The 72089-nt window shown below is 43.4% G+C and overlaps 1 protein-coding gene and 1 long non-coding RNA gene across 2 annotated transcripts in view; both read left to right on the top strand.

Moving 5' to 3' along the window:
* Positions 1 to 239, top strand: part of LOC140582210 (uncharacterized) — a 1143-nt gene extending 904 nt beyond the window's left edge. Inside the window, exon 3 of the long non-coding RNA XR_011985156.1 lies at positions 1 to 239. This exon is cut by the window's left edge and continues 96 nt beyond it. This is a non-coding gene — a long non-coding RNA (uncharacterized lncRNA).
* Positions 240 to 14307: 14068 nt separating this feature from the next.
* On the top strand, positions 14308 to 62532 carry LOC111838118 (uncharacterized). The gene is made up of 13 exons (XM_072706169.1): positions 14308 to 14542; positions 15924 to 16268; positions 22444 to 22797; positions 24890 to 24991; positions 25452 to 25547; positions 25842 to 25934; positions 31975 to 32046; positions 36938 to 37051; positions 37605 to 37724; positions 59169 to 59276; positions 59574 to 59666; positions 60290 to 60370; positions 62447 to 62532. Exons 1-13 carry the CDS (start codon positions 14308 to 14310, stop codon positions 62530 to 62532), a joined length of 1899 nt encoding a protein of 632 aa, XP_072562270.1.
* The last annotated feature ends 9557 nt before the right edge of the window (positions 62533 to 72089 follow it).

Genomic DNA, 72089 nt, shown 5'->3' with positions numbered 1-72089 from the left:
ACCAGGCAGTACGTCATTGTTGCTAAGAATGGCAAAGTAACCATTCCTCTGAATGATGGCCTGACGTGTGCTGTGGATAAACTTTTCAAACTGTACTGGGTATGTAACTTGTCCTATCCAGCACCACTTGGCTCCGTCTTCACCTTCTTTGAGTTTGTCTATGACCTGCCGCTGTCTACGCAAAGGAAAACCAAAGTACTGGAGCTGATTGCACAGATTAAAGCATGCAAGTAAAATGTTCACCTGTCCAAAATGTAGAGAGTCTATGTTCACAGAGGTGAGAAACCTCATTTGGCATCTTCGTCAAATACACTGCTTATCAGACGGACAAAACTTGAAAATTATATATGTAGCCAAGATGGCTGCCCAAGGACGTATTATAACTTAAATTCATTTTCAAAGCATCTGCATAGATCTCATTCTACACAATCTTCAATGGATGCTGTCTCAGTTCAGCCTTTTTACCAAGGAGAGACATCAAACAGTTCAGTTGAAACTGATGATCTAGTTCCTGATGTTTTGGAGATGCCCAGTGATGTAGCAGGTGCAGTATCAAACTTAAGAAATTATACTGATCTTGGTGAATGTGCTGCTTCTTTTGTGGCACAGATGTATGCATCATCAAATATTACTTTAACAGATGTTACAAGAAGTGTAAACTGTACAAAGGAGTTGCTTGAGAAAACTGTAGACAGTTTGCAACAGTCAACTGCTTCTTTGTTGAGTAGCTTGGATGTACCACAAGACAATGAGGCTGTTCAAGCATTACTGAAGGAGTTTGAAAGTGCTAAAAACATATTTGAAGATGTAGACACAAAATATAAAACGAACAAATACTTCACTGAGAAATTTTCCCTTGTTAAACCACAGGAAAATTTTCTGGGTCACAGGTCAGATACTGTAAGAAAAAATGGTCAGATGAAACAGGTTTTGGCAGGAGATACATGCCAGTATGTATCAGTCATTGAAACGCTGAAGTTTTTATTCCAACATGAGGACATACAGGACCTCTTTGTTCAGAATAAGAAGAACACAGATGGCAAAATGCATGATTATTGTGATGGCTCTCACTTCTCCTCACACCCATTGTTTAAAATGTACCCTGATGCTCTTCAAATACAACTTTACTTTGATGACCTTGAAACAACAAATCCTTTGGGTTCCAAGACAAAAATACATAAGCTAGGAGCTGTGTATATTACCTTGAAGAATTTGCCACCAGAGTGGAATTCCTCACTTGCAAATATTCACCTGTGTCTTTTGTTCAACTCAATTGACAGGGAGGTATATGGATTTGACAAGATTTTGCAACCACTTCTTGATGACTTAAGATTTCTTGAAAATTCTGGTCTAAATGTGGATTTAAAAGGTTATAGGCATCAACTATATGGTACAGTTTGTGTGTTAACAGCAGATAATTTGGCAATTCATTCACTTTGTGGCTACCTTGAAAATTTCTCTGCAAACAAATTCTGTCAGTTTTGCATGATTGACAAAGCAGATGCACAGTTGATATATGATGAAGATAAAGTTGAGTTGCGCACCAAAGACAGTTATCAGGAACATGTCAGCCTAAACGAACCAAGCAAAACTGGTGTGAAAGAGGACTCCTGTCTGAATAACCTTCAGTATTTTCATGTAACAGAAAACATAAGTGTTGATATCATGCATGATATACTTGAAGGTGTAGCCCCTTTAGAGGTTAAATTAATGCTTCGCCATTTCATTTATGAGGAGAAGCTGATGACTTTGGAACAGCTAAATGAGCGGATTTCCAGTTTTCAATATGGATATGGAGACATTAAAAACAAGCCAAGTGTTATAATGAACTTGAGAACCAGTGAGAGTGCATTAAAACAGACAGCATCTCAAATGTGGTGCCTTTTACTGGTCTTGCCTTTTTTTGTTGGGAGATTGTGTAGACCGAAAAAGTCAACATTGGCATTTATTGATTTTACTGAGGGATATACTGTATGCAGTATCATCTTTGCACCAGTTGTTACAAGGGGGCTTGCAGTATTCCTAAAAGAACTGATAATAGAGCACCATTCTCTTTTCAAGCAGCTGTATGCTACAAATCTTATTCCAAAACATCATTTTATGGTACATTATCCAAGGATGATGGTTTTGTTTGGACCTCTGTCTAAACTTTGGTGCATGCGATTTGAAGCCAAGCACAATCCATTTAAAAGACTAGCACATTCAGTTTGTAACTTCAAAAATGTGTCAAAAGCATTGGCTTTTAAACGTCAGGTTCAACACATGTATTACTATCAACATAGTGGTAATCTAGCTAAGAAAATTGATGTGTCCAATGCCTATCTAGTTAGTGTGGGGTAATTGAAAAAAGCAGATGTCTTGTTGGACAACTTGAGGTTAACCCTTGAACAAGACCTTTCTCTGACTAGTACTAGTTTTGTGTCCCACAGTATTGATGTGTACGGCCAGACGTATAGAACAGGTTCTGTATTAGCATTAAGAAGAGACTTTAGAGAAGAGCCTTTGTTTGGTGAAGTCACTCATATCTTTCCGCAGTCAGTTAATGAGTCTGTCTTCATGTTTGTGAGGATTCTGAAAGTCAAGTTCTTCGATGATCATTTTTATGCCTATGCAGTAGAAAGATCAAACGAATATGAACTGATTACATTGGCTGAAATTTCAGATCTTCGGCCTTTATATACAATGACAAGCTTTGATACTAATAAGCTGTATTTGAACCCAAGGTACAAAATTGTATAACTTGGATGCTATATTCGCCAAAATGTAAATATGTTTTTCTGTTTGCAGGCAACTGCACATTTGTTGAATGCTGACAATTTGTTGAAGATGACAACTGTTACCTTTAAAAAAAACTGCATTCATGTATTGTCTGGACATGATTATTTCATGACATATACATTTAGCAATATAGCCTTGGTTAAAATTGAATTTAATATATTTTAATTTAAAATATTCTGAAAACTGTTGTTTATTCAGATTGTAATAAATGACAATATACCAAGTATAAAATGGAATTCAATAAATGTATACTATATACACTCACCTAAAGGATTATTAGGAACACCTGTTCAATTTCTCATTAATGCAATTATCTAATCAACCAATCACATGGCAGTTGCTTCAATGCATTTAGGGTTGTGGTCCTGGTCAAGACAATCTCCTGAACTCCAAACTGAATGCCAGAATGGGAAAGAAAGGTGATTTAAGCAATTTTGAGCGTGGCATGGTTGTTGGTGCCAGATGGGCCGGTCTGAGTATTTCACAATCTGCTCAGTTACTGGGATTTTCACGCACAACCATTTCTAGGGTTTACAAAGAATGGTGTGCAAAGGGAAAAACATCCAGTATGCGGCAGTCCTGTGGGCGAAAATGCCTTGTTGATGCTAGAGGTCAGAGGAGAATGGGCCGACTCATTCAAGCTGATAGAAGAGCAACTTTGACTGAAATAACCACTCGTTACAACCGAGGTATGCAGCAAAGCATTTGTGAAGCCACAACACGCACAACCTTGAGGCGGATGGGCTACAACAGCAGATGACCCCACCGGGTACCACTCATCTCCACTACAAATAGGAAAAAGAGGCTACAATTTGCACGAGCTCACCAAAATTGGACAGTTGAAGACTGAAAAAATGTTGCCTGCTCTGATGAGTCTGGATTTCTGTTGAGACATTCAAATGGTAGAGTCAGAATTTGGCGTAAACAGAATGAGAACATGGATCCATCATGCCTTGTTACCACTGTGCAGGCTGGTGGTGGTGGTGTAATGGTGTGGGGGATGTTTTCTTGGCACACTTTAGGCCCCTTAGTGCCAATTGGGCATCGTTTAAATGCCACGGCCTACCTGAGCATTGTTTCTGACCATGTCCATCCCTTTATGACCACCATGTACCCATCCTCTGATGGCTACTTCCAACAGGATAATGCACCATGTCACAAAGCTCGAATCATTTCAAATTAGTTTCTTGAACATGACAATGAGTTCACTGTACTAAAATGGCCCCCACAGTCACCAGATCTCAACCCAATAGAGCATCTTTGGGATGTGGTGGAACGGGAGCTTCGTGCCCTGGATGTGCATCCCACAAATCTCCATCAACTGCAAGATGCGATCCTATCAATATGGGCCAACATTTCTAAAGAATGCTTTCAGCACCTTGAATCAATGCCACGTAGAATTAAGGCAGTTCTGAAGGTGAAAGGGGGTCAATCACCGTATTAGTATGGTGTTCCTAATAATCCTTTAGGTGAGTGTATATAGTATACATTTATTGAATTCCATTTTATACTTGGTATATTATTATTTATTACAATCTGAATAAATAACAGTTTTCAGAATATTTTAAATTAAAATATATTAAATTCAATTTTAACCAAGGCTATATTGCTAAATATATATGTCAAAACAATTTCTATTTGACAGAATCAAACAAAATTAATATCTGGCTAACTTTCTAACTCTCTAGATTATTAAAATGTAAAAAAACAAAAATAACAAAAAATAGTGCAATTATCATATATACTGTATGTTCTGAAATAATCATGTCCAGACAATACATGAATGCAGTTTTTTTAAAGGTAACAGTTGTCATCTTCAACAAATTGTCAGCATTCAACAAATGTGCAGTTGCATGCAAACAGAAAAACATATTTACATTTTGGCGAATATAGCATCCAAGTTATACAATTTTGTACCTTGGGTTCAAATACAGTTTATTAGTATCAAAGCTTGTCATTGTATATAAAGGCCGAAAATCAGAAATTTCAGCCAATGTAATCAGTTCATATTCGTTTGATCTTTCTATAAGCACTCTGTCAGCAATATACCTCTGAAACAAGTGCAGATTCCTCTGGTGACATATTCAAAACAGAGAATTCCAGTCCTGGGGAGGTTGGATACACATACAGTGTAGGATGGATGTTCTGCTCTAGCATCTTTTTACATTGTGGAGTCAGGATCATTGTGGATTTAATCAATGTATTGAACATGCTCATAACGGGGAATGAAGTGATCCCAACATCCAAACAGCCAGTAAGAGTGGTGTCAGGCCTGCATTCACTTGCTGCGCCTGCTCAGCCTGCACCTGCTACTGCACTCCCCACTCCTGCCCCTACAGATCAGTCTCAACCTGCCCGTGGCTGCGTGAAAAACTTTGTCCACAAAGTAAAAGTGAGACCTGATGTTAAACTGGTACAGCAGAAATTAAGGAGGTTGCCCCTCTCTGTTTGAGATGCTGTTTCTACTGAGCTAAAGCGACTACTGGATGCTGACATTATTGAGAAGATCAATGTATCCCCATGGGTGTCACCTATTGTGGTGACTCAACGCAAGAATAAGGATGAGAACACAGATAAGGATGTGAATAGATCTTAGGGAGCCGGACAAGGCTGTAGTGACTGACTGCTACCCCATTCCACAAACAGAACAGCTGTTTTCAGACCTCAGAGGAGCAACCATATTTTCTCACGAATGCTAGTTCCCCTGCATGAAAACAGCAGGGATCTAACTGCATTCATTACGCATGATGGGCTCTTCAGATATAAACAAGTCTGCTATGGGCTACCATCAGCACCCTCAGCGTTTCAGAAAATGATGTCCATAGTGTTGCAAGACGTACCTGCAGTTTGTGCATACCTCGATGACATTATCGTCTTCTCATCTGGCAGAATCGAGCATGAAACTCGCCTAAAGGCAGTGCTCCACAGATTACAGGAAGCAGGACTGCGCCTGAATACAGAGAAAGGCAAATTCTATCAGGATAAGCTAACTTATCTTGGTCATGCCATAAGCAAAGATGGCTTGCTACCAAACGATGACCACATTACAGCTATTCGTGATGCTCCCACGCCTACAGATGCTGCATCCCTCAGGTCATTCCTTGGACTGACCGCCTGGTATTCCAAGTTCGCACAGAACTATGCCACTGTAGTTGAAACAATGAGGGTAGTGCTGTGCACATTCACATGGACTGCAGATGTGCAAAATTGCTTCCAGAAAGTTAAAACACTGATTATAGGCAGCTCAGCACTCACACTTTTTGACCCCTCATTCCCTAACATAGTGTCTATTGATGCCTCAGATTATGGAACTGGTGGTGTCCTTACACAGCTACATCCAGATAATTCAGAAAAAAAACAGTAGGTTTTGTTTCTCGCACTCTCAGTGCAGTGGAAAGGAAATACTCAGCGGTGGAAAAGGAAGCACTGGCCTGCGTCTGGGCTACAGAGCGCTGGAGGACTTACTTATGGGGCACAAAGTTTACCTTACAAACTGACCACCAGGCTTTAACTACTCTGCTGACTACAAAAGGCATGGCTAGAGAATAGCATGTTGGTCAGCCAGGTTTCTTTGCTTTAACTGCTCAGTTGTTTACAGACCTGGGGCCTCATGTATAAACGGTGCTTACGCACGAAAATGTTGCGCACGCCCGTTTCCACGCTCACGTCGAGATGTATAAAAACTAAACTTGGCGTACCGCCACGCACATTCTCACGGCAACCCCAGACAAGGCGTACGCAAGTTTCTGCTCGATTTGGCAAAATGGAGGCACCTACTGGCAAAAGAGTGCTACTGCAGTTTCACTGTGTCAGACTCGCATTCATGACGCGGTTTGCATGAAATACACCGAAATTATTTGGCCATCGGTCACCTGATCGTAATCAATCTGTGACAATAAAACGGTGCAGGGAAAGACCAAAAATATTCCAACCATGGCTGCTCTTGCATTGTTAGAGGACATTGCAAATGGAAGAGTCAGAATAGAGCTCGTATTCAGGGATCATATACTGATTTCCTGGCCCATGATGATGACTGGCTTCTAAGTCGATTCAGATTTCCAAGAGCAATCCTTTTGGAGCTGTGTGCTAAACTGGGGCCAGCATTACAAAAGCAGACGATGAGGAATTGCGCTATAGGCTACCTGTTCCTTTACAAGTTCTATCCACTCGCGGGTTCTTAGCCACAGGTGCTTTTCAGCGAGAACTTGCGGACTGATCGGGTATTTCTCAGTCAACACTCAGTCGCGCCATGCCGGTGTTGTATGGGACGGCAAAATCTGCTTGTCACCCAGATACATGGCCGTAATTTCCAGGGGGGTCATGACCACCTCCCCCCAATAATCATGTTTCCCCTGTCATGGGTGGAGACTTCCACCCCCCCCCCCCAATGTTCCAGCCAAAGTTACGCCCTTGCCCAGATATATAAAATTTCCTTACACTGTGGTTGAACAGGCAAATATTAAAGTGCAATTTGGAGCGATGTCCAGTTTTCCCAACATAGACGAAGCTATCGACTGCGTGCACATTGCTATTAAGTCACCTTCAGAGAACGAATTTGCTTGTGTAAATAGAAAGCACTTTCCCTCTATTAATGTACTCTATTAATGCATTGGGGGCACCTCTTGTACTGTTGTCTGTAAGAATAAACAAACAGAATAAACGAAAGTAACACCGCATCTGCGCCCTACGTGTTATTCATAAACATGCAAGTAATTCAAAGAAGTATGGTACAAGAAAAATTCACCCGCGATGACATCAGCGTCCCCCTCACCCGATAAAAGTGTGTCCCCAATCATCGCAGCAACTAGTTGCTCAAAGGATGTGAGACCGGGAATTCCGCTACCTCCACATGTGCTGTTAAGACTCTTACGGTGAGCGGCCGCTCGTTTTTTCATGTCCGACCACTTCTTTTTAATTTCGGCCACCGTGCGAATTTTGGAACCAACACTTTTAACTGACTCCGCCACGCTGTGCCACTCCGTCAACTTTCGTTTATTGCTATTGCCACTTATACCACCAAATAATATCACTTTTCCTTTCTCGATTTCTCATAACATGACCTCCACTTCGCACTCGCAGAAATACTTCTTTTTCCCTCGTGGTTTGTCCATTGTTGTTTAAGAAAAACATAGAACAAAGCGGGCATTTATACAGATTTACATATGCAAATATACATAAATATGGGCGGGTCGGGGGAGTGGCTGTGGGCTCGTTCACGTACGTAAAATTTCACGCTCATTGGGATTTATAAAGGGAATGTGCATAGATCTGTGCTTACGCACAGTTTTATGCATCTGGATTTTTTCTTGCTTACGCACATTCCTAGTTTTGTCCGTACGCCATGTTTTAGTGTGAATTCTACGCACGTTGTTATACATGAGGCCCCTGGTGCTCAGAATCATGCAGCAGACTGCCTTTCCCATTTGTCACTGCCACAACAACAGGACGGCTCATTCAATATTGACCCAGAAACTGTTGCTACTGTTTCTACCCTTCTAACTGCTCTACCTATTTCTGATTTCACAGAAGTTTGTTCCGCTTCCCTAGAGCTATGTAAGCTGCGCTCCTACATAACCCAAGGGTGGGCTGCATCATCCAAAGGCGTGGCTGCAGATATAGTGCCCTATCATGAGATCAGGCATGAGCTGTCACTCCATGACTCACTGATCCTAAGAGGAAGTCACAGAATAGTTGCACCAATGGTTACGCTGGTTGTAAATTCTTACACAGCACTGAATCAACTCTTTTAAAAGTTTTTAATGACATATTTTTAGCTACTCACTCTGGTGACTGTGTTGTTCTTTTGCTTTTAGATCTGACAGTTGCATTTGATACAGTGGATCATGCCATTTTACTTTCTTGTTTGTAGCAGTGGATGGGCCTCAGAGGCACAGCACTGGACTGGTTCAGGTCCTGTTTGGCGGAGCGAACCTTTTGTGTCAGTCTTGGTGACCATGTGTCCCATTCCGCTCCTCTACTGTTTGGTGTCCCACAGGACTCAGTTCTAGGCCCACTCCTCTTCTCGTTGTATCTACTCCCCTCTTGGTTTTATACTGAGAAAACATGGCATTGCATTTCATTTTTATGCTGATGACTGTCAGATCTATGTCCCGCTAAAGAAAAAAGGCACATACTCCGTGCAGCCATTACTTCAATGTCTCGGTAACATTAAAGCCTGGATGGCTCTTAACTTTTTAAAATTCAATAATAAGAAGACTGAGGTGAAGGTTTTTGGTAACCCCAATGAGACCCCCAATGTGTATTTAGATTCCTTGGGCCAATATAAAAAACTAATTATCACAAACATGGGGGTCAAAGTGGACGCTGAGCTCAAGCTTTACAGTCAAAGTAAGGCAGTTGTAAAATCAAGCTTCTTCCAGCTGAGGAAGCTGGCTAAAATGAAGCCAATTCTTTCTCAGCAACACTTTGAGACCGTAATCCATGCCTTTGTGACCATTCGGCTGGATTACTGTAATGCACTTTATATAGGGGTCAGTGCTTCATCCATCGTTCACCTCCAGAGGATGCAAAATGCTGCCGCTCATCTTTTAACTGGTTTAAAGTTTAAAGTTTGAGCACATTTCCCCTATTTTAGCTTCACTTCACTGTCTGCTCATTTCGTTTAGGATTCATTTTAAAATTCTTTTATTTGCTTTTAAAGCCCTCCATGGTCTTGCCCCATCTCTCTGAGCTGCTAATGCTTTATACACCCATCCGCTCTCTCAGGTCAGCCGATCAGCTGCTCCTGAATGTACCCAGGACTAAGCGTAAACTTACAGGAGACCGTGCTTTTGCTATAGCAGCTCCCAAACTGTGGAATGATTTGCCTTTAGAGATTAGACAGACCTCTTCTCTGTCTGTTTTTAAATCACTTCTAAAAACCCATCTCTATACCTTGGCCTTTGACACCTTGTGAAATGTTTGTTTTAGCTTTTTAATTTTTATTGTTTTAGTTAATTATATGTTGTTTTATATTTTTTTAATATAGGGCTGTTATGTATTATGTGTTTTATTTTGTTCTTATTTTCATGATGCTGTTTCATTTTATCTATTTTTCTTAACTTATTTACTGTACAGCACTTTGGTCCTGTACTGGTTGTTTAAAGTGCTTTATAAATAAAATAGGACTGGATTGGATGCAACAAACTACATATAAATAAAATGTTGCTTGCCAATGTATCTATGTATAGTGATTCATTTTTGTAGAAGATACATCTGTTATGTATGATACATGGGTTATGTATGAGGGGAAAAGTTGTGAGAAGCATCATTTTGCAGCCTTTCATATAATACTCTGATTTAAAGAAAAAAAAACTGGTCACTTCTGACAGCCAAAATGAAAATCAAATATACAGGTGATAAGTAAAACTCTTTCCCATGATTTCAACTCACCCTGAATACCTTCATGAGTGGGGTTTATATATGCATCACAGCTGAAGCAAATTTAGGATCATTATAGAGTTCCCAAAGGCTTAATTATGTTTCAACTCCACTTTGAGCCATAATAACCCGTGAAAAGCTTTGTAAAACAACAATATTGTATGGGGTTGAATAATTGTGACCTGGCTATGCTGACAAAATATACTGTTACACACAAATGCTACATCATCCATTTTCTGTTTTGATTTTATGTTTCACTCAACCCATAAAGATGTCATCCAAAGCAGAATTTAGTATTTTGACACTACTGTAATTGATAAATCCTTGAATATTTATTATTGCAACTGCATATATATATACATACATACATATATTGCACAGTGTAAGGAAAAGCAGTAAAGATGCCCCAATGTTCTTGGTTGATCATTTGGATACAGACAGTGTTAGCAATTTATGACCATGGGGGAAGTCAGGGAGAGAATGGGGTTTCTGGTCGGCACCACTAGGGTGATAAGGAAGATAACTAAATTACAATGATCATAAAAGTCTCCACCCTGTCCTGCCCCATCCCTGCCCCAGGCTCCTCACAGGCCAGGGGGGTCACTCTTCATATGTAAATTCACTCACAACACCTACACACAGCACCTTGGCGGGGAGGGTCTTTTGGGGTATAAAGGGGGGTGAAGAGCTGCCCTTAATTTGTATTTGAGCTGCCTTTCAGTACCCGGTGTATGTCTACGCTGTATTACATTATATTATTTTTACTGTTCAATAAACCACCATTTTGCTGAAACTGCGGAGACTCTGCAAGTGGATTCCTTACATCTTATTGGCGAGCCAGCCAGGAGAAGGGGCTAACAACTGGAAGAATCATCTGGGAACCTTTTTTTGGCTGATATTTTCCTCAAGAAGAGAGAAGATTTCTTGACCTAAGAGAGAAGACTGACCAGAAAGCTTCATTCCAGACGTGCCACCTTCTTCTGCGAACCGAAGGACCCAGAAAGAATCACGCTTGTGAGTATAACTGGTTTGTGATATCAGACGTCCGCTGAGACAAACAGTAAAGTAATATAGGAAATAGGGAGTAATTCAAGACTTAGGCATGAGAATTCTCCTGGTTTGACCTGTTTATTAGTAATAAAGGGTAAACAGGAGGTGTGTTTGTAGAGGAACTGGGCTTTGGTAAGAAAGCACCAGCAGGGTTCCCCACATTGTAACCCTGTGTCCTTGAGATAAACCACCACTGTAGGTAAATTGTGTAAGTTTATACTGTGAGAGTTTAAATTTATACTCAGAACCTACAATGATGGAGTGGGCCATCGAATATGTTGCAAAGCATTGCAAGGAGGGATCATATGGATCTCTCATAGATAAGCTAGCCCCCCTAGAGTGGCTAGAGGAGGCATGCAGGGAAAGGAACATAAAATGTTCCAAGAAAAAGCAGAAACATGCTAACGTGTTACAGGCCTTGCTGGAAGGACAGCAAGAAATTAATGGCAGACTGGCAAGTTCACAGTCTGAGTGTACTCAGCATAGGAGTACAATTGCTGAATTGAGGAATAGAATAGAGAGTCTCGAACAGGAGAACTCTGCTAGTCAAACAGAGCGTCGGCTAGCTGCAGAAAACAGCATTGAACTGAGGCAACTGGTAGCTTCTCATAGGCAGGGCCTGGAAGCAGCTAAGGAAGCTAATGCATTCCTGCAAAAGGAACTGGAGAAGTGTCAGAATGCTTATGAGGCACTTTGGTCCAGAAGCATTAGAAACCCAGAAGTGCATAAAAAGCCTGCTGGGGATGAGGATACTGTTCTAAGGAGCAAGTTAGAACGGGTTAAGGAACATGTTGCAGCTTTGGGCATTAGTCTGCCGGCGGATTCTGACAGTGATAGTGACACTTCAGATGAGGGGGCTAATGTGAGCCCAGTTAAAGTTGCACCATTTCGTGTGAGAGAGTGCAGGACGCGCAGAAGGGCAGCTGCCGAGGTTGATGGGCAGCCTGCCACTGCACAGTATGAATATGAGGAGGTTTGTGAGCATATTCCACTGGCTGTGTCTGAACTGGGAGATTTTTGTGCTAATGTGGGTAAATGGGATGGCGTGTCTGATCCTCATTCCTACTTAGCTGAGTTGCAGAGACAAGCCAGAGCAAATGGTCTAGATGACCAAGATTGCTGTCGAATAGTTCAGTTAACCATACCTGCAGATCTAGTAGAATTGCTCCCTGACAATTTCAAGATGGCTGTTAATGGTGAATGGGCAAATGCACAGCAGAGAGAGGCAGCATTATTGGCCATGATTGGCAGTCCACAGCCAAACTGGGGGAGAATTCTGGAGACTAAGCCAGAGAGAGAGGAAAATCCTGTGGCCTATGTGAATCGCTTATTTAAGTGTTACACTGGGAATTCTGGAATTCCAAACCCACAGAGGAATGACCCAGCATTCCTAGCATTGGTCATGCAGCAGTATGATCCAATAATAAATGATGCTGCAAGACTAATGTTGAATTTGAAACAAAAAGAAGGTAATTTGACCTTTGCCTACATCTGCAATCTCCTCGGTAGTTGGAACGAGACAAGCCGAAGTCCCTTAAGAAAGGTGAAAAAGGTTTCAGCAGTAGCCACTAAGGAAGGTAGGCTTAAATCTGCTAGGAAAGATGCTTGTCATAATTGTGGTAAGATAGGTCATTTTAAGAAGGATTGTTGGTCAAAGGGTGGAGGTGCAGCAGGACACAGGCCAAGGGTACAGAGAGATGGGGAATCTAGATGTAAGAAAGAACCAACCCCATTGGTACCAGCAATGACTTATGAAGATATGAACAAATTATTACATGAAATCAAAGAAGTGGTAGCACATCAGCGTGCTATTCAGACTGATTCATGTATCAAATGCAAGGGGAATGCTTATTTGAAGTCACAGGGGTACCTGGCCTCTGTTAAAAAATTGGATGATGTGAAATCAGATGAAAATGCCAGACCCAGTGTTGAAATTACACTTAGGGGCTACTGTGACAAGTGGCTAGCAGACACGGGCCCTGCAGTCACTGACACACAGCAAAGCATTTCACAACTCATCCAAGATTGGGCAGAACATGACATGTTCTCAAAAAATGTCCAGAGAATTCTAGAAGATGATTTTCTGTCTGAAAATCATACCATAAGAAATACCTACCAGGGGAGCAAAAGACAATGGGATGATGTTGTAAAACACAACATTGCCAAATTTAAAAAAGGGGAACAAGTATTGGTCAAAAATTGCCTCCAGAAAGGGCTTTGGGATGCAAATTGGACAGGGCTACATGAAACCGTGGACACCTGTGGGGAGGGCAATCTTAAGCTTAGAATCAAAGAGAGGAATGGACCAGTAATGAAGTGGTTCCATGGTGACCAATACAGACTGATTCAGAATGTAAGATGTTAACCTGACATAAGAATGAATGCTGCACTTGATGTCTTTCAGGTTACATACTCCAAGTCTCACTGAAAACCACGGCACAACAGAAGAAATGATCAAGGGGGGCAGATGCATCGTACACAGCAAAGGAAAAGCATATGTCCAGCGCAGGAACAACGATGTAACCAGCCACATCGGTGCCATAAGTGGCATAACTTCCTCGGGACAATGCAAGGACTCTGCAGACCTCATGCGAGGAAGAAAACCACCTCGCATGTCAACCAAATTTGCATTAACACATATGGGAAACTACAAGTGTGACTGTAAGCTTGGGTTGAGAATTGATCAAAAGTAAATGTTTGTCTTAGAATGTGGTATATTCTAGATATTTGTATAATCCCTGTTACCACCACATACAGCCATATTATTGTGCAATAGGATTCTTGGGGATTTGGGAGGTATACATAGTTTGTAGAGATCTTTGTGTAAAAAAAATAATAATTTGACATAAGTAATCTATGTAACATGGGAGCATGGGATGACAGTACAGGATGGAATAGCAATGTTAGTAATAGAAAGTTTTGAGGGTTGCAATATTGGTAGGAATGGCACCATGTATTCAGGTGATCTACCCAATGAACATTGGAGGCAGAAAAGACGACCCTTATGCAGAATTCCTCCAGCCTGAACCTTTGCCTGAAACAAACAGGATTCAATACCTGCAATAGGTTGAGCAGCAACTGAATGTTCAGCTGCTTAAAATGCATGAGCGTGAGAAGGAACTGACAGAGCAAGTCAGTAACTATATCAGTGGAATGTCGACGCTGAAGGAGAACTACCAGGACATGTACTGGGATGTACAGTTCAAAGCAGTTATCACTGCATGTGTCGTGGTACTGCTGCTGGGTGTGGCCTTGATGGTCTATCTCAGATTCCTAAGGGAACAGCGGAAAAGGGACCTTGGATATGTGGAGAGGAAAGTGTGCATGACACAAAGTAGGGTGTAGGTTATGGAGAGGGACAACCACACCGCTACGACCTCCCCTATCCGACCCTTGTGTGTCGACCACTGATCAGTGTGATGCTGGTACTGTGCTCTGGGTAAACCTTTCACTGCTCTTGCACTAAGGCTCAAGGTTTAAGGGGGGATTATGTAAGGAAAAGCAGTAAAGATGCCCCAATGTTCTTGGTTGATCATTTGGATACAGACAGTGTTAGCAATTTATGACCATGGGGGAAGTCAGGGAGAGAATGGGGTTTCTGGTCGGCACCACTAGGGTGATAAGGAAGATAACTAAATTACAATGATCATAAAAGTCTCCACCCTGTCCTGCCCCATCCCTGCCCCAGGCTCCTCACAGGCCAGGGGGTCACTCTTCATATGTAAATTCACTCACAACACCTACACACAGCACCTTGGCGGGGAGGGTCTTTTGGGGTATAAAGGGGGGTGAAGAGCTGCCCTTAATTTGTATTTGAGCTGCCTTTCAGTACCCGGTGTATGTCTACGCTGTATTACATTATATTATTTTTACTGTTCAATAAACCACCATTTTGCTGAAACTGCGGAGACTCTGCAAGTGGATTCCTTACACACAGACACAATTTATACATCCGGCACGCATCGGGCACCTACATCCAGTCTCCTTTCGAAGTTTTTCCAGCAACCATGACAGATGGAATGACATCGCGGTGTTTGTAGGGGGCAAAGGGGAATAAAAAAATCCATACAAACGCTTGCAATGCATCGCGAATAGTGGGAACGAGCCCTAAAGTTAGCAATTTAATTAGCCACTCCACCCTCTTTCTAAACTGGAAAGCATTCTTTGGTCAACTCCTGTTGTCTTTCAATGTTATATATAAATAAATGACTTAATTGACTTGACCCTTTACCGTTTTCGTGTTGGGCGTGATTCAGCTCCTAATGTAAACTGAAAGTAAAACTATCTTCAGAAAGGCGCATTATCTCTAAGGGGGTAACGGTGTCAATTAAAGCGCATATAGTCTTTGTTTGTAAAAAATGAAAATATAAGGCGAAATTTGCATTCGTAGAAACGGTTATTAGTTTATAATAAAACAATTAGACAAGAATAAAGGCGGCGATGCAGATGAAAAGTTGCATCGTTATTTTGATCTTGTTCAAGTTCGTCGTTAACTCTGATGGTATGTACATTTTAAAGAGTTTTGTGTGTCTGGTAACTCGTATAATAATGTTGAAGAAATGTAATTGAGTTGTTCTTGTTTTGGGTGTATTAATTAATCTACCAATATTTTCTTACCAAATATTCAAGTAACTGTGTTGCAGTGGATGTTTTACGCTTATTATTTAATGCTTTGTTGTCATACAGTGATTTTATATATCTTATTCCTGTGGTAGGTTTCCTGCTACACGGCTCTGCTGGTCCTCTAACAGCCCGGCTTACAGGAGCTGTACTGCTGCCCTGCTTTGTGGACAGACCCCTGCCTTTGGAGGAGCTGGAGGTGGACTGGAGAAGGGCTGATTCAGACACCATCGTGCACCTATTCGAGGGGGGTCAGAGCAGACCTGAATCACAGGGGGACACCTACAGGGGCAGAGCGCGCTTCTTCTCACAGGAAATCCCCAAAGGCAACTTCTCTCTGCTGCTTGAGGGCGTGAGGACTGCAGATGCGGGAGTGTACAAGTGTGTGGTTTATACAGAGCAGGAGCAACGTGAAACACGGGTGGAAATACAGAAAGCAGGCAAGTGAACCTTTCTGATTTATGGCTTAAGACACATGGACAAGAGGCGTAGGTTTGTTATTAACATTGGTGGAGGCGAGTATATCGGGGTCATAGATGTGACGTCACTGTGTGGCGCTGCATGTTTACGTTCATCTTTTATTCGTAAATTATTGCTGCTTCAGTCACAATATTTAAAGTGATATTCATCTTTACATTTTTATTTATATTCACCTTCACCTACATGGCAGTTAAAATCACGCACAAATAGCGAGAGTCCGCACTAATGTCAGGCCACGGACTATGGAAAAATGACCTCACCTCAGGGTCCACTATGATGCCCCTGTCACTCTCCTGCACCCTGTCTTCTCTCATAAACACATCGTAACGGAAAGAATCACTAACACAACCACAAACTAGGAGCGACTAGGAGATCTTCTCCTACAGACCCACACAATTAAATATAAGGGATTTATTGAATCTCTTAGCTTAAAAGGAACTTTCTGACAGTCCTGTTAATGAACTGAAAGATTCTGAGTTTCTGGTAACTGAGTAACTTACTTTATGGTATTTTCCAAATAAATGCCAGGTCTGTCCCCCTTTTACAGGCTTCATAAACATTATGTCCTTACGGCAAACACGGTATGATGACAATTGTAGGGTTGCCAACTTTGGTCAGCTGGCTGAAGTGAGATTTTCAGGTCGAGACAAGTCTGCACACACACGCACACGCATTTACTTGTATGTTTAACAGTTTTCTTACCTTGTGAATTGTCTGTAGAGTTTGCAAACTGCCCCAACACTTTTTATGTAGCTAATTTTAGGTTTACGGTGGAGTAATAGATTTGCAGTAAGATTTCTTAAGTGAGAGTCCTGCGTGATTCTGAAAGCGTGAGAGTCACAGCACTTGTGTGAGAGTTGGCAACTCTGTAATTGTGAATGCTATTACAGTAACTAACCAGGCTAGTTGCAGTTTGCACATAGTATCACATAACAAGATGATCAGTTTTCATAAAGGTTGACAAGAAACACAGACAGCAAAAGGTAACTGTGCCAGATATTGGATAGAATTTGGTGTAGATCCGCAAAACGGGTCTGCGCCGGGGTCTTTCTGTCCAACGGCCCAATACCGGCACGGATTTGGATTGGGGATCAGGAACAGACCTTGGCCAGTACTGGCCCGATACAGTTATTAATGCTATGATATTTGGTGTGGATCTGGCTCAGATCCGTGACTCAGACTTTACATCTGGGGCTCATCTGGCCCTGGTCTGTGATTGGTGATTAATTTTTTCAGCTACACCTGTGCCAGACATGGCCCAAATAAATCCCCACACATTTCTCGTCTTCAAAACAGTTTATTAAAAATTTTTTTTTACATTTCTGTATCTCAATCTCATCCAGAGAACACAACATTTTTTATTTGTCATTACAAAAACTCCAGTCATATGAAAAATGTAAAAAATATATTCAGAAACATTGTGACAAGCTTGCGTGGAATAAATTGTTTAATTCAATATCAATTGTATTTATTAAAAAATAATGCATCATGCAATAATTAAAAAAAAAATTAACAAATTTACGTGTGTGCGGAGACCAAGTGTCAAATAGCAAGACGTTGAAAATAACAGTCAACTTACATGATAGTTTGGATGGTTAAAGGAAAACAGGTGATCAGCAAAAGTTGGAGCCAGTGGAACCGGGTACAGGTCTGAACATAAAAGTACTTTTATTTTACTAATCTCTGAATATACATTGATCTGTGTTTGTGTGTGTGTGGTGGTATCTTACTTAGTCTGTCACCGAAGAGTAGGAAGTAGCACGTCTGAAAGTAAACTGGGAATACAGTTTTCAGACTTTATTCAGGAGGAAAGGAATTCAACATTTGTGCTGGATGATATTGGTGGTGCCTGTAGAGTGTCATTTCTAAACCTTAATGTGTTATTCGACAGGGCATCAGGTGGAAATAAAGATCAAGCAACAAGTTTCAAAATCAGGGTACAGGTGCATTATGTGTCTCAAAATGTGACTGTATGTATGTGATATAGCTGGTTACCTGCAAGAGATGATGGGCGGCTTGACCTCAACTTGACTAGCATCAGCAGAGGGAATGGAACAAAACCTATGGAGCACAGTTCAAAGAAATAGGAGATATTTAGCTACTCAAAAAAAACTCAGTAACACTGCTGCAAAAATGAGAATCTGAATTTGAAATGAACAACAAGTAAGAAACTGAAAAAAGGGGGAAAAATACACTTAATGTTTCACCTCATAGATAAAATACACTTATAAACATATTTGTTCAAACACTATCAAAATTAAATCTGAAAATAAACGTTGTGCAAACATTTAACTAAACGAAGTTTGCTGATTTATCCAAAAACCGTGTGAACAGGGTCTCATAAACTGGGCCTGCTAAGTTTAAGCAACTTTAAGTAACGTTTGCATGCTAACCAGATGAATGAACTGAAAGACACAAACAGGCTGGAAATGAGCTTAGATATTATTTATTGTAGGGGTGCACCGATTGCAGTTTTCTGGCCGATCAACGATCACCGATCCTTAGGCAACCTTACCTGCCGATCTCGATTTTTTTTTGCCGATCTTGTTTCTTTCATAACTAAAAGACAGTTACTTCAATGTTTCCATTTTTATTGAGTAAATTGATATGAATACTCACAAAACATGAGGTAGTGTCCTCAAATATAAATGAACATATAAATGAGCATTGCTGTTTGAAGTACAAAATCATATTTTTTCTTCCAGACTTTAATTTCTCTAATTTTGTAAAAAAAATATATATATATAGCTGTTATGACACACTTGTCCAAAAAATAGGGAGGGAGGCATCCTGCACTGCACCTCTCTCGGGAATGGGAGAAAAGGCTGATTTAACCCTCTGGGGCCTAGGGGTAGGAAACACACTTTCACTGACTGGGGCATGATCACACATTTCATCACACTTAATTCATGGCAAATAAATGATTTCTTATATATTTGTTTTGCCATTACACTCATCTTTATTTTAATATATATTGTAAATATGTCAGATTTTTGTTAAGTTTGAAATTTGACATCAAAGTATAGACATTGCAAAATGCAGTTTGGAACACTTGCAGAAACATTATAAAAGTACATAGTAAGCAATGCGGGCAGTTTGTTTTGATCCCAGATATCTGATCACCAAAGTCTTGGCTACATGAAGATGACTAAATGGTGTAGATGCAACATTAATTTGGATAAATAAATAAGAAAAACCTAACTCATGTAACTATTTCTGGCTCCTTTCATTGAATATGTAGCAACTTTCATGTGTATGAATGAGCCATTGTCACCTGGCCACGTCCCCAACCCCCTTTTATGGCGCTGAAGGGGATGTATCTGGATCGCGTTTCACCGTTGCGCTGTTAATCAAATTACCATGCGAATGCGATTTGAATACGCGCTAATGCGGCTATTTAGAATGTGAATAGCGATCTTCGGGTGAGAGCGGTACTACACGCCCCCGATGCAGGTAAAACAAAGTAAGATGACATGGTTTACTTTTTTGCCGATTTAACCTAATTAAAAAAACTTTAATACTTCCGACAATGGACGTTTTGAAAAGAAGACAGATTACGGATTTAGCCAGCGTTTTTTTCATGATTATACATTAAGATTTCAGCGAGATATTTATAAACTGAAATAGACGCGAAAAGTACGCGATGTCGTCGACGACATACTCGACCCCAAAGAGTTAAAAGCATATAACTAAGATCGGTGGATCTCATGGGAATATGGTCGATTTCTGATCCCCTCAAATTAACGTGATCGAGGCCGATCGATCGGTGCGCCGATCGATCGGTGCACCCCTAATTTATTGCCAAGTTGGTGACACTATGCAGACGTACAAAAATATTGCCCGCATGTCATTGCACATAACATCCATGCGAACGGAGATATTCACCAATTTTGAGAACAGGCTTTCACCACAATCGCCAATTCTTACTTTAAGCCTACTTTCGCATTAGTTATGTTTCTTAATCGCTTGGATGGAACTATCAGCTATATGTCAATCTAATGTCAATCTTAATATAGTTTTATAATGCACTTACCAAGAACCACAAGCAGGTCTTCTCTGGTTGTTGTGTACGACTCTTCAGGTACCTCTTACTGAGGCAGGTACACACGCATCTGCGAGATTTAAAAAAGTGCGGGTCCGGTCTGCGCTGCTGCTCCAGATCAGATACAGACCTTTCTGATGGACTGTCAGTCAGAGGTTGAAACTTTAAAAAGTTTAAAAAGGTTTAAATTAGAAATTTTGGGTGGGCAGCACTTCACACAATGGACTATATTACAGTGCAGTAGTGGCTTGTGACCAGAGAAATATGGACAATATGGACAAACAAGGACATTTTCATATTTTATGTTTGAACTATTTTTGAACTCTACATTATACTCTCGTGGTCATCCCTCTAATCAGGAAAGACAAATTATTATTATTATTATTATTATTATTATTATTATTATTATTATTATTATTATGTGATTTCTGTAAGGGGCTTTGGATAGAAGTGTCTGCTAACCAAACATAAGCTTATCTACTGGCATATTAGAGGCAAAGTTGGAACTCAAACGCATGAACTAGTATAAGAACATAAGAGCAGAACAGGTAACATGAACAGTAATATAGGGGAAGGAGGCTCCTTAGGGAGAAAAAGCATTAAAAGATAATTACCACATTACTGCATGAACTACCCGCAATAGCTGCCCACTTGATTCCAAGGCACCGGACCTGAAGCTTGGTTATTCAAGTTAAGAGAAGCCGTAACTGAACTGCTGGTAGCAAGTTTTGATTTGGGAAGCACAAGTTGTTGCATGTTGTTTATGGTTGTGAATGATTAATTTAAGTAAATTATAGTATATAATCTATCTAACCAGGGAACTTTATTTGTACTGAGCCCTGACAGGGTTGCTAACTCACGCATCTGACACTCACGCTTTTCAGGTTCTCAACAGAATGCATCTTACTGCAATTCTAATTTTACTCCAGTATAACCCCCTCCCCCCCCCCCCACACTTCTAGGATAAAGAATATTTTTGTTCATCTACAGAATAAGTTATAGAGACGGACAGAGATAATTCAGAATTGGGAGTGGAAAAACATTTGCGTATGAACGCAAAATTCTGAGATATGCCGACATAGCAGCTGAGGCATTATAAAGACAGAAGTGGGGAGTTCAGGTCCAGAAAGTACAAATCCAGACCAAGGCTTTGTTTCAACCAACCACAGTGAAAAAAGTTACTTTGAATGAACTTAGTTTAATTATATATAGTGGTTCTACAAGTTTATGCATTGACTTTGTGTTCTGAGAACAGAATATAGTTGAATTAATCTGACTATTTTTTTTCATGTCTAATTAATCCAAATGAATCACTCCCATTCAATGAAATTAGGTATATGATGTAACAGTAGCCATGGTAAAGGGTAACTGAAAGACAACACAAACCACTGTGAAGGACTGTTTTTGCAAAGGCGTCTGCTCTGTGGAACTGGATTAAACGAAGCCCAAAACCATCTGCTTTTCTGAGGGAAAAATTTGGGATCGGCTTTGTATCCTCAAATGACACACAATGGAACTCTATGTTTCTTGTTATGCAGCAATTGTCACTCATTGTCCCTTAGATTGTGGATGCTGGACCAACCAGTCACTGGACCCACCTCCTCTACAGTCTGATTGGTTATCTCTCTGAACCAATCACTTTTCATTCTGGCCACAAAACATTTTTGTGTAAGCAAAACTCCTACAAGCTTAGTGTGGTGCCAGATTCTTCTCATGGGTCACATATGTGAAAGTGTCAAAATTTTAAAAGTATGTTGAAATGAAAACAACCCCAAATATCTTCCTGAGACCCACGGAAAAAAGTGTCCTTCAATTTGTCTTTGGGGGAAATAAGACATCTTACAATTTAGATTTTTTCAAATTTATTTTTATTTTTAATTTCACAGCCTCTCCTCTTTAGTGTACAACAGGAATAAATACGTTTCCTTACATCAGTGAAAAAATAGATGCAAAAACAAATTGTCCACTACAATGGACATAAATTAATGGGTGGGGTCTCAGGAGGTTTATATAAATTTCCCCTTTAAATACGAGGGGAAAACACACAGATGTCAGGTTGCCAGATTGTATAAATCTTCCTGTACTTGTTCCAGACAGGCTGGTGGTGACGGGTGCAGATGAGCCTGTCTATGCACATTCTGGAGAGGATGTGACTCTCAGCTGCTTTGTGGACACCCATGTTACTGTGAGAGAGCTTCAAGTGGAATGGAAAAAGACAAACGATGATGGTGACATCTTGGTGCTTCTGTATGCTGATGGAGAGAACAAACCAGAATCTCAGGATGGGAGATACTCTGGAAGAGCTGAGTTCTACACTGAGGAAATTCCCAAAAGAAACTTCTCAATGAAACTGAGGAAAGTCAGGACTGAAGACAAAGGAGAGTTCAGGTGTGAAGTCCACTCAGATACTGATTCTGCCAGTACAACTGCCAGGATAGCAGCACTGGGTGAGTCACTAGAAGGACTGGTTTTAACATGCATCTCAGCACAGTTCTGTGTGAATAAAACACATTTTCATTCCGCTAAGCCTCAGTTGTACTGCTGCAGACTGATCTTTATGCAAATGCCATAGAGTGTAATCTGCTCAGTGTAACAGTAGAAATTGTCAAATTTAGTTCAATTTTAAAGTGACAAAATGCATTAAATGAATGAATTAAATTTGTTTCAGGCTTCAGCCTTAGTGCAGTTTTCAACTCTGTCATAACATTTTTTAGAGTGATGCAGTGTAATGTGTAATTATGGTTTTATTATTTATATTAATTTAGGAACTCAGGGGTAGAAATGCGGTTGCTTATCTATGCCTTACAGTTGTAAATCAGAGATTCGCGCTCTTTTTCTGCCTCCCTTTGTCTGAAAGAGACTATGCAATGTATGTGAAAACTTGTGTACTGAACCCTTTTTTTTAATAGCCCGATTTGCTACATTTTATAATTTGGCAATGTATAATCAACACTGTTCTTTTACTGAAGTAAAGAAAGTTATCCAAGCCATCCTTAATTAGGACACACTGTATGCAATGGGGTACAGCTTCAGTAAAATATACCTGAACTTGTCACAGCTGTGAGATATGCCACCTAGCCATGTATTCTGTACATTGATGGCAATAATAAGCATGCACCTCATAAGAGGAATTATAAATTAATCAATGAAAATTAGCAAAGGTTTGGATCGAAGGTGGAATATCATGTTTGGTATCGATGTCATCCTAAATTATGTCCGAATGTGAATCCGGGGACGGATTATTACACAATTGAACCTATCCAAAGCTAAATTACTTAATTAAAATCAGCACAAAAGTTGGCCAAAGACCACCATAAATCTATGGGGACATTCGGGGAGCCTGCAACCGGCCCCTCGGATCCAGGTACCACTTCTCATTGGGTATGAGTCGGACCCTGGGTCATGAATATTCATGGAGCCCATGGGGCATAAAAGCCTCACACCCAGAGAAAACAAAGGAGGAGAAAACATCAAAAGAGAAAAAGAAGAAGAAAACGCGAAGCCTCCAATCCCAGACTGCGGGAGAAACTACGCGCGGAGAAGATTAAATCTACCATCGAAACTACGAAGCCTCTTCGCCGCAAGTTTCAACAAAAGACAAAGCTGATCCCCGCTGCAATCACTTAAACTCACTGTCAACTCTTTCATATTCTTGCATATTGAACTGGTACTGATCTATACTGAAATCTGGGTTGCCTGTTTAGATCCTAGGCTTGCCATTGCAGAACAGTATTTAATCATAACTGATCATTGTTTCCTATTTTCAATCAATTTTCCGTAATTTCGTTATTGTGTTTATATGTATTATGTTATGTGTAATGTTTGTCCTGTTTTAGTGTAGCATTAGAATAAACGCATGCTGTTCACATTTTAAATCTCCCTCTCTGTGCTTACAATAAGTCACTTTATTGGTCTGAATCCCGTTACTGAGCTTTGAAGTCCCACTCGCGTCCTCAAGTATCGCGAGACTCTCTCTTTGGCCAAGAGCTGAGTCGCTAGGTTACAGAGAGAAGCTGACCCGGTGGACGGGCAGCTATCTTAGACTGAGTAGTGATACCAACGAATGAATTCCATTCACATTCTGGACTTAAATCATCCAGCTCTTTACCAAGTGGGACTAATATAAAGACTGTGATATCGGAACAACAACTCAAACCTAATATTCCCTATTTAATTGTGGATGAATTAATCATTAATTAATTCATAATCAATTCCCCTGAACATTGGTGGAAAACCACCCCCATTTGAGCTGTTCAATTCCTACACTGGGTTACACAGTTAAACAGCCCTTTGTGACATGTTGTGTAAATATATCCAAATCATATACAGTATGGGAATATGAAAAATCTTATATATTAAATCTTTATGTTTTCAGACATAAGAACAGTTAATATGTACACACTTATGGACAAAGATTTAATCATAAATTTCTGCTCCACTTTGTGAGATTAAATGGTGTGGACGTGTTGATTATGCTGCAGCATGATAAACAGCCTATTTTAGAAAATGACTAATGGAATGTAATTCTAAATATTTTAGGTTATTCCTCCCTGCATTGGCTGATTCTGGGGCTGTGCATCGCTGTCACACCTGTAGTCCTACTTACTGGTGCTCTATCTGTCAGGCATTTAATAAGGGAAGGTAAGTGTAGCATCTGCTCTGTCATTTCTAGTCATTTTGGTGACATCAGTGGATCCATGTTTGCAGCCACTTATCCTGTAGAGGGCATCTCAGCAGACATGGGGCATCAGGCAGGACTGTATCTACACAGGGTGCCTGTCCATTGCAGGGCTTAACTGTGATGTCATTAACATACTTTGATCCTGTGCCTCTGGTAAGAAACACATATGTGTGAATATATATTATTTCAGAAAGTTTTATCACCAAAACAATGAAGCAAAGCTGATGTCCTCATTGAAATGATACTAAAATAATGCAGGAGCTGCATCTGGTGAGACTGACAGTCTGTACTGGGTGTCTGTAGGTGAGCATGCAGCAGAATGACCTTCTGAGGATGGCTGTAGATCATTAAACTTTGCATGAATTGTTAGCTGATGTTAAAAAGCATGTGGTTAAATTTGGTTCTACTTTCTGTCTATAGATACAAGCAGACAGGCTCTGTTGGGTCACTGTTCACATGTCTTAGTTCCACCAATCATGGTTTCTGCAGCATTCATCCTGTGGGGTGTAATTGAAGGTGAGCCCATTAAATATGGTTTAAAGAAGCTTTACGAAGAGACAGATTTTATTGATTTTGTTGAAGGCAGGTAAAACAGACCCAAAGCAAAAAAACAAAAACAGAATATAAGTCATGGAACACGAGAACTATAAAACTGATACAAATGAAAAACTAGGGAACATAATCTACAAAAACAGAGGAGACAGGATTTGAACACATGACAGAGGGGTTTATCCCCCAACTGCTCCCAGTATTTTCTGACGCTGCTTGACTCTGCTAAATAAATAAAACTTACTGTTAACTGTTTTCCAGGATCCACAGAAGAGGCTGTTACTTGTACTGTCATCAGTCTGCTGTGTATCCTGGTGTTGATTAATATAGCTCCATATCGGGAATTAATTACAGGTATGTTTACATATTTCCATGTTTCCTATCCTGTTTCCTACACTTCATATTTAAGGAGGTTGTCACTGTTTGGGGAAAAAAAACTGTAAAATAAAGACAGGTGTTTATACACTGCCCGGCCAAAAAAAAAGTCGCCATTTGAATTTTTCGTTGGACCACCTTTAGCTTTGATTATGGCACACATTTGTCATGGCATTGTTTCCACAAGCTTATGCAACATCTCAGCCTTTATTTCCATCCAGATTTGCATTAATTTCTCACTGAGATCCTGTATTGACAAGTGAGTTGAACCACTCCATAAAGCCTCCTTCAGCACATCCCAAAGACCTAAAATGGGGTTAAGGTCACAACTCTGTGGTGACCAAGTCATGCGTGAAAATGATTCCTTATGCTTCCTGAACCATTCTTTGACAATTCGAACCCAATGAATCTTGGCATTCTTGTCCTGGAATATGCCCAGGGCAACAGGGAAGAAAAAAATTCATTGATGATGGATGGAGGTGTAACCTGGCCATTCAGTAGTTTCAGGTACTCAGCTGACTTTATTGCTGCATAACGTTGCTGAGCTGTAATAATGATCCAGTCATTGGCTCTTGAGTATTTGCTGATATAAATTCAAATGGCGACTTTTTTTTTGGCCGGGCAGTGTAGTTAGTTTTACCGTGACAGAGATCATTGTCAGCATTGTGTCAGAGCGGTTTGGAGAGGAGCAGCTGTGAGCTTCCAAAGGACCATATGTAAAGAACCAAAGAGCAGTGAAGATCCATAGTATCAGGCAGGAGATAGAAACCTTCTGATCCTAATACAAACTGGCAAAAGAAGAGGAGCACAGTGGTTTGGCTCAGCTGATGTACATCCTACACAAGAAGATCAGGGTCCTCCGTCGGGCAGAGTGGCATCAGAGAAAGAGCCTGAAAGCACTGCATTCATCACCAAGCCCTTCCAATTCATGAAGGAACTGTTAGGGCAGAAGCATAGCAGCAAGCTGGCATGTTCACTGGAGGAGAGGGACCAGCATATGAAACAGATGTATAGTGACCCAGCAATAGATGAGGACTTGGGAGAGTGCAGCACACTGATACAGCCGACTGAGGCAACTGTGCAGTTTGACACGTCAGACCTGCAGCTGAAAGTGGTTCCTGAGGTAGTCAGGAGAGGATGAGCAAACTCAGCTCCAGGCCCGAATTGCACCCATATAACGTGTAGAAGAACTGCCCTAAACTCTTCCTGCGCCTGTGGAAGCTCCTCTGAGCAGTGCTGTTTCTAACCGGCTTTGCACCTTTCTTGTGAGGTTCAGTTACACTTATACATCAGTCCAGAAAGTGGGCATGTCAGGAATGGCCGGATGCCTGGAGCACATGGGCGTGGTGACTAGTGATGCGTGGATCACAGTTATATCCGGGGGGCAGGCAGATTCATAAACATTACTATTCTGACTAATAGCAGAAAGGTTGCTTGCCGGTGATAAATGAGGAAAATATTAAATGTTAATGTATTTTAAGCTTCATTTTACATCAGGTATGAATTAGCAGACTAGACTCTCATTGTGGATCCATTTGTCTTAAGCAGTGAAAATCAAATAAGGAGAATTAAAAACAGTGTCTACGTACATCTTGTGATGCTTCTCTTCTTTGTCATTACATAATGACTGCAGCCTTTAGCCAGGAGGTTGTGTCGTCGGATGGTTACCAGCACTCATTGGGTGTTTCGACCCTTAACCATAACACCCTCCTGCTGGCGGGTCAGCAGTGCAGGCCAGCCACTACTCACTCCCTCCTGGCTGCCAGCTTGCCCCCTCCCTCCTACTCCATATCCAATAGGAGGTTCTCTCTGCCGCCTCCCCCAGTCTTCGTACCGTCTTCTTCCTCTTACTTCCTGTCAGTCCCACTACTGTCAGCAACTTCCTGGCTGATTGGGCTGGGAAGCCTCTGCACCCGACCTCAATTGGGTACAACCATATCGGCCATCCTTTGTCCCTGCAGTCCTGCGCCAGATCTCTATAGCGCTCAGATTTCCTCTCGAATGCTTCTTCACATCCCTACTCCCATGGTACAGTGAGCTCCACAAGGATGATCTTTTTCCCTTTAGTGGAGAACCGGACTGCATCTGGCCATAAGGTTGTGTGAATGACATCCGGGAACTGGAGCCTTCTCTTCAGGTCTACCCTTAGCTCCCACGCTTGTGCTGACAGCAGAACACTTGCCCTGATGTTAGTGGCCCTTGCCGACTTTGCTCCCTCCTTGACAAATGTGATGGCAGGTGGTGGCCTGCCCGTAGGTTGGCATTTCTGGGTTCTTGCCTGCTCTAGAAGATCAGCGAGCACGGCTAACACTTTATCGTGGCGCCACCTGTATCTGCCTTGGGATAGAGCGATCTTGCATCCTGACAGGATGTGTGCCATGGTCCCGTTTTTCCCGCAGAGCCTGCACATTGGGTCGTCTCTCATGCCCCATCTGTGAAGGTTCACAGGGGTTGTTTAAGTTGTCATAGACGGCCCTCAGCAAGAAGGAGATCCGGAATGGCTCGAGTCTCCATAGGTCTGCCCATGTCAGCTTCCTCATCGGGAGTTCCCACCTTGTCCAGGCTCCCAGGGAACATAGCTCCACCACTCTCGCCTTCCTCCGCTCCTCCTCTAGGTTTCTTATTTCTGCCTGGACCACGGATCTTCTCTCCCTTGGATTGGCTTTTCCCCACTTTTGGAAGTGGGTCATCCCCAGACCTTGCCTGCTTATGCAGGGTGCTCCAATGATGTCTTTCAGCTGGGAATATCCTTCTGCTTGGGTCAGTGCTGTAGAGGCCTCCCACTTCCGTCCTGATCAAGTCTTTACCCCTGCTTCCTGGACCTTATGGTCTCTCGAGTCCCTGAGGGTCATGGTTCAGTTCAGTTCAGTTCAATTTAATTTATATAGCACATTTAACAACAACCGTGGTTGACCAAAGTGCTTAACAATATCTGACACTCACACATAAACTAACCAAAAACAATTATTAAAAGTCACGGTATCTCAACTCAGCTCGAAATAAAAGCTAAAGAATACAGATGGGTCTTAAGCAATGACTTAAATGTTCCAACAGTCTGAGCAGTTCTTATGTGTACAGGTAAAGTATTCCACAAATTTGGTGCCACCACCGAAAAAGCTCGGTCACCTTTATTTTTTAGTGTTGACCCTACACTTTGCCACCCTGAATTCCTCAATGAGGGATGACAGAGGTAGTTGCAGCTGCCTTGTTCTGCTTATTGCTTGTTGATCTTTCGCTCCACTCCTTCCACTGCTGTTAATGAAACTTCATACACCGAAATCAGCCACATCAATCTGGGTAGCAGGCCATGTTGGTATAGCCATGCCTTAAACTTCCCAGGGAGTCCGGATTTCTCTATGTTCTTCAGCCATCCTTTCACTTGCTTCTCAGTGCTGTGGACGTTATTTCTGTCCTTCAGTGACTCATCATACCACTTCCCCAGATACTTAATAGAATTATCCTTGATGGATGGAATGACCTCACCTTGTAGGAGCAGATTAAACCTGTCTGTGATGTTGCCTTTCCTGATAATCATACTCCTTGACTTTCTTGGCTTGAACGTCATCCAGGCCCAGGTTGCCACCTCATCAAGCTTGGTTAGAACCCATCTTACCAGCACATGCGAGGATGTTGTGATTGTAAGATCATCCATGAAGCCCCTTATTAACAGTTGTCGGGCGCCTGAATCCATAGTTGGACCTCTAGTTACCTTTTCCGCTGCTGTAATGATAAGGTTAATACCCATGATAAACAGGAGGGGCGAGACTGTACATCCGGTGACAATCCCTTTCTTGAGGTGCTGCCACTTTGTGATGTAGTCTCTGGTCTCAAAACGAAGCTTGATCCCTCACAAGTATGTGCAGATCATCCCCTTGATATGGTCTGGGATGTGGTAGTGCTTCAAAGCCATTTTAATTAGATCGTGGGGAATGGATCCGAAGGCATTCGCCAGGTCTAGTCAGACTACGGTCAGGTTGCCTTTCTTCAACCTGGCTTCGTGGATCATATGGCTCAGGACACCTGAATGTTCCATGTATCCTGAGAAACCCGTGATCCCTCCCTTTTGGATAGAGGTGTTCAAATATCTATTTACGATCATGTATGTAGTCAACCTATTTGCCAGCACTGAGAAGAAGATTTTACATTCAACGCTATGTAGAGAGATCATCATGCTTACATGTTTCCCACTGAGGAATACTGGTAATGTGTGATCGGGTGCCGGTCTCTGAATCAGAGAAATTATTTTGTTCAGGTGGGTGGTGGGTGGATGATTTACGTGTACATGCGGATTCAGATGGAGTCAGAGCCAATCTGCGCATCACTAATGGTGACACAGCTGATCAGGGAGGCTGGGAGAACAAAGGCAATAGAGTTTAGATTCTCTGCCCGAGCCCGAGCCCAGACCCGACCCGACCCGACCCGTGGGCCGGGTCGGGCCGATATTTCCTGCCACTATCTTCGGGCCGGGCCGGGCCGGGCCGGGCCGGGCCGGGCCGGGCGGGGCCATGATCAAGCATTTGTGTGTGGTTTTTTTTTTTTTTTAAATCATTACTTAATTAGCCTAATTGGGTGGAGAGCTATGCCATAATTATAAATGTAGCTCCCTCCCGTAAGACACGAGCACAAGAGTCCTTTGCATTTAACTGAGCCGACGGTTTATTCGAAAGACAGTGGCTTCGTTATTATCACCATCATGGCAGACGTGAGAACTAAATACAGATACGGAAACACAAAATCAAGCACATTTACTTACAATATTAGCTAACAAACATTGAAATTCAAATGAAATATAAACATAAATAACAATAAAGATAGCTTAGAGAATTCATATACAGTTAACACGAACCTCAGTTAGCATTTACATTTACATGGCTAAATACAACAAACTTAACTAAAACTTAATTAACACATACCTCGTTGGCTGCTTACGGAAGGATTTAACCTTTTTCTTAACCCTTTACTTAAAGTTCGATGCCGTGCACACAAACTGGTTTCAGCAGCAAGCGAACTGGATAAGTGAAAACGTGCTTTTCTTCTAAACGTGTCTCAAAAATCCATTCTGAATAAACAAACAATGCAGTTTACATGCTTCGTCCTTGTTGCATTTTTCATTAAGATAAATCTAAACTAATTTCTGTAGTTCAAACAACTTAGAATTGTAGTTGAGAACGTCTGTTACAATGGCTCACGTATTAAAAAATAGTCGGGTTTAAATCGGGCTCGGGCTCATAATTACAGTTAATGTGTCGGACCGGGTCGGGCTCGGACACAAGGTGCACGGGCTCGGGTAGGGTCGGGTTTAATTTTTTGGGCCCGATCTAAGCTCTAAAAGGCAATCTGTCAGTCCTGTGGCTTGACCTGGAAAATGCATAAGGCTCAATTCCACACAAGCTGGTGCAGCTGCCTTTGATGGAACATCATGTCCCCAGTAGTCAGAGATCTCATTGTGGATTATAGCAGCAGTGTCAGGGTGAGAACCTCATCAGGAGCTGTGATTCCAGGAACATCACTGAGGATGAGTGCAGGAGCATAACTAGATGTATTTGCACAGCAACAGAAGAATTTAGGAATGAATATATGTCTGTTTGTCCAAATATACATAAAAACTTTTCATTGCCTTGTAATACAATCCATCAGTACATTTTCCATGAGGTGTTTCCATATGATTGCTGGTTCTCCTGCATCCCAGTTACTGTTGGTATCAGGGTTGTAACAGTGCACTGTCCAGCTCTTATACTGTAATGTGGGTCACAGAGGCTTTTACTTTGAATAAGGATCTTCTGCTGCTAATGTGTGTAAAATGATCATCTAACAGCTCATGATCAGATATGATGAATTTTAGTTTAATTTGTCCTTGAGGAATGAATGATTATTAATGGTCTGACATTATTAAATAATTTTCCTATAGTTTGGGGTAGCTGCGAGACATATGATGGGTTGAATTTAACATATAATTATAAATCCCATTGTTATTTTATCTTTATTTTATTTATATTTATCACTTGTTTTCATTTTGCAGATTCATGGCAGAAGATTATCCTCCACACTCTGACAATTGCATTTCCCGTCATTATGGTTGCTGTCCTAACAGGTAAGTTTAAGTGTAATTAATGGATATGAATCATTAAAGTAAAGCAGGATCCAGCAGCTCCTGGTAAAATATTAAACACACTGTGGTGCATCTTTGAAGATGCCAAACATGTTCATTACTGTACAGACTTTAGGTGATTTTGTCACTCTCAGCACATCAGGTTTTAAAATACCTATCAGGTGTCTGAAAGGGGATGGTTTTATGGAGTCAGAATAGTGCCATATGTACTTGTATGTGTACTTTCCAATTTGCACCCGTATAAAGAAATTTGCTCGCACTGAACTCAATTTTCATTCGCAAAAAAAAAAAATTTTGCAAATACACGTCAATATTTTTTGTAAATGCGAAACCAAACATCTTCATAAAAATATTTTTTACAAAGATAGAATGGTTTTCAAGTACAAAACCTGTATTGCAAATACCAACCTGCGAGTGCAAATTCACACTTGCGCACATAAATAATTTTGGCACTAACTTGCCTAGCGCTTTGCAGATAAATATTTGCTCACATAGCCACCGATAAAATTAATTCATTTTCTAGCCAGTCATAAAACCACTGGTGTCCTGCATAATACCATAACCGTACTACTGGATAATTACTGTATCATAAATTACTTGTTTTATATGTTCATGTAACTTAGAACTTAGAATAAAATACTACAGCACTCCTTTTAATAACATATCTATTCATTATTATTAGATTAGCTATGTACGTTGTAAGACATTAAAAAACAAAACATTCACGGTCATAGTAGACTTGGTATGAAACACTGATTTAACAAGTAACCTATAAGCATTCAAAAAAGTTTATTGTTAATTTTAAAAACATGTCAGCTGAAACACCCAGTTAAAAATAGAATTAGCCTTCATTATTCTGAGTTCAGGGGTGAATCAAGGACAGGAGCGAGTGGCTGGGATCAGCCCAGTCTTTAGAGGGGCTGGATCATTAAGCAGTACAGAGATAGTATCATTATAGAAGGAAACCATAGTATCAGGAGAAGAGAGTTTATGTAAGTCAGACAGGGAAGAGGATAGAAGAGAACCAGCAAAGAGATTAGAACTGACAGATCTAGTATTGTGGTATGTGACATAGATTTTCTTAGAAGGAGGGGGTGTATTAAAGTGAAAGCTGCATCCAATAAGCTTATGATCAGAAATACCAGAGACTGAACCAGACACAGAAACATCATTCAAACCACTAGAACAGAGCAGATCAAGAATATGACCATGAATGTGAGTTGGAAAGTTAACATGCTGAGTCAAATTAAAACATTCTAATACTGAGATGAACTCATATATGTAGGAGCAGTCAGTGTCAACATGGATATTAAAGTCACCAAGAACAATAATGGAGGGCAGAGAGATGAGATAAGAGTGAGGAGTTCATTACATTCTGGCAGGAAGTTAGCAGCAGTTTTAGGAGGGTGATAAACAGCAACAGGGGGAGGAAACAACCTTCAGAGTAATATATTCAAAAGCAGATACATCAAGAAATTATAGTAATTTTAAAAGTAGATAGATAAGCGAGAGCCAGCCCACCCCCTCTTCCATATAAACAGGGTTTTATTGGTAGTTGTAGCCTTCAGTTGTAGTTCAGATGTAAATAGTCACCAGGTTGTTGCCAAGTTTCCAAATTACAAAACATGTCCACTGTCTTCTGGATAATGAGGTCGTTGATAAGAGATGCTTTTTTTTGGTTATTGGATGAGCATTCAGAAGGGCAAGATTTAAGTCGACACGGCCGGGAGAAAATGGGGCAGATAGATTTGGAAGAGGATGGAGATGGTCATGAGTTATTCCTCAGATGGCTTTAGTGTCACGCCGGCGAACACGATCGTATGTCCATGCTGTCAGGATCTCTGCGTCAGAGCCCGTAAATAACTGTTTCTGAACGGTGGGTGTAACGAGGGCGTCGGACAATTCAAAGTGACCGGCACAGGTGGTGTGATACTGAATCCAAACGAGTACGGCAGTGAAGACGTTTAAGTTCGACCTGAGAGTGTATGAGCTGCATTGCAAGGTATTAAAATACAAACATATGCAGTAAAACTCCAGGCTGTCGATTAAAATGAGTAATGAAGCTCCACAAACCAGCTGTAGGAAAAATTAGGTCAGATAGTTTTGATCTCATACAATGTGAAGGGAAATTAATTATTCTTTTACTATTTGTTATTTGATGATGATTATTGATTAATTATTAGGCCCAATGTTAGTCTGTTAATGGGAGACTTGGATGGGATTCACTAATTACAGTATCGCTCTGTAACCTGGGTTAGAATGATTGTCCACTGAACACACTTCACCAGGTAAGGTAGTGGATACATAGCAAAGCTCTTCTCATGGCTGTTGAGAGAGTCTCTCCGATATTTTCAGGCGAGCTTGAGGTTTAGAGCTTAGGAGCCAGTTCACACAGAGGCAGTGACTTAATTGTAAGCACTCAATGAGAAGGAGATTTGTGTTGTATAAATGGCACACACTTATTTCTAACTAACACTACAATTACATACAACAGACATAACATGTAACATCAAACAGAACCCATAACATAATAAAGCAAAACAGAATGGAATATGGAAATGCCGTTACCAGATTTAGATGGGTAACCTTAAAGGGGAAATACTGCTCTGCAAAGCAAGCACACGATTTTGAAAACGCACCCTCAAAGTTGTAAAACTGATTGACTAGCACAGATTAGACAGTTAAAATGAATGGAAGTTGGTTTACTTGGTTGCAGAGGTGATGGAGTCATTGGTAGTTGGTTGCAGAGTTGATGAGCTGAGGAAGCGATGGCATCCATGAAGGAGCGGCGTCTGGAGCGGTTCTTTGCATGGAGCCCCTTTGATTTTCTATCTTTGGTGAAGCTTTAAGGTGAAAGGCTTTGTCTTGGAGTTGGAGCTTTCTTCTGGGCAGCAAGCTCAATTGGAAGTGGTATAATATAATAGTCAATAGTCTACACTCTACACTGTGTGATTATTTGTCACTTTCTTGCCAACAGCAACAAAGCAGTGCCAACAAATCACTTGTTTTTGCTCAGTATCTCTGTGGAATACAAAATATTTCCATACAGCAGAAGACAAATGCTCTTGTTTGAGTTTCACTTCCTCACTCATTTTTGTTCAATTCCTCTCAAATGTGCCGCATTGTCTATGGATCCAACACCAAGGATGAAAATGACTATGATTGGCTGGGAGAGCACATGCAGAACTCATGCAAATGCAGCGGCGGTAAATTTACACTGATTTTGTAACATATACTAGATAAGCTTGTTTCTGCTAAGTGGAAGGCGTGGGAGTCTGTTAAGGCTGGTGAATGGTACTTTGTTACACTAACGAATAACATGTATGGTGCAGATGGATATCCTAATCCTACACCTCCTCATACACTAACGTATAACACGTATGGTGCGGATGGATATCTTAATCCTACCCCTCCTCGTACACTAACGTATAACACGTATGGTGCGGATGGATATCCTAATCCTACCCCTCCTCGTACGCTAACGTATAACACGTATGGTGCGGATGGATATCCTAATCCTACCCCTCCTCGTACGCTAACGTATAACACGTATGGTGCGGATGGATATCCTAATCCTACCCCTCCTCGTACACTAACGTATAACACGTATGGTGCGGATGGATATCCTAATCCTACCCCTCCTCGTACACTAACGTATAACACGTATGGTGCGGATGGATATCCTAATCCTACCCCTCCTCGTACACTAACGTATAACACGTATGGTGCGGATGGATATCCTAATCCTACCCCTCCTCGTACACTAACGTATAACACGTATGGTGCGGATGGATATCTTAATCCTACCCCTCCTCGTACACTAACGTATAACACGTATGGTGCGGATGGATATCTTAATCCTACCCCTCCTCGTACACTAACGTATAACATGTATGGTGCGGATGGATATTCTAATCCTACCCCTCCTCGTACACTAACGTATAACACGTATGGTGCGGATGGATATCCTAATCCTACCCCTCCTCATACACTAACGTACAACATGTATGGTGAGGATGGATATCCTAATCCTACCCCTCCTCATACACTAACGTATAACACGTATGGTGCGGATGGATATCCTAATCCTACCCCTCCTCATACACTAACGTACAACATGTATGGTGAGGATGGATATCCTAATCCTACCCCTCCTCATACACTAACGTATAACATGTATGGTGCGGATGGATATCCTAAACCTAACCCTCCTCGTACACTAAAGTATAACATGTATGGTGAGGATGGATATCCTAATCCTACCCCTCCTCATACACTAACGTATAACATGTATGGTGCGGATGGATATCCTAATCCTAACCCTCCTCGTACACTAGCGTATAACATGTGTAGGGGGAGTTTGGTTCATTGTAACTGTAATGCATCCCTGATGTGAATGTTACTTGTTTTGGTCCCTCACCTGCCAATGGGGGCCCAGCTCCTGATCCCTGTGTGTCCCTCATGCTCTGGAATTTCACAGAAGGCCTGGCTGCACCCCATCACTCTCCCTTCATATGTGCTCATTGGGGTCACACTTATCCACTTACCTGGATGGAATCATACAGGCTGTTTGGCTCATTTGGTTCCCCTGTGCATGTGGCTTTATAGCTGTTTGGAAGCATGATTTAGGCTGAATAATGTCTCTCAGCTAAACACCCTCACTGACTTTTTATGACCCTTATTAATCTGCTTACTAACCTGTGTGGCTCTATGGGTTAGAACTTAACCGCAGGCTGATCCTGCTCTCTGATCCTTACTTACACGTCACTTTGGACAAAAGCATCTGATACACAAATGAACCACTGAATGCATTTGCTTTTTCTTGTGTCTCACATTAATTACTTGTTGACTGACTATTCTTACCTCATTTCAGGTTCTGCCATTGAGTTCTCAGCTAAATATTCCCCAACTCCAGCAGAGAAAGCAAAATTTGGAGGACTGTTTGGTGGAATCATATTTATGTTCCTCTTTTTTGTTATATTCCGAAGTGAGTATGTTTATAAATTTTCAGGAATATTGAACTAGAATTATGCATAAAGATTTATTTTCTACTTTTTATTTAAACACAGAAATGTGTGATGATTTATATAATAAATTTTTTTATAATGCAGTATCTGTTCACTGTTAATCTGTATCCATGGGGCAGCATAGTGGCTCATTGGTCAACACTGCTGCCTGACACCTCCTGGCTGTTGGTTTGAGGCCCCCTCCTCTGTGTCTCTGTACAGTCTGCATGTGCTCCCCATGTCATGTTAGTTTTCTCCTGCTACTCCAGTTTCCTCCAGCAACCCAAAGTCTCCCTCTCAGGTTAATTGGTGTATGTAAATTGCCCATAACATGTCACTGTGTGTATATGGCCTCCCATCAAAGGTGTACCTTTGCCCAGTGTCTGACATGGGATTCAACCTGACCGGGCTTATTTAAGCTGACAGGGCTGTGCAGAGCAGCACCTTAAACACAGGACACTCAACACATTTGTTTTCTATTCTCTGTCTGAAATGAATTTTATGTTTGCTAACTGTATTTTTTTCTCCTTTCAGTCATTGGTGTTGTGGTTTGGACAAAATATCCAGAAGACAGAGAAAGAAGAGAGAAAATACTTGCTTATATATCAGGAATAACTGGAATTATATTCCTGGTCGTCGCAGTTTCATCCATAAGTAAGTCTGTATATACACTCACCTAAAGGATTATTAGGAACACCTGTTCAATTTCTCATTAATGCAATTATCTAATCAACCAATCACATGGCAGTTGCTTCAATGCATTTAGGGGTGTGGTCCTGGTCAAGACAATCTCCTGAACTCCAAACTGAATGTCAGAATGGGAAAGAAAGGTGATTTAAGCAATTTTGAGCGTGGCATGGTTGTTGGTGCCAGACGGGCTGGTCTGAGTATTTCACAATCTGCTCAGTTACTGGGATTTTCACGCACAACCATTTCTAGGGTTTACAAAGAATGGTGTGCAAAGGGAAAAACATCCAGTATGCGGCAGTCCTGTGGGCGAAAATGCCTTGTTGATGCCAGAGGAGAATAGGCCAACTGATTCAAGCTGATAGAAGAGCAACTTTGACTGAAATAATCACTCGTTACAACCGAGGTATGCAGCAAAGCATTTGTGAAGCCACAACACGCACAATCTTGAAGCGGATGGGCTACAACATCAGTAGACCCCACCGGGTACCACTCATCTCCACTACAAATAGGAAAAAGAGGCTACAATTTGCACGAGCTCACCAAAATTGGACAGTTGAAGACTGGAAAAATGTTGCCTGGTCTGATGAGTCTCGATTTCTGTTGAGACATTCAAATGGTAGAGTCAGAATTTGGCGTAAACAGAATGAGAACATGGATCCATCATGCCTTGTTACCACTGTGCAGGCTGGTGGTGGTGTAATGGTGTGGGGGATGTTTTCTTGGCACACATTAGGCCCCTTAGTGCCAATTGGGCATCGTTTAAATGCCTCGGCCTACCTGAGCATTGTTTCTGACCATGTCCATCCCTTTATGACCATCATGTACCCATCCTCTGATGGCTACTTCCAGCAGGATAATGCAGCATGTCACAAAGCTCGAATCATTTCAAATTGATTTCTTGAACATGACAATGAGTTCACTGTACTAAAATGGCCCCCACAGTCACCAGATCTCAACCCAATAGAGCATCTTTGGGATGTGGTGGAACGGGAGCTTCGTGCCCTGGATGTGCATCCCACAAATCTCCATCAACTGCAAGATGCTATCCTATCAATATGGGCCAACATTTCTAAAGAATGCTTTCAGCACCTTGTTGAATCAATGCCACGTAGAATTAAGGCAGTTCTGAAGGCGAAAGGGGGTCAAACACCGTATTAGTATGGTGTTCCTAATAATCCTTTAGGTGAGTGTAAGTTCCCATGTGTGCTGTTTGCATGTCCTCCCTGTGTTTCCACTGGTTCCCTCCATGCAGGGGCATCATGCATCTTATTTTTTTGTGGGGGTGCAGCTTCATAGGCAACATACACTCACTGGCCAATTTATTAGATACACCTGTTCAACTGCTTGTTGAAGAAAATATCATATGTCAGCCAATCATATCAGCCAATCATATGTCAGCAGCACATTGTATAAAATCATTCTGATACAGGTCTGGCGCTTCAAGTAATGTTCACATCACACAACAGAATGGGGAAGAAAGATGATTTATGTGACTTTGAACGTGGCATGGTTGCTGGTGCCATACTTGCTGGTGTGAGTATTTCAGAAATTGATCTGCTGGGATTTTCACACGCAACCATCATAGAGTTTACAGAAAATGGGCCAAAAAAGAAAAAAACATCCAGTGAGCGGCGGTTCTCTGGGTGAAAATCCCATGTCGGTTCTTGACAAACTTTAGTGCTGAAAAGGACGTTTTATTGCTACAAGAGGTGACTGACAGAGTGATAATAGGCTGGTAGAGTGATAATAGGCTGGCAGAGTGATAATAGGCTGGTAGAGTGATAATAGGCTGGCAAAGTGATAATAGGCTGGTAGAGTGATAATAGGCTGGCAGAGTGATAATAGGCTGGTAGAGTGATGTTAGGCTGGTAGAGTGATAATAGGCTGGCAGAGTGATAATAGGCTGGCAGAGTGATAATAGGCTGGCAGAGTGATAACAGGCTGGCAGAGTGATAATAGGCTGGCAGAGTGATAATAGGCTGGTAGAGTGATGTTAGGCTGGTAGAGTGATAATAGGCTGGCAGAGTGATAATAGGCTGGTACAGTGATAATAGGCTGGTAGAGTGATAATAGGCTGGCAGAGTGATAACAGGCTGGCAGAGTGATAACAGGCTAGTAGAGTGATAATAGGCTGGCAGAGTGATAATAGGCTGACAGAGTGATAACAGGCTGGTAGAGTGATAATAGGCTGGCAGAGTGATAATAGGCTGGTAGAGTGATGTTAGGCTGGTAGAGTGATAATAGGCTGGCAGAGTGATAATAGGCTGGTAGAGTGATAATAGGCTGGCAGAGTGATAACAGGCTGGCAGAGTGATAATAGGCTGGCAGAGTGATAATAGGCTGGTAGAGTGATGTTAGGCTGGTAGAGTGATAATAGGCTGGCAGAGTGATAACAGGCTGGTAGAGTGATAATAGGCTGGCAGAGTGATAATAGGCTGGCAGAGTGAGCCTAAGTCAGGGTCGTCGGTCGTTTTCCACAAGAAATTTATAAAAGCCCAATAAGAAATATGGAGGACCTTGTTCCCATTCCTATTTATGTGTGAACAGCTTGTACTCTGTCCCTGCTTGGGTGGTGGACACACCCCCTTGTAATACCCACACATCTGAAGGGGATGGGGGATTTTCTTCTGTCTGGGGTTTGTGCGGCAGTCTGTCCACTTCAGAAGCTGCAAAGTGTCATGACCGAACATGTCTGTAATGCCCTGTATGCTGAAGTTAATTACTAAAAACTCTTAGTTCATCTTTGGGAGTAACCTTGGTTTGATTCTGCCTGATTTCATCTTGCTTCAATAATACCTTTCTATTCCTCTTCATGTCCCACTGAACATTGATCTATCAGGCTATAGTGTCTGTTTCCTTCCGTATTTCCTCAAACACCTCCTCAGTCTGCAGCTGAGGTAGCTCCAAACTGCAGTCACACACCAGTCCTACAGCTGAGCCGATGTCCATATCTTCTCACCCAAAACTCAATCAGTGGCCTTGCTTAGGGCTAATGCTGTACCCAAGGAGTCACAATTAAACTATTCCTTGTCTTGATTTGATACACCACTACAGGAGCGATGGACAGAGAAACATTGCAGTTACTAATCCTGGAAGACCATCTTGTCCCACTAAGAACATGCAGTGTTTTGTATTTCCCTGTCCCTGACTCTCTCAGTATTTGTTGAACCTCAACAAAAAGACTGTGTCGCTTCTCAGAGCCTCTCATGAAGGTCGAAACACCAAAGGAATTACATGAAGCTGAAGCTAATGTCCACAACAACAAGAGTCGGTCTCTGGGCAAAGCAAAGCACTAAACAGGCCTCCTCATTGTTCTCGTCCTGGGTATGATGTTAATCTACATCCAGCCCTATAAGGAGGTCCATTACAGAGATAATTTGGGGGTTGGTGGCAGGATTGGCACTCCAGCCACCGGAAAAAACCTCACACTGGTCCATTCGGATTAGTGTAGTGCTGAGGTATCACCCGCCACATGGCTGCACTCAGGTTCTCATCCCTGAGGTGGTTTGTCATGTGGTGGGTGAGGTAACGCTCTGTAATCAGTGCATGCTCCTTACCTCTCATTGTTCTCCTGTATGACAGCTTGCACTCCTCTGTAAATGGCTGACAGAGCAGCACAGCCAGTGTGGCCCTGCCCAGAGCATGTGAGCGGAGTGGAGCGGTTATAATATCCGCTCCTCGCTCACGAGGCTGTTGGCTCCGCCCGTTTCTCCGTTCTAATTCGCACTAAGCCGCTCCGCTCAACACCACTCCTCGCTCCACTAAAATTTCCTCCCGCTCCAGTCAAATCGCTCCACACTCGCTCCAATTGAAAAGAGGGACAAATAATCTGCATGCCTAACAAAAAAAAAAAAAAAACGAAGCCTTATATCATAAAGAAATATGAGCAACGGTAACATTGCCACTCAGAACAGAAAATATACATTTTTAAACAACACATATGCAACAATGGACAGGTTTGCCAATGGCATTCCACACAAAAATAGGCTTAAAAATAGAGGAATCAGTGGGCTTAATAGCCTAAAGAATATACAGGCTAAGCATCCACGTTTTAAATTCCTCAGTTTTTTTCTGTTGATGCTGCTGCTGCGTCTCTATAAAATAAAATTTCACTGACAGCGTTACGTGAAATTAAAAAATCTTATTAGACCTACTCTGAATGACAAATCTAATTTATTTGATTACCAATATTTACTTTATAGGCTTTTATACTTTTATTTACTTATATTCTTGATATGCTACAGCCATATAAAACTTGCTCACGTTTTGCACTGGCTTCCGCCTGTTCGCGTAGCACACTCTCATGTTTTTGAGAAAAGTGATTCCAAAGTGAATCTTTACTCACTGAAACAGTGAGTGAAACATTATTGTCATCTATAGGCTATGTTTGATAGGAATAGTACACTTGTATGATCTATCAGTTTCCTTTGTGAAATACTTTCTGAATTCCATCTTGGCCAATTTGTGTAACAGTCTTGATAATTCCAGATGAATTCTGGGTAGATTTTGGCACGCCCTAGAGTCGTAGTGTAAGCGGTATCAGAGCGAAATTGGAGCAAGACAGAGCAACCACTCCAGCCTTAATTACAAAGTCGCTTCGGGCTCTTGACTAAATTTCTCCCGCTCCACGCCTCGCTCACATGCTCTGGCCCTGCCTCTTATACTGTTGGTATACAGGCCAAAGTTTATGTCTGGCTAAGACATTTGGCAAGACCAGCTCCAGTTGTGTCCTTTACCTGGAGTAAATCAAGAAAACACTCTTCAGTCTTTGCACCATATCATAAAATTATAGACAGCTGATCCCTTTATTGTGTGTCAGGGCCAATTCTTACTAATGGTATGCTTACGGTCTGCACACAGTGTGAGGGCTGTAAATTTCATCATCGAGGGTGTCTAGCGGACATTTTGCAGACATAGGGGCAGTGTATGGCTCAGTGGGCTAAGCCTGTGTGCCTGTAATTACAAGGTTGCTAGTTCAAACCCAGCTGCAGCACATCTGCTGGTTCTTGACCAAGACCCTTAACCCCCAGCTCCCTGGGCACCCCAACAGGTGGCTGCCCTTCATGGACAACTTGCTCTACAAAGAGCAAGTTGAGGGAGGCGTAAAAAATAATTTCCCCATGTGGACAATAAAGGATCAATTATTATTATTATTAGTTTGCATGCCAGTCCACGTCACCTGTGCATGTGCAACGAATTTGATTGGGTGTTTCCAGTAGGTGGTAAAAGAAGAAGAATATTTATTATAGTTGTAATTATGGATGCTTTCAATAAATATCTGTGCGAGGAGGTGTGAAGTTACCCACAGACACATAACTCATCATTGAAGGAGCACAGAGACGTATTCCGGTGCCAGAATCATCCAATTACTGCTGGCTGAGATGGAAATATATTGTTTGATATATCCTGCACTACAAGAACATTGTACATATAGTGCACTTTAGTGTTTATGTGCATTTGTGTGTTTGTTATAAAGTTCTTGTCACATTACAGTTGTTTAACTAAGAAGTAGGCTTGGGCCATATTTTATTTTTCAAACCTCCAGACAATATACTGAGGTATACAGCAATACAGTGGTACCTCGACCCACGAACAGTCCTGTTCACGAACAAATCAGATTACGAACCAGATGTTAGAAAATTTTTTGTACTGGTTCGCGAACCGTGTTTCAGGCTGCGAACGCACAAACATCCCCCAAAAGCGCCCCAAAAAACCACCTGAAACATGAAGAAGTGTACATTATGCCCAAGAACGGTTGTGGAATGTGTGAAAAACTTGCTGTAGATGTATGTCGCATATCTGAAAAAAGAAAAAAATAGAGATAGATAGATAATGTTGCGTACGGCGTGCGGACGAACAGGGAGGCAGGCGAGTGAGCCGTAGAGACGGGTAAACAGGGTTTATTTAGGGCTAACATAAATTACCCCAAAATAAAATATAAATAAATAAAACAGTGGTGCAGTAGTTAGCACTGTTGCCTCAGGCCTCTGGGACCAGGATTTGAGTCTCTGCCAGGGCTCCATGTGTGTGGAGTTTGCATGTTCTCCCGTGTCATTGTGGGGTTTCCCCTTCACAGTCCACAAACATGCTGAGGTTAACTGGACCTTCCAAACTGCCCATAGTTGTGAATGGTGTGTGAATGTGCCCTGCAATGGGTTGGCATCCCATCCTGGGTTGTTCCCTGTCCTGCACCCATATCCTCCAGGATCGGCTCTGGACCCCCTGCAGCCCTGAATAAGATAAGCAGTTACAGAAAATGGATGGATGGAAAATAACAGACTGGCTTTTTTCTAACGCTACAAAATAAAGAGGAAAAACGTTTAAATGGCAAACACACTGGATAAACTCAATAAAGTTGCTTATTTATCAGTAAACCAGTGGTTATATCTCATTAGGAGGAGTCTCTCACATCGTTTGTCCAGTTGATTTCTCCTTGGAGTTAGCACTACTGTAGATTGCCCAGCCTGAAAAGCCTCTCCACTAGTCCACTAGATGGCGTTGCTGTGTTGAATTTCAACAATACGGCCTTTATTATAGGGAATGGTGCAGGACCTCCATCTCTTACCACAACTTCAAATATTCAATGACTTCAGCATCATAATAAAAACTGTTTCATCATCAAAAGCAAAGAATTTCTTTTCAATGGAACTGCTACTGGACGCAGATTAATTAAGTTTTGCACCGAGCTCATCGCGACACTCGGCAGTCAGCAGTGTCCTCAGGGCTGCTCTCCTGTCCTTCCCTTTGCCACTGCAATTTCAACTTTGGCAGTGTGAGAGCAGTGAGGAGAGCATCTCTGCTGCTAAACACATTCACACATCACGCTTTGACCGCCTGCAATATAAAGATTGGATAAGGTCGGCTATGTAAAATGCACTTGCAATGATTTGTTGACATCACATTTACACATTACACTGCATATTTAAAAGCAGATAACATATATGACTAAAGTAGCATATTTTCATATACACGTTTCAAGTCTTTTGTGGAACAAATTCAGATGTGCATTTCGCCAACAATAAAACGCTGACCTCAACCGAATGTAATACATTTACATTTACATTTACATCATTTGGCAGACGCCCTTAGCCAGAGCGACTTACATAAGTGCTTTAAGACTCCACAATGAATTTTTCCCGATACTAGCTCAATAAAAAACCAAGGCTATGAATACCATCGATCTAATACTCTGTTGGAAAAGTGCTTTTTTTTTTTTTTTTTTTTTTTTTTTTAAAGTAATGCAAGTATAATGCCAGAAGTGCTAATTCAGGCATTTCTGGAAAAGGTGTGTTTTAAGTCGTCTTTTGAAGACATTCAGTGACTCAGCTGTTCGGACATCTAGGGGGAGTTCATTCCACCAACTTGGTGCCAGAACAGAGAAGAGCCGGGAGGTGTGTCTTCCTTGTGCCTTGAGGGGTGGTGGGACCAGTCGAGCAGTGCTGGAGGATCGGAGAGATCGTGGTGCAGTGCGGGGTGTGATGAGGTCTTTTAGGTAGGATGGAGCCAGATCATTTTTGGCTTTGTATGCGAGCATCAGTGTTTTGAATCTGATGCGGGCAGCCACAGGAAGCCAGTGTAGGGAGCGCAGCAAAGGAGTGGTGTGGGAGAACTTGGGAAGGTTGAAAACAAGTCGAGCAGCTGCATTCTGAATCAGTTGGAGGGGACGAATGACGCTCAGTGGTAAACCCGCTAGGAGCGAGTTGCAGTAGTCAAGGCGGGAGATGACGAGGGACTGAACGAGTATCTGGGTAGCCTGTGTGGAAAGAAATGGACGTATCCTTCTGATATTAAACAGGAGAAACCGACAAGAGCGGGAAACGTTGGCGATATGAGAGGAAAAGGATAGACGATTGTCCATGGTAACCCCAAGGTTGCGAGCAGAAACCGAAGGACGGATCAGGGAGTTGTTGAGGGAGATCGCAAGGTCCAGGAGGGGGGATGAGTCAGCGGGGATGTACAGCAGTTCCGTTTTACTAGGGTTGAGTTTCAGTTGGTGAGCGGTCATCCAAGATGAGATATCAGCTAGACATGCAGACATCTTAGTGGAGACATGAGAGTCTGAAGGAGGGAAGGAGAGGATGAGTTGAGTGTCATCTGCATAGCAGTGGTAAGAGAAGCCATGAGAGGATATGACCTCACCAAGAGATTTGGTATAGAGGGAGAACAGGAGTGGGCCAAGAACAGAGCCCTGAGGGACGCCAGTGAAGAGACTACGTGGGGTAGATGTGAGTCCTTTCCATGTCACTCTGTATGATCGGCCTTCGAGGTAGGATGCAAGCCATTGCCAAGCCAAACCACCAATGCCAAGACTCCTAAGGATGGATAGGAGAGTCTTGTGGTTAACCGTGTCAAATGCTGCTGATAGGTCAAGAAGGATGAGGACAGATGACAGTTTAGCTGACCTAGCAGCATGCAGCTTCTCAGTTACTGCTAAGAGGGCAGTCTCTGTGGAGTGAGCTGCTTTGAAGCCAGACTGATTAGGATCCTGGAGGTTGTTCTGAGAGAGGTAAAGAGAGAGCTGGTTGTAGACTGTGCGTTCGAGGATTTTTGAAAGGAAGGAAAGAAGAGATACTGGTCGGTAGTTGCAAGTGTCCGAGGGATTTAGAGTGGGTTTTTTCAAGATGGGAATGACCCTGGCTATTTTGAATGCTGTTGGTACATGACCGGAAGTTATGGAGCCATTAATGATAGTGGTGATGAAGGGGAGAAGGTCCAGAGAGATTGTCTGGAGCAATGTGGAAGGGATTGGATCCAGTGGGCAGGTGGTAGGGTTGGAAGATGAGATGACTTTCATGATCTCATCAGTTGTAAGACTGGAAAACTGGGTCAGTAAGGGGGAAGGGAAATCCTGGGTGTGTAGTGTAGTGAATGGGGTGGAAGAGAATGTCTGGCAGATTTCGCCAATCCTTTCATCAAAGAAGGTGGCAAAGTCTTCAGCAGTCAGGGAGGATGGAGCAGGAGGAGTTGGAGGGTTGAGTAGTGATGAAAAGATATTATGGAGTTTACGGGGATCATGTGAGGATAGCTCAAGTTTTTCCTTATAAAAGGCAGTTTTAGCTGCAGTCACATCCGAAGAGAATTTGGATAGAAGAGTACGGTAGGAAGACAGATCTGCATCAAGTTTAGATTTCTTCCATGTCCTCTCCGCTACCCGCAATTCCCTTCGGTTGCTGCGTAATGCAGCTGAAAGCCAAGGAGCAGGGCGATTTTTCCTGGGGTTAAGAGACAGTGGGCAGAGGTGATCAATGGATGAGGAAAGTGAGGAGAGAAGAGTATCAGTTGCAGGTTCCAGTGCAAGGGAGGAAAAGGAGTTAAGGTCAGGAAGATAGGACAGGGTGCAGGAAGCAACAGATGAAGGGGAGACAGAGTGGAGGTTTGGTCTAGTGGGTGAGAAATGTTGAGAGCCAGGATTGGATAAGACAGGAAGGGTGATGGTAAAGGATACTAAGTGGTGATCAGAAATGTGAAGAGGGGTAGTGGTGATGTCGGTGGCTGGAGAGGGGCGGCTGAAAACCAGGTCGAGAACATTACCTCCTTTGTGTGTTGGAGAGCAGTTGTTGGATGTCAGAGAAAAGGAATAGAGAAAAGGGAGGAGACCAGAAGAAAGGAGCTTGTCATGGGGGAGATTGAAGTCACCAAGGAGAATGAGAGAGGAGCTGTCAGTGGGGAAGAGACTGAGGAGAGTATCCAGCTCCTCTAGAAAGTGGCCTAGGGGGCCAGGAGGGCGGTAGACAACAATGATAAGAATATTGAATGGAGAGGAAACTGCAACTCCATGGAATTCAAAGGATGAAATGTTGAGCTGGGGGAGAGAGAGGGGTGTGAAGCACCAGTTCCGAGGGAGTAACAAACCTGTGCCACCACCCCTGCCAGTCTGGCGTGGCACTTGCTAATACAAGTGCACAGAGTAACTGTAATGTAATTATTGAATTTATGAACAGTAATGTGTTACACTGCTGCCTTATAGACAAATGTAATGTGATTGCAGTAATGTGTTACTTTGTTACCCCCCCGGATGTTACTGTCCAAAGTCAGTACTGAGAGTTTATAGCCCCCAATTAAGATGTACAAATTCGTAATATAACAAATATAACAAAAAAAGAAAAACATGAACACCAGAATTAATAATATTCTGTTCATACATACAGCAATTGCTAATTACCCAAAATTAAAAGAGCCAACACTGTTGCCCAAATGCAACCCAAGGAGTAGCAGCCCCCAGTTAAAAGCACATGAATGGCACAGTTAAGATCGGCGGTTACCCACACAGCAAGAAGGGCAGTGAGCTGAAACAGCGCGGCAGCAAGACGGCCACAACGACTGAAGAAACTGCACGGCGAAGTAGTGCAGCCAAGCAAAGCAAAACACCGCAATACAGCAGTGCACAGCAAAGCAAGCCAACGCAACACAGCAGTGCACAGCAAAGCAAGCCAACGCAACACAGCAGTGCACAGCAAAGCAAACCAACGCAACACAGCAGTGCACAGCAAAGCAAGCCAACAAGTTCCTGCAAAGAGAAAAAAAAAATTATATTATAATAATGGCAGATAAAATACCTACCCGTGATGGCAAAACAGGGTGTCCAAATAGCAAACCACATCCAGCTCGCTTCCCCCTTAACCTCCTCCTTAAGCGCACTAACCGGTCTCACTGACTGCCAAAGTCACCAGACCCACTTTCTGCCTCGGAAGCTGTCAACCTCCCTAAACAAACAACCCATTGCAATAAACTCAAGGCTCACTGTGGTGCAAAAATAGCCAAAGACAGGGTATGAAAGCAGCAAATTCTATATTAGGTTATTTGGTGCAGCTAATAAACCAGGATACTGTCCGCATACAAGTGCCCACAGTTATTTTCTTGCGCAGCTCCTTTATACTACTGCCTCATAATTATCATTCTATGTGATAAGAAAGAAGATTCACAGTTACTGTCTTCTCTGTGTGCAGCCAAACAAAACCAGTCAGAACTCTCAGAGCTCTGTAATTGTCGGTGTGACCTTCCTCTCACTCAGCTACTAAGTGCCCCTGCTTTCCACACAGACAGTACTTTGTAACACAGTTTCCATGACTTGTCATAGCAAATACTTCCTAAGTTAGCATAGAATTTTCCATCCATCCATCCATCATCCACCGCTTGTCCGGGGTTCGGGTCACGGGGGTAGCAGCTTCAGTAGAGGCACCCAGACCTCCCTCTCCCCAGCCACCTCTACCAGCTCCTCGGGGAGGACACCAAGGCGTTCCCAGGCCAGCCGAGAGATATAATCCCTCCAGCGAGTCCTGGGTCTGCCCCGGGGCCTCCTCCCTGTAGGACATGCACGGAAAACCTCTCCGGGTAGCCGCCCAGGAGGCATCCGCACCAGATGTCCAAACCACCTCAACTGGCTCCTTTTGACGTGAAGAAGCAGCGGTTTTACTCTGAGGCCCTCCCGGATATCCGAACTTCTCACCCTATCCCTAAGGGAGAGCCCAGACACCCTGCGGAGAAACCTCATTTCGGCTGCCTGTATTCGCGATCTCATTCTTTCGGTCATTACCCATAGCTCATGACCATAGGTGAGGGTAGGGACGAAGATGGACCAATAGATCGAGAGCTTTGCCTTTTGGTTCAGTTCTTTCTTAGCCACAACGGACCAGTTAAACTGTAGACGCCGCTCCGATTCGTCTATCCAGCTCCCAATCTCGCCTACCCTCACTCGTGAACAATACCCCGAGATACTTAAACTCCTCCACTTGAGGCAGTACGTCTTCCCCGACCCGAAGAGGGCAAACCACCCGTTTCCGGCTGAGAACCATGGTCTCGGATTTGGAGGTGCTAATCCCCATCCCAGCCGCTTCGCACTCGGCTGCGAACCGCCCCAGAGCACGCTGGAGATCCCCAGCAGATGAAGCCAACAGGACGACATCGTCTGCAAAAAGCAGTGATGCAATCCTGAGGCCACCAAACTGGACACCCTCAACACCCTGGCTGCGCCTAGAAATCCTGTCCATAAATATTATAAACAGGACCGATGACAAAGGGCAGCCCTGGTGGAGCCCAACCCGCACTGGGAACACGTCCGACTTATTACCGGCAATGCGGACCAAGCTTCTGCTCCGTTCGTACAGGGACCGGATCGCCCACAACAGCGGACCCCGGACCCCATACTCCCGAAGCACCCCCCACAGAGCACCTCGGGGAACCCGGTCGTAAGCCTTTTCCAAATCCACAAAGCACATGTAGACTGGATAGGCAAACTCCCAGGCCCCCTCTAGTACCCTTGCAAGGGTATAAAGCTGGTCCAGTGTTCCACGGCCAGGACGAAAACCGCATTGTTCCTCCTGAATCCGAGATTCGACTATCGATCTCTCCCTCCTCTCCAGTACCCCGGAATAGACTTTCCCAGGGAGGCTGAGAAGTGTGATCCCCCTGTAGTTGGAACACACCCTCCGATCCCCTTTCTTAAATAAGGGGACCACCACCCCGGTCTGCCAATCCAGCGGCACCGTCCCTGACCTCCACGCACTGTTGAGAAGGTGTGTCAGCCACGACAGCCCCACAACATCCAGAGCCTTCAGGTACTCCGGGCGGATCTCGCACACCCCCGGGGCCCGGCCACCACGGAGCTCTTTAACCACCCTGGCCACCTCAGCCCCAGTGATGTGCAAGCCCCCCCAGCACCCTTGGGCTCTGTGCCCTCAGATGTTTCAAAGGCAGTGTGTGTAGATGTATTTGAGGCAGGATTGAGGAGGTCCTCAAAGTATTCCTTCCACCTCCGGGTGATGTCCCCAGGTGAGGTCAACAGCACCCTCTCCCCACTATAAATAGTAGGAACCAAGAGCTGCTTCCCCCTCCTGATACTCCGGATGGTTTGCCAGAACCTTTTTGAGGCCGACTGAAAGTCACTTTCCATGGCCTCACCGAACTCCTCCCACGCCCGGGTTTTTGCTTCTGCGACCGCCCGAGCTGTGTTCCGCCTGGCCCGCCGGTACCCGTCAGCTGCCTCCGGAGACCCCCGGGCTAATAATTCCCGGTAAGCCTCCTTCTTCAGCTTTACGGCCCCCCTCACCTCTGGTGTCCACCATCGGGTACGGGGGTTACCGCCATGACAGGCACCGACCACCCTGCAGCCACAGCTCCGTACGGCTGCTTCCACAATGGAGGTCCGGAACAGTGTCCATTCAGACTCAATGTCCCCAACCTCCCCCGGCATGCAGTTGGAATTCTGCCGGAGGCACGAGTTAAAGCTCCTGCGAACAGGAGCCTCTGCCAGACGTTCCCAGCAGACCCTCACTATGCGCTTGGGCCTACCAGGTCTGACCGGCTTCCTCCCCTGCCACCTGAGCCAACTCATCACCAGGTGGTGATCAGTTGACAGCTCTGCCCCTCTCTTTACCCGAGGGTCCAAGACGGAAGGCCGCAGATCAGATGATACGATTATAAAATCGATCATCGACCTGTAGCCCCGGGCATGTTCGTACCATGTCCACTTATGGACACCCTTATGCTCGAACATGGTGTTCGTTATGGACAAACCATGCATTGCACAGAAGTCCAATAACAGAACACCACTCGGATTCAGATCAGGGAGGCCGTTTCTCCCAATCACCCCCTTCCAGGTCACACTGTCATTGCCCACGTGAGCGTTGAAGTCCCCCAGCAAAACGATGGAATCCCCCCCCGGGTACGCCAAATAGCATATCTCTAAGGGAATCCAAGAAGGCCGGGTACTCTGAACTGACATTCGGCGCGTAAGCGCAGATGACAGTCAGAGACCTGTCCCCGACCCGAAGGCGCAGGGAAACAGCCCTCTCGTTCACCGGGGTAAACTCCGTTGCTAATGCACCGAGCTGTGGGGCCACCAATAGCCCCACCCCAGCCCGGCGTCGCTCACCCGCCGCAACTCCAGAGTAAAAGAGCATCCAGCCCCTCTCCAGGAGATTGGTTCCAGAACCCAAGCTATGTGTTGAGGTGAGCCCGACTATATCTAGTCGATATCTCTCAACCTCACGCACCAGCTCAGGCTCCTTCCCCACCAGAGAGGTGACATTCCATGTCCCGAGAGCCAGTTTTGTCAGCCGGGGATCGGACCGCCAGGGCCTCCCTTGGCCGCCACCCGATCCATAATGCACCGAACCCCTGACATTCCCCCTGCGGGTGGTGGGCCCACCTGGGGACAGTCCCGCGTGCCTCTTTCGGGCTGTGCCCGGCCGGGCCCCACGGACCAAGGCCCGGCCACCAGGCGCTCGCCAACGGGCCCCTCCCCCAGGCCTGGCTCCAAGGTGGGGCCCCGGTGACCCTAGTCCGGGCGAGGGAAAAACGGGACTTTGTTGTTATACTTTTTCATGGGGTTCTAAATGCATAATTTCCACTACATCTCCCTCTTAGCTGCTGCGTCTGCTGCATTTTTCATGCCCAGACAGGTGACCACGCCCCCTTAGACGGAACACAGCTGTAACCACTTTAGATGTTCTTCCCCACAGCATAAAAGCGGTCGAGCTCAGAAAGGCGGTGCGAAGTATTTTTGCCATTGTCTCTAACGCGCCTTTCTGAGCACTCTCTTGTCTTTCGTTTCTCTCGCCTTCCCTGCCTGCCCCGCCTGCCCTGTCTACCTCGCCCGCCTGTCCTGGATCCCTCGTCTCCCTGGCTTCTGTCTGATCCTGCCTCTCATCCTTCCCGTTCCCCTGTCTGGTGTGCCAACGTAGGACTGACCAGCCCCGCTTATGACCCTTTTGGATCGTCCCCGATTACAGCTTCTGCCTCGTGTCTTGGATTTGGTTGTTTTGGATTTAATAATAAATCCAAGGTCTTGCGCAAACTGGGTCCTGTCTCCTGTCTGCCCCCGAAGTCTGACAGCATTACCTTTGGAAAATCAGCAGCATTAGTTTGAGCTTCACATTTAGATATTGCTAGACTTTTAGGTAAAAGAATACCCTGCAATAAATCAGAGATCAGTTGGTGATGCAGAATTTGTTTTCCTGTAGATGTAAGAAATTCCCTATGCTTCCACAGGGCTCCGAATTCTTGTGTCACTCCAAAGACATATCAGCTGTCTGTGTAAATCATCACTGTTCTCCCTTCTGCCAGCTTACACGCCTCCATCAAGGCCACCAGTTCCGCTGCTTGGGCAGAATAATGGCTTGGAAGAGATCCAGACTTCAAGTTTCATGCACGGAAACGATGGCAAATCCCACCTTGTTGGTTCCTGTTTTTGGGTTCCTTGAGGCTGAGCCGTGCTCTGCCAAATGGCATAGTGATGTTACAGTGTCTCATTGCCCCTCAGATGGCGGCGCTAGCAGAAGGTCATCTATATACTTTAGGAGAGCCGTGCCTGGTGGCAACCCTAGAGAGGTCAGGCTGTCTTTAGAGCTTCATTATAAATTGTCGGTGACTCAGAGTATCCCTGATACAGTCTGGTAAACATGTAAAATTTGTCCTCAAACTGGACTGCAAACCAGTACTGACTGTCTGGGTGTATCAGTACACTGAAAAACGCATTTGCCATATGGATTACAGAAAAATGAGCACTGTTGGGTGGAATTTGAGACAATATTGTAAATGGGTTTGGATCGTTGGGACTCTTTCTTGTACTGCAGCATTTACTGCTTGCAGGTCTTGTACAAAACACCAAGATTCTGGTTCCCCTGGACTGGTGTGTTTTGGAAAAATGGCCATTGTCACCAGTGAGTTTTCACATGGTACTATTACTCCCGCTTTTAATAATGACTGGAATACAGGCCTGATTCCCATCGCCTCTGCTTTCAGTGGGTATTGCAGTTTGGTGTAAAATCAGATTTTGCTGTAATGACTACTGGTTCCATGCCCTTGATCAGTCCCACGTCACGTTTTCCCTCAGCCCACAGCTCCCTTGGTGCCTCTGCTAGACACTCTGAGTCTGCAGTAAGTTGGGATAGTAAATAACCACATTTTTTGCCTGCCCAGGTCTTCTTTACTGTCAATTGTACGCCTCTTTCAGCAACCACTGTGTAATTTAGATCAGTCACATAAGTCTTTAGGGACTGTCAGGTCATGCGTATACTCCAGTCATCCGCACTCATACAGCGTCTCACCCATGGGCCCAGATCCTTCCACTCATCCTCTGCACCTTTGGCCAGTGACACATGCGGCTGCCCCCCCTCACTCCTAAAGTGTAGGGGTGAGTCTTTCCCCTGTTTACTCCTATAGCACCAACACTCACAGCATCTCCTATCACTCTAAAACATCATTCCCATCCTTAGCTTATCTCACCTCCATTTATACCATTCCTTCTCATACTGCTCATCTGGACCCCCCCTTTGAAACATGTCAGTCAGAGTGCAAATCACTAGGGCTCATATATTGTACATTGTGTGCGCGTGTCTTTGCCTGGTTGTTCACTGAACACACAGCTGTAGGTACGAGTCTCCACTCATACACATACAGAAGGGCGAAGGATCACGTGTCACTAAAGTGAAACTGCTTTAAATCACTCATGTCCAATTCACTCAGTCTTGTCACTCGCAGTCCCTCTGGGGTGCTGATAAGCACTATGCCCAGTTTGCACATCAAATCTCGTGCCAGTAAATTTAGGGAACAGTATTGCAGCAGCAGAAATGAGAATTTGAATTTAGTATCTGGATTCAGAACACATCTTAAAGGTTTAGTGAATTTTTCTGTTATAATTTGACCAGACGATCCCACAATGTTGAGGAACCTTCCGCTAAGTTTGGGTGGTGAGTTGAACTCAGCCATTTTCATTACAGAATTTCCTGCTTCTGAATCAATCAGAAACTCTGTCTTTTCCTTCTACCGTCAACATCACAGTGGGTAGCCTTATGCGCGTCTGAGTCGTATTCTACATACGTGGCTTGCAGTTTCTACGCTTTCTGTCCAAGATATGTGATAGCTTGTGTCACGAGAGTCGTGGAATTTTGCTGAGTAAGCGAGTCTTCATTGCAGTTAGCGGGGTTAGTAAGGAGCAAAGCATTGTAAGCGGCGGTGGACAGTGTGCATTTGGACTCACCCCTTACCCTCCCCCCACCCACCGTATTATCACCTTGGATCTTGCCCCTGCCCCTTCCTGAGGCCCTGCTTTTCCCCCGTCATCATCCTGATGCCATTATTTCCAGTGTGTCGTCCATTTTGTTCTGTTGTTTCTGCGCTCTGTCTCTTAGTAATTTCTCTGCGTATTTCGCATGTTGTTCAATTAATTGTAATTTGCCAGAATCATAGGTGATGCAAGTCTGTTTGTAGATATTTCCGGTCTCATTCTGTTTAAGAAACTATTTAAAATGGGCTTTGTAGGCAGTCACAGCCGGGCCTGAATTCATGTTGCCCAGTCTTGCTATTCCACAATGGGCGACATTCACCTCCATCAACCTCTGAAAATACTATGTGACAGTCTCTCCCTCCTGTTGTTTGCAGGAGGAGATCCTGGTTATGTCCCGTCGCATAGGGAAAGCCTCCCTTAGTTGTTCCGGCAGTCTGGGCAGGAATGCACAATATTCCACATTATCCCCATGATCATAATCTGGGTGTTGGGTAGTGATATAGTCCACCTCATGCCAGACAGTGGATATCTTGGAAAAGTCCAATCCTAAATGCAGTCCAAGTAGTCAGCAGAGTTCATAACAGGTGGGTTGAAATTATGGGTGTAACGGTTCACAAAAATCATGGTTCGGTTCGATACGACACAGTGGTGTCACGGTTCGGTATGTTTTCGATACAGCAAAAATAAACAAAAAATGCCAGATAATTTCTTTGATTTTTTTCACTTTTTTATTTATTAAAACATCAAAAAAGTATGATCTTGTTTTTTTCTTTTACTTTAAACAACGATGAAGCTATTCTTCACCCATCTTCTGAGGTTTCTTTTTAGCAGCAAATAAAACAAAACCTCCTTTATAACCAAAACCAAAAAGCTCCTGATAAAAAAAAATTATGTAATTTTGTAGTAGTTATAAACTAATAGAAAGAAAAGAACAATTTTGTTTTTATATGGAACTCAGTTTCAATCAATTTTTAAGTTTTTTTTCCAGAAAGATGAGTGTGTCCACATTTTATCCACCACTCTCTTGCCATCACCCTCATAACTTACAGGGAAACCAAAGTGCTCCCAAACTCCAGACCTGTTTGTTACAGGAGGATCCTCTATTTCTGGTCTGATAATTGCATTAACGTTATTAGCTATTTTGCAATGAGCCAGTGCAGCAAATGCCTGACTGACTGGAGTAGTGTTTGGGGGTGGGAGGGGCAGTCAGCACGTTGCCTGTCACGTCGTTTGGGCTGCCTTGTTGAGCGTAGTAGCACTGAAAACATTATATTTTACACACTTTATTCTCTTTTATTTTTTTCAAATATAACCCTCTGGAGTCCAGGGGTAGGAAACACACTTTCCCTGACTGGGGCATGATCACACATTTCATTCAATATCATAAACTTAATTCATGGCAAATAAATTATTTCTTATATATTTGTTTTGGCATTACACTCATCTTTATTTTAATGTATATGGTAAATATGTCAGATTTTTGTTAAGTTTATAATTTGACATCAAAGTATAGACATTGCAAAATGCAGTTTGGAACACTTGCAGAAACATTATAGAATTACATAGTAAGCAATGGTGGCAGTTTGTTTTGATCCCAGATATCTGATCACCAAAGTCTTGGCTACATGAAGATGACTAAATGGTATAGTTGCAACATTCAGTTGGATAAATAAATAAGAAAAGCCTAACTCATGTAACTATTTCTGGCTCCTTTCATTGAATATGTAGCAACTTTAATGTGTATGAATGAACCATTGTCACCTGGCCACGTCCCCAACCCCCTTTTATGGCGCTGATGGGGACGTATCTGGATCGCGTTTCACCGTTGCGCTGTTAATAAAATTTCCATGAATGCGATTTGAATATGCGCTAATGCAGCTATTTAGAATGTGAATAGCGATCTTCGGGTAAGAGCGGTACTACACGCCCCCGATGCAGGTAAAACAAATTAAGGTGACATGGTTTACTTTCTTGCCGATTTAACCTAATTTTAAAAACTTTAATACTTCTGACAATGGACGTTTTGAACAGAAGACCGATTACGGATTTAGTCAGCGTTTTTTTTCATGTTTCTATAATAAGATTTCAGCGAGTTATGAACTGAAATAGACAAGAAAGATACTCGGCATCACTGACCGTCGACTCCAGAGGGATAAAAGTATTTTTCTGAATCATTCGGTTTGTAATGCGTACCGAAACGAAAGCCTCGTACCGAACGGTTCAATACGAATACACGTGTCGTTACACCGCTAGTTGAAATTCTCTGTGGAACTGTCCCAGTTCTTCTGCAAACCTCACTCCCCCTGTTCATCGGGGGTCGGTGAAGCTCCACGTTACATCATTTAGGTCACCAGCAGTTCAGGGTTGGTGGACTAACATACGGTCACCATCAGGTCCTGCCACTTCAACCATGGGCAACTGCAGGACGTCGTGTAGCCTCTTGGAATGTTAGAGCCCCGAATACCAGTCCAGTGTGCCTGAATTTTTGAGAAGGTTGATCTTGTCTGTGTTCAGGCTTCCCTTATTTTGCAGTCGGGCAATTCTGAAAGAAGAACGACTGGAGACAGGGGATGTCAGGTTGGCTGGGGCACAGGACTGGTCAGGCTTTTATTGTTCCATATGTCTCAAATTGAAACTACCTACATTCGGAAAACTACATTCTTTTATCCAAATCGGCAATTGTTCACATGACCCAACTCCGTAATTAAATCTCATAATATTTGCAATAGGAGACATCTCAGCATCTGGCTTCATTTATTTGCTGCCTCCGGATCTCATTTTAGAAATCAAACCTTACCTAGGATCTCCCCAAACTGACCCCGATCGTCTCTCTTTTATTCTCTCTCTATTGTACGATGTCTTACTCTTTACCAGACACTCGTATAATGGTAGGTTTAAACTTAAAACTTTTTTAGCCAACTCTGGTTGGCTGTCTTCCCTCATCTCCCTAACTTTCAGCCGGCCATTGACCGTGCTCACAGGCTGTGTGGCCGTATGAAACCTCTTCTTGCCCCCCCCCCTCCCGTCATTATGCACTTTATTGACTTTCATGATTGGCAGACAGTGATGCGTAAAGCCCACAAAATCCAAAACCTCAGCTTCAAAGGTGGGAGAATCTTTTTTTATCAAGATTTTAGTGCCAAGACAGCCACAGCTAAGAAAGTGATGAACACCCCAATCGGGAGGGCAAAGGGCAAGTTGGGTCTCTCTCCTTTGCTGATCTTTCCTGCGTGCCTCATGAAGGTCAGCGTGTGTTGTGTTCTACTCCAGAGGATGTGAACGCCGTCATGGACCGTTTCCAGTCTTCCTGCTTGATTCTTTCTCCCCAAAGCTTGCCGTACATTTCCTGCAGGACACTGTACTTTTCTGCATTGTACAGCCCTGTTGTCTGATGCTTCTGTGTTTAATTCACCCTTCACATCTGTTTTTGTTAATTTAGTACTTGAGTGTTTGCTAGATTATAGCTGCGGTCTGGTTAGCTGATGGGACTCTTTCCTGCTAGAATGCTGTAGCTATCCAGAGAATGGGGTTGGGGGGGGGGGGTTGCTTTCGTTCCTGGGGGGTGGGCAGTAGGTTTTTCCTGAGGCAAATTGCACTCTGAGATTATACTTACATGTTTTTTCATTTACACCTTGCTGTCCATGTTTTATGTTTAGATCACGGCTAATGTAAATATAGCCTCTTGGAATGTTAGAGCCCCGAATACCACACAACAAAGGTCCAGTGTGCCTGAATTTTTGAGAAGGTTGATCTTGCCTTCTTAATATAGACCCATTTACTGTGGCGGGATGCATTGTGAGGCTCCAGGTTCTACAGGGTTGTTTCCTCCTCACCCGCTTCCTCTCGGAGATGCGAGGTGGTCATTCTGCTCAGGCGGGTCCTTCAAATTCATATTCTCAATTCAGGAGGAGATGCTGACAGCAGGTTCTGACATATCCTTTCTGACCAGGGGAGCAGCAACGTCTGAACCCCCCCCCCCCCCCCCCCCCCCCGGCTCATTCTTAAATTCAGTCTCTATCAGCATGACGCCTCTGCCTGCAGGTGCTCTGGACTTTTTAGGGATATTCTCACCATGGAACTGTACTTGAGAAGGGGTTATGATGAATGGATGGATGGATGGATGGATAAAGTATGTTAATTTAGTTTGTTTTGGTCCCTGGGATTTCAGAAATGTACAACATGGATTTTTAAATGATTTTTTCACAATTAATATGTACATTTAGGGATCAAATGTCCAAGCCAAACACTCTAGGATGTGCTTTTCATATCACAATGTTCAATAAGGGATTCAAACCCAGAACCCCCAGGTGACAGGCCTGTGCAGCACCAGTGAACACATCTGTGTTTGTACTCTGTTTGACATGAATTTCATGGTGACTGACTCTGTTCTTACTTTATTTTAGTTGCTGTCAGTGTTTATCTGGCAAAATACTCAGCTGCAGCTTGGAAAGAACAACTTGCAACATTTTCCACTTTATTAATGATGCCAGTCATCATGGTTTTATTCCCAGGTAAGTACGTTTTCAGGTTTTGTAAAATATGTGTTTAAAATTTGTTTTAGACTTTGGAATATCAGGAACACTGGGGCAGAACTTGGTATAGAGGTATTTATTTGCTACATTGTAGTGAATTAAACACATAAATTAAATGACATTGATATTTAAAAGTGTGCTTAGTGCAGCATCCAATATGGGATTCAACTCAGAACCCCAGGTGACAGTGCTGTGCAGAGTTTTAAACACAGGATCACTGAACACATCTGTTTGTGTCTGTGTCTGGTGACTAAAACTTATCTTCCCTTATTTCAGCTGGTTTCAGTGTATTTTGGATAATACGTTCCGGAAGGATGGGAGAAACAGTACGACTTAGACACTTTCTTGTAATCATGGAATTTTTCCTGTGTAAGTATATTTATGTGGATGTATTTGTTCACATTAACATTTATGTCCATTGGCATATTAAGAATTCTGACCAGAATGTGGTTTAGAGCTGTTTCGTTTTCCGTGGCACACAGGCCCAGTGGGCAGCACTGCTGCTTCTTAACTGCAGGGCTGGGGGTTCGAGTCCCACCTCTGCTCTTTGTGTGAAGTTTGCAGGTTCTGGTCTTTGACAGATTACACTTGTACCCTGTGCACCTGACATTTTACCCAGTAGGATGTTATTGTGTGGACCTGATGTAGGGTGACATGTAGGGTGTCCGTGCTGGGGGGGCACCTGGCCGCCATGCGGGATGGTCCGGAATCCCCTCAGCCGACACATGCCGGCCCACACCTTCATCACACCACAGGGTTTTGAGGGACCCTTTGATTTGTGGGGGCATTAGACTCCTTGGCCTGTGCTTTGACCCCCGCTGCCCTCAGATCATGGGTCTTACTGTGCATGACCTCACAGTGGAGTCGGGCCCTGGGGACGGCAGGATTTATCTCAGGGGAAGAAAAGCCCAAGGACACTTTGTTATTTAATATCATGTTATATCTGTATTGACTGATTGAGGGTGTCTGATTTGTTCTGTTTGCCCTTACAGATAATTCCAGAATGTTTAACCTGCTGTTCCTTGCTATTTATTCCCAACTGATTGCATGGATTAACAACACATTTAAACTAGGTGAGTCTCCCTGCATTTTCATATTTATTATGTGTGTAAATGGAGGTGGGTGTTTCTAATACATTTAATAACTTCTGCTGTGTGGAGGTTCAGTGTGTCAGGACGGGTGTGAGGGGGGGCAGAAAAGGAGGCAGAGATCCAGAGGTGAGGAAGGATCAGAACAGGGTTTAATAAGGGTAAAATCAGGGTACGGGACTGGAACGGTAGGGACAGGGCAACTGGAACACAGCAGAACCAGGTGCAAACAGAGAGCGTAAGGACTAGCACAGGTTACACAGGCCAGGGGTTCAAGGTCCGAATGAGGACTGCTGGGGAGCTGGAGCTTAAACAGGCAGAGGGGAAAGGAGGGAACTAGAGGCTGGTGCACTGATAGGAACCGGTGGAACCGATCTGGTGAGTTCAGAGTGGTGCAGGAAGGAGAGACTGTGAGCGCCCTCTGCTGTTTTCTGGAGGTGTTGTGACACAGTGGGCAGTACTGTAACTTCACACTAAGGGTTCGATTCCTGGGTCTGTGGGTGTGGGACTGAGCCCTGATTGGTCCAGACCCATTAATTCTGACTTATGTGTGGGTCTGGACAGCAGAGGGATGGATGGATAAAAACACGTCTGTGTTCACAGCGAAAAGTGAGTTTATGACACTGTCTCTTTTATTGTTACTCAACTGTGTAAGTGTGAGGGTTGAGGGTCACACAGGTTTGGGCAGAATGCTATGAATAAGCATGTAGTGTCTGAATGCTGAATACACAGTCCTGAATGTATTCAGTATTGTATTCTGATAGGATACTTAAAATGTATCTTATTCAGAATACCTTTAGACACTGTAATATGTTGTAATGCCAACAAGGTTGATTAAATGAGTAATTGTGTATTGGTAATGAACAGCCAAAATAATCTGTGCACAAATTTTTGGAGCACGTGAGTATCGACATCCCCAAACCACTACCAGAACGCTTTGCATCCAGGTCAGCTGTTCCAGGGTGCAGTGAAACCTCTCCACCAGGCCATCTTGTGTATGTGCAGCCGGCTGCACAGGGAGGCAAACACAGCAGACATACTGTATATCACATACATTATACAAAAGTTATATATACATACACAGATTTAGGCGTATATCACATACATTATACACAAGTTGTACATACATACAATGCCCATTTCTACATATATACATACACAGATTAGGTGCACATCACATACATTTTACGTAAGTTATACATACACAGATTAGGCGTATATCACATACATTATACATAGGTTATCCAGATAAATTAATGAAACAGATACACATTTTAACATATACTGTACATACAGATTTACATATAAGCATGTCTCCATAGGTGAAGTTGTGCCTGAAGTAGTGAGATGCAGCTGAAAAGTTTAAGATAAACACAGTAGGCATAAGTTGCAGATAAAAATAGTGCAATAAAATAAAATGGTGCAAATAGCAAGTGAGGGTTCCGAAGAGTTCAGCGTTCAGTGGGTAGACGATGCAGGAGGTTAACAGCTTGAGGGAAGAAGCTGTTCCTGAGCCTGGAAGTATGGGCAGAGAGACTTCTGTAGCGCCTCCCAGAGGGCAGGAGGGAGAACAGACCCTGGCTGGGGTGGGCGGGGTCTCTGCTGATGCTCAGACCACTATGAAGGCACTGTTTGTGATAGATGGGAGCTGGGTACCGATGATGTGCTGGGCTGACCTGGCTACCCGCTGCAGGGCCTTTTCCTCCAGTGACCCCCCCCAACATGCACTGTCAACTCAAACTGAGTGTGGGACAGTTCCGAATCTGACCTTCCTGAGTACTTGGGGGTATTTCAGGGGGTATTTTAACATGACCGAGCAGATATGGGGGCAAACCGGGGTGGGGGGCAGTTGGCGGAGCCATCCTGACCATGTCCTCCCCCAGGCACAGCAGGGTTCGATGCTCTGTATGTCATGACCATCATTAAAATTATCTGCCATTTGTGCCACAGTCAACCGTCTGTTGGTTTGTCCCAGAAGGGATCGCCTTCATTCACATCTCACTTCGATCAGTCTTGGCCACCCAACACCCTGTCAGCAGATGTTGGTTTTTCCCTCCTCAGACTCTCTCAGTAGGTTCTCACCACGGCTGGCTGTCAGCTCCCCACAAGCCTTGCTGTATCGGAGATGCTCTGACCCAGTCGTCTGACCGTAATGATCCTTGTCAACGTCACTCAGATCTTAATCCTGTTCACTACAAGTATCAAGTGTTGGCTTACTGTCTAATATATTCCAGGCCTTGATTCCAGACAGTCAACACTATTCACATCACGTCAGGGTAGTCATACTGTTTTGGCTCCTCAGTGTATTAAAATATAAAAATATTTTATAATTTAATAAAATAATAAAAATAATAATAGTATTTACTCATTATCTTAATATTCCAGTCATAATCCACTGTCCATTTTATTTTAGTACTGTGTACTTTTTAATTTGTTTGCACCACGTTTCCTTATTTTCACTCTCTACTGTCTTTGCACTTTGTCTGTTTTGCACTATATGTCTGTCTGTCTGTGCTCTTCACACTTGCTGCTATTTGCAGAAGAATTTCCCCTTGGAAATTTTTTTTCTTAATTTTTATAAAGTGTCTCTATTCTCAAATACTGTTTCACAAACATAACATGAGCTGAACACAGCATACACATTTGTGTATTCTGAATATGTAACACAGATACCTGTATTTCAGTACAACCCAACCCTGGTGTCATGTGACTGGAAATGTGTGAATTATGCCTTTATAAAGAGAGCCGAAGTAAAGAGAGTGATTGTTTAAATGAGGAAAACCTTTGATTTATACTGGTGTGGAAAATTATACACCACAGACTAATGTTACATTTTATATCCATAATAATGATAGGATAAGGCACTAATGTGGATAATTATACACCACAGACTAATGTGATCTTTCTCTTTTCAGAATATTTAATTCTGACTACAGTAGCTGCTTTGGGAATCTGTGCCTGCATCATTATCAAGGCGTATTTAATGTATTATGAAACAGTACGCTTGGAGGGATCTTACTGTAAGTATGAAATTTTATACTGGAGCATATTCAGCCTGTTTGTCACTGATAATTTACATGAGTTACCCTTTAAAATGAGTTATCAGAGTATAATTAAACCGCACGTAGTTCATAAAATTTGACGCTCCCCTGTTTGTATCTAGTTTAAAATTTTAACATTTTGCATGATGATGCTTTTTCAAATATTGAGTACAGGAAAAATGGGCTTCACTCCTATGAATATAACAGAGCTTCAGAGTTCTGACCACAAAAAAGAATCAGCATAGGGAAAAAAAAACAGGTCACACTTAATATTATTTTATTTAATTGAACGTGACCATACAGATGCGTTTGGGCGTGATGCCTTCCTCAGTGTGCTTCTGGTTTAAAAAGACACATCCCTGCTGGACAACCAATGAAGATACAATGAAGGTGTCATGGGCATCACCAGACCATCAGCAGCCGGAAGTTTTGCTGCCAACAGGGACTGTCTGTGGTCTCTGTCAGGAAATCCATGGTCCAGCAACAGGTGGAGGTGCTGAGACCAGGCAGGGAAAGGTTTTCAACCAGCCTGTGTGGAATTATGGTATTAAATGCTGAACTAAGGTCTATGTACAGCAGGGGTGCCCAATCTTATCCGCAAAGGGCCGGTGTGTATGCAGGTTTTTGGGATAACCTTTAGATCAGCTGTTCAAATCCAGGTGTGAGGACTCTTCAGCCAATCAGTCCTCTAATTAGTGACCTAATTAGGGAGTTGCAGCAAAAACCCGCATACACACCGGCCCTTCCCAGATAGCAAAATCTTTCTGGCCCGGATGTGGCCCACATACCGCATGGAATGACGGCGATTGAGCGGACCGCTCTCGGTTGCCGCATCAGGTTAACATCTGGGCCAGAGCAGGGCCTGATGTTAGCCACGAGTGGCCAGGCTCTGTCTGAGATCTGGCCATATTATGGCCCATTACCAGTTTCTGAACCTCACAGATGTTAACCTCGTAAGAGCTACTTTTCAACAGGAACTGTATACACTCCCTGATCAGGCTTCAAATGTGTTTAGAAACAATAAAAGTCCAATGTCTTCAAGGATTTTGAATTTGAGGAAAAAAACAAAAAACAAAAAAAAAAACAAAACAACATCCGTGGATGTCTGGTGCTGGGTGGGTGTTTTGAGGTGGACACACCCTTTACATTTACAGCATTTAGCAGACACTTGTATCCAGAATAACTTCCATTTTCAATTTGGGGTTAAGGGTCTTGCAAATGAATCCAGCTTCAGTTGTATAAATGCATGTTTATGGGCCCTTGAGTCATGAAAAATAATGAATGTAGTGAATTACTATATTCTCAAATTACTTTTTGTAGTTTTGCGAACAACATCATTTATTAAACAAACAAATCTGAATTGGCAGAATGAAAAATTAAAAATGAAAATAAACTATTATTTAAGAAATATTCCTTGGAACAACAACCTGTGGAAAACTGTGAATTTACAATATTTTCCTTGAGACTTGAAGGAAGAGTCCGTAAACGGAAAATGTGCCGGTAATTTTCTGCCAGTACATTTTCCGTTTTTTGACTGATTTTTTTTTTTACAGTGTATACCTTTGCTAGAAGTGGGCCGGAGCCGCAAGCCATATAACAATTTTTTAATAAAGTATTTAACTAGACCGAGGTATTCCGCCTCGGTCAGATGAGGAGTCTTCTCTTCAAGTCCGGTCATTCTGTCCTGGTACTCTCAGGCACGGAGTGGGAAAGTAGCACATGAGCTGGGAAGTCGGGTGAATGAGGACTTTAATTAGGCAAACAACGAGGAACACGATACACCAAAGAAGAACGGACATCAATGACTGGGGAAAACATACCTAACGCAAACTTAAATGCTTTGAACTAATGTCAGCAAGAAACAGCTGGTAACACGGGGATTCCACACGAGGTATATGAGGGGGTATGGCATAAGGGAGAAGCGGACGAGCAGGGCACGACATTACTGAAGTCCCCGTCAGTCACCACAAAACTGACCAGGTACCTGGACCGTAACCCACTAATAGTGTCATACAGCCCACACAGTGCATCCTTATACAGCTGCTACAAAAACAACAGGGAATTCTCTCTGCAGGTTGAAAGACCGGCATTTAAGAATAAGGATTTCTGTCTGTATTGAACAGTGTATAGCAGCTACTGTAACATTCGTACACCAGGTGTTATTGATTGAAACACACACTCCCCTGCTATCAGTCTTACTGCAGCGAAAGGCATCTCTGTTGGCCCTGAAAGACGTCAGCCCTGCTGGCTGGATGGCCGCATCAGGGACATTATCATGGAGCCAGGTTTCATAGTGCATTGCATAGTGTGTTTAGCAGTGAAATATTGCGGAGTGCAGTATTGCAGAGTCTACTGAGCAGGTCATTATTGCATAGTGTGCTCAGCAGTGCAATATTTCAGAGTGTGCACAGCAGTGCAATATTGCAGAGTATGCTCAGCAGTGTAGTATTGCAGTCTGCTCAGCAGTGCAGTATTAGGGAGTGTGCTCAACAGGTCATTATTGGGAGTATGCTCCGCAATGCAGTTTTGCAAAGTGTGCTCAGAAATTCAGTATTGCAGAGCCTCTGTATGGGGTTAGATTTTGAGAAAATAAAAGGACGCCCTCAGCCCACAGTGTCTGTTAGTGTGGGCAGCCATCTTGTGGGAGTCATTAGGTCTGATGATGCTCTTCATCTGGTCTGGTCATATAACAGCTAAGGCATAATTTAGTCCACCCCTGTAAATGCCCACCCCTCAAATATATAACAGTCAAAAGTAAACAGAGGGATAATGTTTAATGGGGGCCTGTTGTATGTTATGTTTAATCTCTTGTTTTACATGATTTATTGCTTTTCAGATCTTGCTCAGAAAATACTTTTGGGGATTTTCTTCATTCTTCACCTAATATTCAGTTTCCCGTATCTAAGTGTAATTTTTGAAAATGACAAAGGTAAGGAAAACCTTTTACTGTAAGCGAACCATTTGACTGTAATACAGCTTTAACTCTCAGCTATCTGGTACATGGTGTTTGTGAAATGTTTATAAACCTGAAATGTTTTTTGGGCTGCTATTAACAATAATGCAATATATTTCTATTTTGAAATTATTATTGAATTACACCCTACTTTTTAAGGCATATACTTTGATATAATCAAATATGAAATAGACAGTAATACATTCTGTGTAAGCTGTAAAATGGACACTTCCAGTGATGGAGTGGTTTTGTTAAATTTGTTCAGTGTCTTCAGAGAAGTATTTACTGATTTTCCCGGAACATGAAGCAGTTTATTTCATTAATATGCCTTGTTGTATTAAAACCCGAAATTAACTGTAATTATTTCTGACCACAGGACAACCTGTAAAGATCTGCGAATTTGTGTTTGTCTACATTTTGACTGTCACATTGCTCTTTCTATTCTGGGTTCGGCAACATGTCTGTGGTACATATTTGTTTTATTTTGATATTATTTTAAAACAAGTATTATATTGTCAAGTTTAAATATTTTGTTTAATAAATACTCATATGTTTTAAATAAGATTATGAATGTTTTTTTAGAAAACATTTTTAAACAGATTTTTCAATTTAATGAAAATACCCTATGACAGATGTATGGCTGTTTGAATGTATATACAGATAAAACTTCCCGTGATTTTTTTATTCATAATACTATATTGTTTCTGATTCTCTGAAAAAATTTACTTTTTGCATGACGATTTGACTCACTGAAGAAAAAAATATTCATCCATATCAACCCTGTGACAAAGTAACTCGATGAACCAAATCTAAATGATAATGAGTTAAAATAAACTAGACACACTGAAGCTTGACTACAAGCCCTGTTGAACCAACACATCACTTAAATAAAACCATTCAAGTAATGTGGACACCATGCCTGGATCATAAGCACTTTCTGAAGACGTGAGAAAGAAAGTTATTGAAATACATCAGTGATGAAAGGGGTACAAAGCAATCTCTAAAACCCTTGGACTCCAGCAAACCTCTGTGAGTGTCATCATCCACAAATGGAAAAGACTTGGAACCATGGCAAATCTCACCAGCAGTGGCCAGCCTAGCAGAATTACTCCAAAAGTGCATGGAAAGCTCATCAGGGAAGCTACAGCAGACCACAGATAAAGATCAAAGGAACTGTAGGCCTCTCTCAGATCAGTTAATGTTTGACTCCATGATTAGAAAGACACTGGGCAAAAATGGTGACCATGGGAGTAAAGCTAACATAGGTTCCACACAGAGAGCATCATGGCCACAGTCAGACATGGTGGTGTCATGTACTGCGTGGCTTGAACGAGGGAAACAAGAACAGGACTCCGAACATCGAGCAAACGAGGTGTTTAATCAAAGTTAAAACAAGCAGAACCATACAATCACAACGCAACATTAATGACCGTACAGGGAAACATACTTGAACGCGGACTTAAATATACAGGACTAATTAACAACAACCAGACACAGCCGGGAACACCGGGATTCCACACGGGGTAAATGAGGGGGGCGTGGCACACGGGAGAATCAGGCGAGCAGGGCATGACAGGTGGAGGCAGTGTGATGATGTGGGGATGCTTTGCTGCTGAACGGCCTGGGCGACTTGCTGTAATTGAGGGATGCAGCAGAGCAGTATTGCAGAATGTGCCCTTCAGTGAATCAAATAATCATTTAAAAAACTGTGCTGTGTACTTGGATGTTCTTTGTCTTATACTAAATTTGTTTGGTTATCATACACATTTAAGTATTATGAATAAGCAAACATAGAGGGAATCGGGGCAAAAATTTTGTCATTGCTGAATGTAGCTGTATGACTAAAGCTTTTCTCTCTACCTTCCAGCCAAACCCCGTAAATATGTATATTTCTCAGGGGCTTTTGGTCTCCCTCTCCTGAATTCTGTTGCCCTGGCTGTAGCATTAAAACTCAAAGCAGGTAAATACACTAGAGATGTTTGGCCTGCCATTTTACTTTTACTATGTAAACTCAATAATGCAGCTAACTTGTACAAACCCTTTAATAAATATATGGATTCCTGTGGTTTAATATCTGCCACTTACTGCTCATTTACTGACCACAGTTCTCAGTGATTTTTGTGATCATGTCATTTCAGACACAGGAAAACAGCCTCTGGATCTACGGCTGATTGTCCTGATTTCTGGGTCTGTCTTCCTCTTTGGCTGGTTTGTTATAGAGATGTCTGCATACTGTAAGTATAGCAGAGATATGATGCATAATTTACCATAAAGGCTGAATATGTGTACTAGGACTTTGTTGACATCTCCATATGCTCAGTACTAAACCTGGATGAATATTACATTTTTAACCACAGTGTTATTTATTCACTATAGCTGTGACTCATGACCTAACATTGCACAACACTGATACTTTAATTTTTTTAAGCTTTTTTTGTTCTTCCTTTATGATGCTGTTTCAGTGGTGTAAGACTGTATTGGCCTCCTGGCCAGTAGGGGGCACTGACACTGTAATGGGGAGCTCTGACTATTACAAAGGAAGGGAGATGATATAAACACATCCTCAGTGATACATCACAGGTGTCTATGTAATACAGAAAACTGTCACTCAGTAATCATTATTATATAATAATTATACATATGCAAGTAATCATTAGTTCTCATTACACATTATCATTACTCATTTTTTATAACACAGCAGCTACAATAAACTGTCTTAGTATTGATATCTTAGTATTTTGAGGTCCAACAGTTAATTGTATCTTTTCTAATTACAGGGTTGGTTAAAAAAGAAAGGTAAGTAGACATTTTACTTAATACATGTACAAGTCATCACAGAGCACACACACATTAACATACGAGGGGACATTTATAGATGCTGGTTGGCCAAACATCATGTTTTGGGACTGGGAGGAACCCGGAGTATCTGAGGAAACATGCAAACTACACAGAGCCCAAGCCGGGGGGTGTGAGGTGCCAGTGTCACCCACTGAGTCACCACGCAAACTACACAGGGCCCAAGCCGGGAGGTGTGAGGTGCCAGTGTCACCCACCGAGTCACCACGCAAACTACACAGGGCCCAAGCCGGGGGGTGTGAGGTGCCAGTGTCACCCACTGAGTCACCACGCAAACTACACAGGGCCCAAGCCGGGGGGTGTGAGGTGCCAGTGTCACCCACCGAGTCACCACGCAAACTACACAGAGCCCAAGCCGGGGGGTGTGAGGTGCCAGTGTCACCCACTGAGTCACCAGGCAAACTACACAGAACCCAAGCCGGGGGGTGTGAGGTGCCAGTGTCACCCACTGAGTCACCACGCAAACTACACAGAGCCCAAGCCGGGGGGTGTGAGGTGCCAGTGTCACCCACTGAGTCACCACGCAAACTACACAGAGCCCAGGCCGGGAGGTGTGAGGTGTTTTAAAATAATAAAATATTCAAATGTTCCAACAGTTCATCACAGTTCAACTCTGTGATCCAACACTAGAATTTCCGAAATTTAAGGTGGTAGTGGGACTTGGTTAGATACTCATAAATCATTCTATTAACAATGTGATATTCTGACAAATATTATGTAATTACTGTTTTTCCTTAGAATAAGACAACAGTTGGCCTTGGTCTTGGGTTTGGTTGAGAGACACCAAGATTCTGATCCAGACCAGGTAGGTGCCATAGATACATCTGTCCCTCTGATTGGTGTCCTGGGGCCTGTTTCTCTACATCAGTCTCACCATCTTCCCTCAGATTATTATACATAATAACGGGTTTAGTTACTTATGACAGTACAACACTTCTGGACATCGGAAATCATGTTCCACAGCTGGTTTTGGAATTCTTTAATTCCGATCTGTCATGGCCGACTGAAATACTTTGGGGCACAGACGAGGACAAAGGACGCATGACCCCCCGGCGTCGAACAAAGAAACACCGTGGGACACGTGCCGGAGTCCGAATCAGATTGAGGAAACAGGCACATCGCCCACCACTGCCCAGCATGTTGCTCGGAAACGTCCAGTCTCTAGAGAATAAACTAGATAACCTAAGGGTGAGGTTGAGGCTGCGGTATTCCCCAGAGCGTGAGGGTGAGATGTGGTTAAGCGGCGGCTGCGGTATGCCCCAGAGCGTGAGGGTGAGATGTGGTTAAGCGGCGGCTGCGGTATGCCCCAGAGCGTGAGGGTGAGATGTGGTTAAGCGGCGGCTGCGGTATGCCCCAGAGCGTGTGAGGGTGAGATGTGGTTAAGCGGCGGCTGCGGTATGCCCCAGAGCGTGAGATGTGGTTAAGCGGCGGCTGCGGTATGCCCCAGAGCGTGAGGGTGAGATGTGGTTAAGCGGTGGCTGCGGTATGCCCCAGAGCGTGAGGGTGAGATGTGGTTAAGCGGTGGCTGCGGTATGCCCCAGAGCGTGAGGGTGAGATGTGGTTAAGCGGCGGCTGCGGTATTCCCCAGAGCGTGAGGGTGAGATGTGGTTAAGCGGCGGCTGCGGTATTCCCCAGAGCGTGAGGGTGAGATGTGGTTAAGCGGCGGCTGCGGTATGCCCCAAAGCGTGTGAGGGTGAGATGTGGTTAAGTGGCGGCTGCGGTATGCCCCAGAGCGTGAGGGTGAGATGTGGTTAAGCGGCGGCTGCGGTATGCCCCAGAGCGTGAGGGTGAGATGTGGTTAAGCGGCGGCTGCGGTATGCCCCAGAGCGTGAGGGTGAGATGTGGTTAAGCGGCGGCTGCGGTATGCCCCAGAGCGTGAGGGTGAGATGTGGTTAAGCGGCGGCTGCGGTATGCCCCAGAGCGTGAGGGTGAGATGTGGTTAAGCGGCGGCTGCGGTATGCCCCAGAGCATGAGGGTGAGATGTGGTTAAGCGGCGGCTGCGGTATGCCCCAGAGCGTGAGGGTGAGATGTGGTTAAGCGGCGGCTGCGGTATGCCCCAGAGCGTGAGGGTGAGATGTGGTTAAGCGGCGGCTGCGGTATGCCCCAGAGCGTGAGGGTGAGATGTGGTTAAGCGGCGGCTGCGGTATGCCCCAGAGCGTGAGGGTGAGATGTGGTTAAGCGGCGGCTGCGGTATTCCCCAGAGCGTGAGGGTGAGATGTGGTTAAGAGGCGGCTGCGGTATGCCCCAGAGCGTGAGGGTGAGATGTGGTTAAGCGGTGGCTGCGGTATGCCCCAGAGCGTGAGGGTGAGATGTGGTTAAGCGGTGGCTGCGATATGCCCCAGAGCGTGAGATGTGGTTAAGCGCCGGCTGCGGTATGCCCCAGAGTGTGAGATGTGGTTAAGCGGCGGCTGCGGTATGCCCCAGAGCGTGTGAGGGTGAGATGTGGTTAAGCGGCGGCTGCGGTATGCCCCAGAGCGTGAGATGTGGTTAAGCGGCGGCTGCGGTATGCCCCAGAGCGTGAGGGTGAGATGTGGTTAAGCGGTGGCTGCGGTATGCCCCAGAGCGTGAGGGTGAGATGTGGTTAAGCGGTGGCTGCGGTATGCCCCAGAGCGTGAGGGTGAGATGTGGTTAAGCGGCGGCTGCGGTATTCCCCAGAGCGTGAGGGTGAGATGTGGTTAAGCGGCGGCTGCGGTATTCCCCAGAGCGTGAGGGTGAGATGTGGTTAAGCGGCGGCTGCGGTATGCCCCAAAGCGTGTGAGGGTGAGATGTGGTTAAGCGGCGGCTGCGGTATGCCCCAGAGCGTGAGGGTGAGATGTGGTTAAGCGGCGGCTGCGGTATGCCCCAGAGCGTGAGG

Source organism: Paramormyrops kingsleyae, chromosome 24 (assembly GCF_048594095.1).
Source record: "Paramormyrops kingsleyae isolate MSU_618 chromosome 24, PKINGS_0.4, whole genome shotgun sequence".
Lineage (NCBI taxonomy): Eukaryota > Metazoa > Chordata > Actinopteri > Osteoglossiformes > Mormyridae > Paramormyrops > Paramormyrops kingsleyae.
Note: the sequence above shows the minus strand (reverse complement) of the source record. Positions and strands in the feature narration are given on the sequence as shown.

What these genes read in the sequence shown, in the direction of transcription:
- LOC111838118 (XM_072706169.1), top strand. Translation starts at nt 14,308, where the DNA reads ATGCATGAGCGTGAGAAGGAACTGACAGAGCAAGTCAGTAACTATATC. An exon ending in GGTGGAAATACAGAAAGCAG is followed by an intron (nt 16,269 to 22,443) that starts GCAAGTGAACCT and finishes TACTTGTTCCAG; the next exon opens with ACAGGCTGGTGGTGACGGGT. An exon ending in TATGGTTGCTGTCCTAACAG is followed by an intron (nt 32,047 to 36,937) that starts GTAAGTTTAAGT and finishes ACCTCATTTCAG; the next exon opens with GTTCTGCCATTGAGTTCTCA.